The sequence below is a fragment of the Ziziphus jujuba genome, chromosome 3, assembly GCF_031755915.1.
Source record: "Ziziphus jujuba cultivar Dongzao chromosome 3, ASM3175591v1".
Lineage (NCBI taxonomy): Eukaryota > Viridiplantae > Streptophyta > Magnoliopsida > Rosales > Rhamnaceae > Ziziphus > Ziziphus jujuba.
Genome location: NC_083381.1, coordinates 32,137,855 through 32,208,269, shown reverse-complemented (window position 1 = coordinate 32,208,269; position 70,415 = coordinate 32,137,855). Strand labels below are relative to the sequence as shown.

General features: G+C 32.7%; 6 protein-coding genes across 10 annotated transcripts; 3 read left to right on the top strand and 3 right to left on the bottom strand.

Annotated features, from left to right (window-relative positions):
* Positions 1–23,697: 23,697 nt before the first annotated feature.
* On the top strand, positions 23,698–26,774 carry LOC107423557 (probable nucleoredoxin 1). Its single transcript, XM_060815933.1, is given in 5 exon segments — positions 23,698–24,044; positions 24,776–25,240; positions 25,368–25,838; positions 25,934–26,298; positions 26,300–26,774. Coding segments are annotated over 5 exon segments (1,653 nt in total). The 5' UTR covers positions 23,698–23,945; the 3' UTR covers positions 26,553–26,774.
* A 10,510-nt stretch (positions 26,775–37,284) lies between these two features.
* On the bottom strand, positions 37,285–39,322 carry LOC107423571 (peroxidase 65-like). Its single transcript, XM_016033147.4, has 2 exons — positions 38,780–39,322; positions 37,285–38,094 (listed from the first exon to the last, which is right to left on the bottom strand). Exons 1-2 carry the CDS (start codon positions 39,081–39,083, stop codon positions 37,394–37,396), a joined length of 1,005 nt encoding a protein of 334 aa, XP_015888633.3. The 5' UTR covers positions 39,084–39,322; the 3' UTR covers positions 37,285–37,393.
* A 1,318-nt stretch (positions 39,323–40,640) lies between these two features.
* Positions 40,641–53,180, top strand: LOC107423573 (K(+) efflux antiporter 2, chloroplastic). Of its 2 annotated transcripts, XM_016033149.4 has the most exons (20): positions 40,642–42,763; positions 43,689–43,860; positions 43,956–44,046; positions 44,739–44,875; positions 44,997–45,056; positions 45,148–45,267; positions 46,238–46,306; positions 46,559–46,624; positions 47,410–47,499; positions 48,183–48,287; positions 48,368–48,496; positions 49,164–49,373; positions 49,764–49,913; positions 50,735–50,788; positions 50,886–50,944; positions 51,314–51,380; positions 51,451–51,627; positions 52,115–52,171; positions 52,784–52,858; positions 53,005–53,180. In XM_016033149.4, the coding sequence occupies exons 1-20, from the start codon at positions 41,130–41,132 to the stop codon at positions 53,128–53,130; spliced, it is 3,648 nt and encodes a 1,215-aa protein (XP_015888635.3). In that variant the 5' UTR covers positions 40,642–41,129; the 3' UTR covers positions 53,131–53,180. The 2 variants fall into 2 exon arrangements, with proteins under 2 accessions (XP_060671544.1, XP_015888635.3); XM_060815561.1 differs by lacking the exon at positions 47,410–47,499 and having other exon boundaries at positions 40,641–42,763.
* Positions 53,181–54,141: 961 nt separating this feature from the next.
* LOC107423575 (bifunctional protein FolD 4, chloroplastic) lies at positions 54,142–57,486 on the top strand. 4 transcript variants are annotated; one of them, XM_016033154.4, is made up of 6 exons: positions 54,142–54,299; positions 54,947–55,162; positions 55,378–55,703; positions 56,356–56,592; positions 56,662–56,829; positions 57,079–57,486. In XM_016033154.4, the coding sequence occupies exons 2-6, from the start codon at positions 54,973–54,975 to the stop codon at positions 57,247–57,249; spliced, it is 1,092 nt and encodes a 363-aa protein (XP_015888640.3). In that variant the 5' UTR covers positions 54,142–54,299; positions 54,947–54,972; the 3' UTR covers positions 57,250–57,486. The 4 variants fall into 4 exon arrangements, with proteins under 4 accessions (XP_015888640.3, XP_015888641.3, XP_015888642.3 ...); XM_016033155.4 differs by having other exon boundaries at positions 54,144–54,299; positions 54,951–55,162; XM_016033156.4 differs by having other exon boundaries at positions 54,181–54,333.
* Positions 57,487–57,917: 431 nt separating this feature from the next.
* LOC107423574 (putative threonine aspartase) lies at positions 57,918–62,684 on the bottom strand. Its single transcript, XM_016033151.4, has 11 exons — positions 62,331–62,684; positions 61,896–61,946; positions 61,253–61,373; positions 61,035–61,119; positions 60,582–60,645; positions 60,216–60,345; positions 59,494–59,627; positions 59,231–59,394; positions 58,901–59,024; positions 58,719–58,823; positions 57,918–58,189 (listed from the first exon to the last, which is right to left on the bottom strand). The coding sequence occupies exons 1-11, from the start codon at positions 62,478–62,480 to the stop codon at positions 58,100–58,102; spliced, it is 1,218 nt and encodes a 405-aa protein (XP_015888637.3). The 5' UTR covers positions 62,481–62,684; the 3' UTR covers positions 57,918–58,099.
* A 227-nt stretch (positions 62,685–62,911) lies between these two features.
* On the bottom strand, positions 62,912–68,079 carry LOC107423556 (phosphomannomutase). Its single transcript, XM_016033131.4, has 12 exons — positions 67,768–68,079; positions 66,547–66,634; positions 66,324–66,368; positions 66,168–66,234; positions 65,654–65,730; positions 65,072–65,107; positions 64,838–64,893; positions 64,651–64,750; positions 64,444–64,539; positions 64,263–64,352; positions 63,734–63,785; positions 62,912–63,215 (listed from the first exon to the last, which is right to left on the bottom strand). Exons 2-12 carry the CDS (start codon positions 66,613–66,615, stop codon positions 63,157–63,159), a joined length of 747 nt encoding a protein of 248 aa, XP_015888617.1. The 5' UTR covers positions 66,616–66,634; positions 67,768–68,079; the 3' UTR covers positions 62,912–63,156.
* Positions 68,080–70,415: the final 2,336 nt, after the last annotated feature.

Sequence of the window (70,415 nt, the reverse complement as noted above, 5' to 3'; positions counted from 1 at the left end):
CTTCAACTGTTCCTCCAGAGGAACCAATGGTTATAGCTACAGGAATGTAGTTGACTTTTAATTTCTTTTGAATGCTTTTCATCCTCCTATCACCAAAAGGAAGGGCTAACCACGACATTTCTGAAAAGAATTTATTAAAGAGCATTTTCGAAAAGAATTTATTAAAGGAGGGTTGATCACGCTCACTTGAGAAGATCAATTTCAATGCTTAGTCTGATAGTGTTAACAAAGATTAAATCAATTATCAATCCTTAATTGTACAATAATAGCGTTGTGCCAACAAGACCTAACACAAAATTATGATATTTCTAATCAGAGATATAATAAATTTATTAATCGTTATGGCGCAAATATTGATTTATCAAATCTTTTCAATCGTTAAACCTGTAAGATAGATAAGAAGAACACAAGAGTAATGCCTAATGGACACATTCCTCTCTAATATTTTGTTAGGACCTCCTAGGATTCCCCATCGGAGCCCTAGACTAGCCTTGACTAGGGAAAATCCTACTAAACATTTCTACAGAAAATCTGGCAGTATCTTTCCTAAGTGTTAGACTTACCCTTAAAATCCTTGCACGAAAAAACACACTCCAAATAAAACACCGTTTTATTCCTCCCACCTTATTAAAAAAATTTATTCACAAATTGCTGCACTTCAATGATAAACAAAAAGAGAACAAGCACAAAATTATTGGTTTATAAATTCACAGCAATAGAAATTCGAAATTTACTACATGCCAACATTTAATATGGAGCATCCTAAGATTTTAGTTAAGAACAAAAATAACACAAATACAAAGGAAAAAATAATTGAAATATTACAAGAATGGAAAAGGAGGAATAATCTTCTCCAAGCACATTAATAGAAGGAAAATGACAAGCTTGCACCCCGGAAGATCACCCTTCACTAATCACTTGAACCTATAGGAACAAATTTGAAAACAAGAAAAAAAATGAGATATTAATTATCCCAGTGAGTGGCACCTAACTAATTACTAAAATATTGTTATTATAAAAATAAGGATAACTAATGAAAAATAAATAACTAAATAAATGAGCAAATAAATAAATAAGTTAGAAATTAAAATTAAGTAATTTAAAGAATTATTCAAAAATAAAATATTTTCTCTTAAAACCCTCACTGATTCATTCAGTTTGAAAGGTTCTCCTTTTTAAAATCATTTTCCACAAAACCCATAATTTTTGTATTCCCCAAAAATCAAAATAGTATATATAAAAATATAAATAAATAAAATTAAAATCACATTAGAAATAATTGAAAAAACAAATATTACTTTAAGACAAAATACAATTCAAATTCAAATAAGACAAAATAGCTATAAAAGAAATTAAAAGTTTGTGTACTATAATTATAAAAAATTTCTTGGTTATTATTTACTTGTAATGGTACTCCATAAATGGATGAGTTCTTCTGATCTTCATAATCAATAGATTTAGATGATATAAATTTATATGCTAAAAGATCATATCTATAGTGTTTTTTTAAATTCTCTATTTACTTTTGTAATGAGGCGGCTTCAAAATTCTTTTGTTTTTTGTATGAAGGTCATTTCTTTATATGGTTAGTTTGAGTTATAGAGTGGTGATTGATTTGATTTCACCACTCTTACGGTACTAAGCTAGTCCAGATGCAGCGTGATACTCTTTCTACTACTATGTTAATACAGAATATGTTAATCTAGAAATGGTTTCAAAGAGTTGGAATTTTTGTAGATATAAAACACTCATGTCGATTAAAAAAAAAAATGATTTGAACCCGTTATTTGTATTTGATTTTTAAAAATTCAAAAAATGGATATTTCATCCCCCCTCAATTTTTTTTTTTTTATCTTTTTTATCCAATACTGAATCGATGACCTATGTATAAAATAAAAAGAATTTTTTGGATTGTAAAAGAAAAAAAAAAAAAAAACTTTGCTGACAATTATTTATTTGGTCGGAAGAGTCCTCTTTAGAAATCTGATGCTTTGATAGAGAAAAGAATTCCAATGGAATGATTTTGAATATCAATTTGTTAGTGAAATACCTTCTCATACATTTGAACTACAGAAACAAGAACTTTTTATTAGAGTTGAAGCCCCAAAAGGAGAATTGGAAATTTTTCTGAAAGGGGATCAAGGTGGTTTTCCTTGGAGATGGAAAATTCACCCATCAATTTGCAAATTCTTCCTCAGTTAGTTAAAAAAATGCAATTGACTGATATTATGACGATACTAGGTAGCATAGATATCGTTATGGGAGAAGTTTATCATTGAAATAATAATTGATATGATAGAGTTACAAGATATAAATTCTTTTTCTAGATTGGAGTTTTTAAAAGAGATCTACGAAATTATATTGGCCTTATTCCTATTTTTTTCATTATTTCTATTTTTTTCTTTTCTCTATTTCTTTTATCTATTTATATATTATATAAAATACAAAATTTATATATTGAACATATATTAATTAAATAAATATATTCAAAAAATCTAAAAAATCTATGTTAAACATATTAACAAATATAGATTCCATTTTTAGATTTTATTTATATTGGATTTTTTAAATTTATTTCGTTTATATTGGATTTATCGAATACTTGTAAGGATATCAACAAAAGAACATTCTCCTGTGCTTCCCAATATGTTAAGCTTCGCATATTCTTGTATAGTTAAAGGGGGATCGATTCATTAAAAGTTGAAATCAGTAAATTTCCATTTATTAAATTGAATTTTTGGGATATCATCAATATTGTACCAAAAGTGTCTTTAAAGTATACGAAATCAGTAAAGCTATCCTTCTTTCGACACAACAATGAAATTGAAATGAAATGTTAGATAATTTCTTTCTTCTTTTCTTGTTGCTTGTCCATGTAGAATTATGTACTATTTAATAGAAAATTCCTCAAATTCTTGTAGTACCCGTAGTGGTATTTGTAATATAAGGGTTTTCTCTATTATTGGCTTTAGGCTCGAAACTAAGGATTAGGTAAAATGTGAATATGATAGGTTCTTGGTTTCAAATAATTTATGAAAGAGATTATCATATCCTCAAGATTCAATTAGATGTTCCATTTAAAAAAAATACTTTTTTGGTTGGAGAAAATGCTTTTTGTTGGAAATTTTATTTTATTTTAAGGAATTGATTAGTCGTCCAATAACAAATAACAATAGTAGATAATATTCAATGAAAGAACAAAGAAAAATAAAAATGAATACTCACGTTATACGCATTGGTGTTGTATTATACCTAAAAGAAGCAGTCGTTCTTGATCTAATTACAAAGACGGGGCTCTGTAATATCGAAAGACAAAATGTAAAACCCATTTTGAGTGATCTAATCATACAAGACTTTTTTTCTTTTTATTCGAGAGATTATGTGAATGAACCTACTGCTGAATCTAATAAGTTCAATTTCAATTTAAAGTAAATATAAATAAAATGCATAGCAAATATGTCATGGTTGTAAAAATCTATCTATCGCATATAGGCATTAAAGATATCATGAAGTAACTGTCAAGGTGAAGTAGGGACCTAAAAGATTGAACAGAATGATACATAGAGAAGTAAATAACTTACGAATTCAAAGGCCCTCCTTTACTTTAACTAAAACTAAGGGGATTCATCATTCGAAGGGAAGTACACTACTTAAGAATTTCATATTTCATTTATTTTATTAAGCCATAATTAAATAAAGAATTTAATTCAGAAAATATACTAAAACAAATAAATAAAATGAATCAATGAAATGTTACTTGACCTTCGCAGAGAAGAGAGATATTTTTACCTATCCTTTTTTTTAGTTGAATTCATAAAATAAGATTGAAATGTGTAAAAAAGCTGATATTTATTAAACATGCATGGATATAAATAGAACTATTTATTTGTGCCTGCCTCTTTTTATTTTTATTTTTATTTTTTATTTCTTTTATTGTTGGGGATAGAAAGAACATGTCATGCTCTATTCAAATTTTGACTTTCAATATTCAATCTATTTGTTAACAATTTGCAAAAATTGAATCAAAGCATAATAATTTCCTCAAAATTTTCTAAAATTACAAAATAAAATAAAATAAAATAATATTGTATGATAAAGTCAAATTCAACAATTTCAATATTTTAATAAATTATAAAATAACAAATTAGTAATTTAAAAATATAATTTAAGTAAATAAAATAAAATGAAATATATTTTAAAAACAATTTTCTTTTAAAACAGTATCAAGTGCTAACATAATGCACCGTATTGTATACCATATGATGTCAGGTGGCACTTGGCATCCTAAGTACCTCTATGATATAAGAGAGATACTTGTAATCAGATACATTGGCGTATCAAGGCACCGATGCTAATAATCTGCCATCCTACGGCCAAAAAGGGATGAGTAATAATCATAGAGCAAAATATCTGCCAACTCTCTTATCTTTAGCTCCCATAGGATGGCTAAACAATACTTGCACATTAAACAATACTGTATAGTATACAACACCAATACTATATGATGCATTATGTAAAAATTGACATAAAACCAATTTTTTATAAATAATATTAGGTTTTAATAATTTTTTCCAACCCATAAAATTTCTCATTTTGATTTAACCAAAAATTTTAAATCCACCAAATTTTATAAAAAATTATTCCTTTACACAATAACACATTTACACTTATGTACATATGCACATATATATATATATATATATATTTTATATGCAAATAATTTATCTTTCAAACCCAAATTTCAATTTAGACAATATTAGATATAAAAATCACATCATTTCACATAACAAAATATAATAATACTTTTTCTTTAACTAACATACAACATAAAATTTTCAAAGAAATTTAAACAATACATTTAACATAAATTAAATTGCCTCAAAATGAATTTAGAAAATAGACCACTCACCTAGAAATGCGGATCACTACAGATTCTCCATAGAATCAGTCCCTCAATTTAAGCAACTGCCTAAAATATCAACAGAACACGATACCCATTAAAATAATTTTAATTGGGCATTTTATATATAGTTTATTAGGGAGAGCTAATGTAAACATTAACTAAAACTAACAGCCTATATATCAAATTGAAGCTTAAAATGCAAGGATTGCAGATTGAGCCTTACTTGTCAGAGATCTAACGGTTGGTAGTCGAGATCTGACAAAAAAGATCCGGACAACTTAATGTTCTCAGATATCATGATCTAACTAGAATTAGGAAATCGGACCTCAGATTTTAACTCAAGACTGCTAGAACCAAGAGAACTGGTGAGCCACCACCATCGCCGAAAAATTTCTTTGGTGTCGGCATGTCCAGTAGTTGGCTGAGAAGAGGGTATTTTAGTGGTGGTGGCGGTGAGGCAAGCGAGTGGCCAGAGAGAGAGAGAGAGAGAGAGAAATCGACAAGCAAAGCAAATAGGGATCATCGACGAAAACCGCCTGATCCCTTGAGATTTGGATGGCTAACTAGTCTTGGGATGGGCTTTGCCATGGGCCGACACATGTACGCCACCAGTGGTCAGATGGATGACAATGGGTCTTTCTCACCTTTCTATCCTCTTTGTCTGTCTGTCTTTCTCTCTCTCCTCTTTCTATCTCCTCACCCTCCTTCATATGGCCCAATTAAAAGCCTCAAATGGTGCCATTTTGCACTCACGGTGTGGGTTGAAATGGCAACATGTGGCATATGTTGGTGGGTTCACATTTTTTTCACATGTGCCAAATTATACTCGATAAAGTTAGTCTTGGAAGAAATTTATTAAGTTTTATAAGTCTATAACTTTTCAACCATAAATTGAAATTAAGTGTGCTGCTAGTCTATGAACTCGTATCGATGAGTACTTTGCAATAGTGTACGGGTCAAAACCAAAATTCATAAAAATAAAAAGTCAAATTCGACATGGCTTGATTAGTCCGAACCATAGCTTGTTTCGTCCATAACTTTTGACCACAACTCCGATTTTGAAGAACTACTAGTCTACGAATTTAAGTCAACGCGTACTTTTCCTCGATGCCTAAATTTTTCTCACTGCAAAAAGTCAACCATGGAACCCACATAGTCAATTTGATCAACTTTAGTCAAATCTAGTGAATGTACGAAACTTTTAGCATACTTTGATATGGGGCGTTAAACATTTCTCCTTCAGGTTTTCACCAACCATGTATCACTTCGAGCTCTAATCTCATTAATCGTATGTATATCATTAAATTATGGCTTATTCCCGAATTTATATATACATAGAATAAATAATTAACGAAATAATAATAATAATAATAATAATAATAATAAAATAGAGATAAGCTAGTTGGGCTTTTAGAGAGAACAAATCCTTCAATCCAGTGAGTCAATTGAAGTATTACCGAAAGTGTGTGTTCAAGGGCCCTACTACAAAAGTTAGTAAAGAAGTCAATTTTATTACTAGCATAAATAAGCTCTACAAATGAATGATATGATTATGACTAATCCATATAAAATATCTTATATAGTCTTTAGCCTTAATGTCATGATAAGTTTTGATACGCTTATGTAGGAAGGCACAGCATGGGGAACACCAATGAGCTAGCAAATAAATTAGAATGTTCTTTCCCACAAGTTCAGATATCGGCACCGATTTATGCACATTAAGAATAATTTCCAAGTTTATATATTTGTTGGTCTAATAAGTTCAAGAATTTTTTCAGATTTAATTGCACAAAAAACTCAAAATGACAAAACATAATAGAAAAGTACCTTGTTTCCATTAGGTAGATTACAAAGTCACTTGAATCTTAGACCAAGATTGATCTCAAGGACTATTCCCTATCAACTGCTTCTTCTTGGTCTTATAATTCTTTTATCCTTTCTGTGGCAAAAGGATATCTTTCAACTCCATAATAATTAAATAATGTCACATCCATTATCATCAAAGACTTTCCCATTTTCGTCAATGATCACAAGGTGTGTTAATCACCCGGCCTTGAACAATTCATTCAAGCAATCTCAAGTCTCTGAATTGGAGGCAACTTCATTGTACACAATATCACTAAAGCAGGGGTAAATTGAGCACATGGTCCACAGACTCCAAACCGTGATGCTGAAAAATACAACCTAAATTTCTTCCCCTCCTAGTTTTCTCATTTAACTTGTAAATATTTACAAGTATCGATTTCTCAATTAAATCATGTATAGAAAAATCTAAAACATTATTTTCTTTTTCCTAAACAAAAGGACTTCCTTCTTTATTCATGATCCTAATTCTTGCACCAAGCCTAGATTCATATTTCGTTTGAAAGTTCCACCTTTGAAATGAGTAAAGCAAATTATAAATACCAAATTATTGAAATAAGGATAATCCCAAGAATACTCTCTTCTATACTGTCCTATATCAATAATCCGTTCCTTAAAAAAATAAATTACCAAATTCCATTAATCAACCAATCCAAATCCTATTCACATCGATTATAGAACTAATAGATTTTCCAAATGTTTGCTTATTTCTTATTCCCAACTTTCCAAGTGCTTGTTTTTTTCTTATTCCCTTAACAAAAGTCAACATTTTTCTAAAGCTCTAATTATTAAGTACCACTTACTTGATGAGAATCCACTTGTGCCCACACAACTGACTACCCGCTGGGGTTCCGATCTGATACGGATGAAGACCGAGCCAATCACTAGAGCTCAAGCCAAGTAATTTAAGGAAAACCTAACTACCTTTATACAGGGAGTAATTAATTCTCAAAAGGGCTTGACAATATCCGAAAATACAAAGCTTGTTTTAAGCATCTAAGTGGTGGAAGCCGTTACGGATCTGGATAGCTGTTTTAGTGCAAATATGGACTTCGGGCAACAAGAAATGGTTCCAACACTTTATGGATTCAATGAAAATGTCTAAGAGGCCATAGAATCATGAAAAGGCAAAATCAAAAGCATTAATACCAGCTTGTATGGACAGCATCTCAATTTGGCCGAAAATGTGTTGTTTAGCCGCTTCGACTTTTCTTCTTGTTCAAGCAAGTTTGACTTATTTCAATCAAAGGGAAACATGTGAGAATCATTATTAATCATATTTGGAATCCTAGATGGCATGTGGAAGTTAGTTTGGAGCTCAGCAAGCTGAAAATTGATCAAAGATACCTTAGTATTCAAACTAGTCAACTAGTTTCCTAATTTGATTTTGACTTTTTATTTTAGGAAATTAGTCTTGTATTTGGTTTTTATTTATTTATTTGCTAGAAAAATCAACTTAGGAAAGTTATTATTTTATTATTTTCATTGTAAATTAATTAATTTCTAATTAAAAATAAGGGAATCGATTAATTCAAATTAGTTTAGGAAAGTAGGTGAATTTCGGCCAACATGTTTCCTTTTCTCTTTGGTGGCCGGTTTTAACCTAAATTTTTAGGGTTTATTTTTTTGTGACTCTAGCCTATTTAAGGCCTTAATTTTGAGGAAGAACACACCTTCAGTATTATTCAGAAATTAACTATGAGATAGAATTCTCTTTGCCCTCTTTGAACAACTAAAACACCTATTGTGGTATCTTCATTATACCAAGGTTTCTAATCATAGGTTGATTAGGGGTTAAGGTTTTTCCATAAAAACTTGAATTTAATTGAGATCCGAGCTAATATAATATTGGTTTAGAAGGAAGTCGACCTAAATTCGTATCATTGGTAACCATAGAAACAACAGCAACAAAAACAAACAAAAAAAATTACTTCATAAATTACTCTATCAAACCCCCATATTTTCCAAAGAAAATAAGAAAAGAGAAGTTTCAAGCAAAATAAATAGAGGCTTGAAGTCCACATAAAAAAATAACTCAAAAATCCTAGGTCTTTAATTGAAAATCAAGCCCCAAGTCATTTGATAAACTTGTCAACAAGAGTTGTTGAATTACCCATGATGATTATATCATCAACATATATGAGCATAAAAATAACACACTAGCCATTAAAATACATAAATAAAGAGATGTCAAAATAAGGATTAGTAAAACTAGTAGAGAGAATATATGTTTTAAGCTCATGATACCAAGCCCTTTGAGCCAATTTACGACCATATATGGCTTTGCTCAACTTACAAATATAATTGGGACAAAATTTATCAATGAAATGAGGAGGTTAATGGATGTAGACATCCCCATTCAACCTGCCTTGAAGGAATACATTATTCACATCCAATTGTCTCAATAGCCAACTAGAAGTAATGGCAAGGCACAAAATGATATGAACTCTTATGGGTTTGACAATTGGACTAAAGGTATCAAGGTAATGAAGTCCTGCGCATTGGTGAAAACCTTTGGCCACAAGTCAAGCTTTATATTGGTCAATGGAACCATCAGGTTTTCATTTAATCCTAAAAACCCATTTATGTCCAACTAAATTTTGAGAAGGAAAGGTGGAGCAAGTTGCCAATTACTATTTTGAATGGGAGCATTAAACTCATTATTCATGGGAGTACACCAAGAAGAATTTTTCATAGCCTGTGTGACACAAGTGGGCTCATCATTCATTAAAAAAAAAATAAAAAAGCATTTTTTGAATGGGTTATAATAGGGGATGTGTGACTGGGAATAGTAGAAGAAGAAGTAAAAAAATTACCTGGAGGATTTGTTGGAAAATGATAGATACTGGCGCACAAACTCGAGGAAGGCAATTAAAAAAAAGTCAGAGTCATTTGATGAAACCATCCAATCAATGCTTGAGTGAGCTTGATGTGATTCCGCCCGAGCCCGCTCAACCGATAACCTGCTGGGGTGCTGACTCGACACGGATGAAGACTAGGCCAATCACAAGAGCTCAAATTAAGAGATTTAAGGACAACCTGGAAGTATTTATATAGGGGGTAATCAATCTCAACAGAGCTTGTCCATACTTGAAGATACAAAGCCTATTCTAAGCATCCAAGTGGTGGAAGCCGATACGGACCCGGGTGACGGTTTTGGTACATTTTTGGAGTCCGAGAAGCATAAAATGGTTCCAATGTTTTATGGGTTCAATACATATGCCTAAGAGGTCATGGAATCAAGTTAAAGCAGCCTCAAATGTAATCAAAAAGGGCTTGTACGGACAGCTTCAACAATTTGGCCGAATTTGCTGTATTGCTTGCTGGCTTTACTGTATTTTACTGTATTAGCCTTTTCTTATTTTTCCAAGCATGGGCAACGTGTGGGCCTTGATATTCAGTTTATTTGGCATCCTACAAAGCATCTAGAAGCTGATTTGGAGCTCAATTTGGTCAAAGATTGGTCAAAGTCAACTTAGTCAAAAAGCTAGTATTATAGTTTCCTAATTTGATTCTACTTTTTGTTTTAGGAAATTACCATTACTTTTTAGTTTTTATTTATTTATTTTCTGGAAAAATAACTTTAGGAAGGTTTTTATTTTATTCTTTCCATTGTAAATTAATTAATTCCTAATTTAATATAAAGGAATTAATTAGTCAAACTTAGATTAGGAAAGGAAGTATAGTTTTAGCCAACTAGGTTTCTTTATGTGTGGTGGCTGGTTTTCTTTATTTTTAGGGTTTTATTTCGTGGCTTTGTAGCCTATTTAAAGGCTTATGTTTCAATAATAATACAACTTTGAAACTTTGATTTGATTAAGAAAATACTTATGAGATTAATTATCTCTTTGTTCTTTGAGAACACCTAAAACACCATTAGAGAATTGGTTGTTTTAGCTTGACTTATCAATAGGTTTTCCATCCCCTATTGTGGCGTCTTCATTATACCAAGGTTTCTAACCACAGGTTGGTTAGGGGTTGAGGTCCATTCCATTAGAATTTGAACTTAATTAAAGATCCAGGCTAATATAATACGGGTTTAGGAGCAGGTCGTCCTAGGTTCGTATCAGAGCTATTGAAAGGGAAAGAGAAAGAGAGGATGACAAACTAATGACATAGGATCAGATGAAAATGGAGCAGACGACAGTGATGGAAATAATATAGGGACATTTAGGCGTTGTTCAGGTTTGGAAAGAAAGAACTAAGAAGGCATAATGCTTATTAACATATGAGTGGTATTATGTGATAGCCCAGACCATCCGCATGTGATATTGTCCTCTTTGGGCTTGGAAAATCCTCTTACAACCCAGCCCTCAAGGTTTTAAAAGGCCTTGTAAGGGAAAGGTATCCACATCCACTTATATAGAATGTTTCGTTCCCCTTTCCAACTAATGTGGGACTTCACAATCCTCCCCCCTTGGGGCCTAGCATCCTCGCTGGCACATCGATCCAGGTCCGGCTCTGATACCATCTGTGACAGTCCAGACCACCCGCATGCGATATTGTCCTGTTTGGACTTGGGGAATCCTCTTACAACCCAACCCTCAAGGTTCTAAAAGGTATTGCAAGAGAAATATATCCACACCCACTTATATGGAGTGTTTCGTTCCCCTTTCCAACTGATGTGGGACTTCACATATTAAGATATCATGATTGAGATTTTTCAGATACTCGGTTATGGTAAGGAAATTCAAACTCCATAAATTTCACATGTCAAGAAATATACACAACCAAGATGAAATAGGCTCAAGACAACAAAAGGCACTTTGGGATGTTGAATAGCCTAAAAAGTTACATGGAGCATACCGTTATTCTAATTTGTTATTAACATACGGCTTTAGCCATTGGTAACAAAGACAACCAAATACCTTCTGTTTTCCATTGTTGGGTACAATTATAAATAAAGCAGAAAAAGGAAATTTCATTTTAAGAAAGTGAGTGAGTAATATATTAATTAAGTAAACAGCTGCAAAGAAAGCATACGACTAAAAGGAAACGGGTAAGGAAGCTTGAGTAAGATGTGTAAGGCTTGTCTGGACGATATGACAATGCCTATGTTTAGATTTTCCATTATGTTATGATGTATGAGGTGGACTATGAAAGTGAGATACACCATGTTCAAAAAAGAATCTTTTAATTTGATATGTTCACCACCATTATTGGAATAAAAGGAAAGTATGATATTTGGAAAAAAAATTTCACCACGAACTTAAACTTTGGAAAGGTCATAAAACTTCAATTTTTTATGTTAAAAGATAAAACCAAATATATTTGGTAAAATGATCAATAAAAATTAAGTAGTATCGAAATCTATCAATGGAATCGATTGGGCTTGGTCGCCATATATCAGAATAAATTACTCAAGTGGAGAATTACTTTAAAGAGAAGAAACTAAAAAACATAACTTGTGCATTTTATTTGTATGATAGGAATTACAAAATTTCAACTTATTAAACGAAACTGGGAATTGGAAACGACTATGAATATGACTCAAAATTTTAGAAGAAGGATGTCCTAGATGATTGTGCCAATCTTTACAAAAGGTTCTGACACTAGTAAGACCAATAGACGGGACAAAGATTGAGTTGCATGGAATGGCCACTTGTAGACCTCATCTTTATTCTTGCCTTCCATTAGTTATGCAGTACTTCACCCCTAAAAAAGAGGGATAAAATTTAAGAGAAACATTATTAGTGGAATGAAATTGAGAAACTAAAAGTAGATTAATCTTTATTTGAAGAACATATAGAACATTACATAAAGTTAAGGTACGAGAAGGTGAAGAAAGTGAAGCAAAAATAGTATGAGTAATTGTCAAGTTATTACCATCACCAATCATTATTTCATTTGGGACTTCATACTCAAAATGTACGGAAAGATTTTGAAGATCAATTGTTACATGACGAGAGACACCAAAGTCTATTAACAAATTGCCCAATAGATTGGAGGATTGAGTTGTAAGATGAGCCCAAGGATGTGGAGGTCAGGAAAGAGCACCAAAAAAAGATGGAGAAGAGGAAAGTGGTGGAGATTTCCAAGTTGTGGAAGGAATGGATAGCCATGGTGCAACAGTTAGAATTTTGTGACATGAATAACTGGTATGACCTGGTATTTTTCACAAAATTGACAGATAACATGAGGCCTAGATTGAGATGTACTTTTATATGAATTGTGACCACGTGTGAAGTTGTCCTTAGAGATGGATTGTGTTGATGGCTGATTGGATTTCTTTCCATGATTAGCAAAATTGGCCATGAGAGGAGAGGAATTAGTGGATATCCAATGGAAATTGAGGAAGACTTCATACTCTGCGAGTTTGTCATGTAACTTGGCATAAATGTGTCATGGGCACGAAAAGTAATAGAGCTCTCCTTATAGTTGGGTCCCAATCCATTTAGAACATGAAAAGTAAGTTCATCTTTACCTAGAGGTTCACTAACAAGAGCTAAAGAATTAGCCAGCCATTGGACAGTTTGCATATAATTTGAATTAGACTTTAAATCCTTAATGATTTTTCTTCGCATCTCTTAAAAGCTCATAATTCATCTACAAAATAGTTTCACCTCATAATTCATCTCTGAAATGGTCACACGTGCATAGTACCAAGTTTGGACAATGTATTATGATACAGATTTGTAAAAACCATAAAATTAATGATAGTGGGAGACAAAGAAGCAATTAGAGCACTTCGGAGAAGGTGGTCTTAACGGATCCAAAAAGTGCGCGATGCACCACTAGAAGGACACGGAAGAGTACCATTAACATCTCCCATGAGTTCATAGCCAATGGGTAAGGAGAACCACTGAGCATGCCATGCTATATAATTATCAGTTGTGAAGCAAAGGGGAGACTGTCCTATGACATTAATATACATTAAAGCACCCATAGAAGTAGGTAGAGTGGTATCATTATTGGGTTGGGAGGATTGATTACTAGTTGTAGAAGATGAGTCGGGCATATTGTAAAGCTTTGCCATGTAAGTATATATGGTGTATAACTTGTGTGTTTGTTGCAACTGAGTGCTGAGCAAGCTTGTTTGTTGTAAAGTGGTTAAGTTGTAGAAACTGGTGGGCATATGTTTAGCTTGTATAAAAAAGCCAATAAATCAATGAAATCCTTATTTGAAAAATTCTAGGGAAATTTGCAGTGTTTTTCTCTTCCTTTTTTCTCTTAGTTTTTCTTGGTTCTCTTAGATTTTTTTTCCTTCATTCTCTTTTATATATCACGGTATGAAAGCTAAGATTGTTGATCTTGTGAATTCAAGCTTGGTGGATTCAATTATGAATGCGATTATGGAAAAAATGAGTGGTTCGTTGATTACAATCTCACCATTTCCAAGCAAGATTGTGAAACTTGATAATAAGAATTTCTTAGTTTAGAAATCTCATATTTTGCTGATTTTGAGAGGACACAAGCTTGATAAGTTTGTGCACATGGATGTACTAGAGTTTATGAGGGATTTTGTCTCTAATGAAGTTAAAGTCACTGAAGAAAGCTTGCTGAAATATTCTCTTGAGCAACAATTATGGAATTTACAAGATCAGCTTTTGCTAGGATGGCTGGTTGCTACAATTTTTGTCGAATAACTTGGAGATCTAGTAAGGTTAAAGACGTCAAGAAGAGTTTAGGCTACAACTAAGGAAACCTGTGCTTCTTAGAGGAAACCTGTGCTTCTCAATCAAAGGTAATGATTTCTCAATTAAGAAATCAGCTACAAATCACAAAGAAAGGAGCCGTAAAGGTTATTGATTACGACAAAAAGATGAAGAAAATTGCTGATCAAATTTTTGTAAAGGGATGTTTTATGTCAGAGTTGGAACTTGTAATGTGTATTTTGATTGGTTTAGGTCCTGAATATGAGACGATCAGAGTCAATTACATAAGTAGCCCTCCATTATAAAGTTTACAAGAGGTAGAAAATTTCCTTATCCATTATAAAACTATAATTGAGCAAAATAATGCTGTTACTATATACAATACTACAAATCTTGCCTCTGTGTTTAATAGTAAAATGCAACTTAGAAATAATACCTTGTCCTCATTACCACTAGGAAATACGTCTTCTAGAAGGTTAACTCATATGTTGAAAATGTTCATTCATGTGAACAAGATTTGGCAAAATGTATATGAATGATTATCATGTGAGAGGAGGTTTTTATGACAATAGAGATAGAGGATATTTTGCAAGAGGCAGAGGCAAAGGTAGAAGTGGTTGAACTTGGAAGCCTTAATATCAAATTTGTGGCATAATTGGGCATCTTGCTAGTGTTTTTCACTATAGGGATTCTAACACGGGAAGTTCTACTTTTTAAGGACAAAATTTTTGTTTTAAAGGTCCTTATTCAATTGTGAATCTAAATTCTTAGAATCCTCTTATGTTTCCTGGTGTGAATGCTCATTTTTCATAGCTGCGTAGGTCTAGTTATTCTAATCATGCCTTACTTGGTTCAGTACCTCAGAGGCAATATAGTCAAATAGCTCCTAGAGCTTTAGGGAATTTTATGTCATATAATGTTAATAATCTTTCTGGTTATGGACACTATGGTGTTGGCTTGCCACAAAACAATGCAGGGGGAACACATTCAGGTGGTCACTTTGGCATTAATTTGCTTAAGAATAATTCATATGGTCACTTTGGCATTAATTTGCCTATGAGTAACATGGTTTTTCTAGACAAGTTTCTGCTCATCTTGTAGCTACTTTTATGCTAGTTAGGGATCCAAACTAGTATCTAGATAGCGGAGCCCTTAATCATATGGTTTTTGATGGAGATAATTTGCTACAGAAGCTAGATTACAATGGCAACAACAAATGGCTTATTGGAAATGGTCAGGAGCTTAACATTACAAGTGTAAGTAATACACTTGTTTATTCTCTATCTTGTCCAACCTTTGATTTGAATTAGAAAGTGTTGTAGTTGTGTCATAGACAGTAAAAAACTTATTAAATGTCCCAAGCTTGAATTCGATGAAAATAATTATTTGATTAAGGAAAAATGGCTGAGGGTAGTGGTTCTCAAAGGAACACTTGAAGATGGTCCCTATAAACTACACGTTCCATATCCCAAATCACCTCAAAGAGCAACACATATTAACAACCAGCAGTTATCTCTAAGAGCTACAAATACAAAAACACCAGTGAATACAACCATGTATGTGCTATCAGGATTTGTTTCTTCTAATATTAGTGATTAGGGTTTCGTTTGTAGTCAAGAGTTAGGTTGTTCTGATTTTGGTTGTAAAAAGGAGTCAACTTGTTTTTATTTTGATTGTTCATATGTGTTACCTGTAAAGAATAATATTGGTCTCATGTTATTGACAAAGATTGTATTGAATTTGGTATTTTGAATCAAAGGCTAAGACATGACTCAGCTGCAGTGGTTAAAAAATTCCTTTCTTTGTATAAACCTAATGTGAATATTAATAAAGAGGTTTCATTTTGTGAAGCTTGCAAATATGGAAAGGGTCATTTGTGTAGTTTTCCTTTATCTTCTTCTAGAGCTAGTACTCCTCTTGAATTGGTACATACGAATGTTTGGGCCTGCTTCTACTATTTCAATTAAAAGATTTCGATATTATATTCATTTTATTTATGAATACTCAAGGTATACTTGGGTCTGCCCAATGATAGTCAAATCTGAAGCTCTTGGTATTTTCAAATAATTTTATGCTATGGTTGAGAGAATGTTTGATGTAAAGATTAAATGTTTCAATCATATTAGGGTGGAAAATATAAGTCATTTCTTCCTTATTTGAAAACAAATGGAATAAATTTCAGACACTGTTGTCCTTATGCATCAACAAAATAGAAAGGCTGAGAGAAAACATAGGCATATTATTGTAGTTGGATTATGTTTGCTTGCTCAAGCTCACATGCCATTGTTGAGCAGGTGGGACGCTTTCAATTCAGCAATATATTTGACTAATCGACTACCATCAAATGTTCTAAATTCTCAAAGCCATTATTAGTTGCTATTTCACAAATTCTAGATTATCAATTTTTGAAAGTTTTTTACTATACTTGCTTTCTTTTTTAGGGCCTTATAATGGTGATAATTTTCAGTTCCACACTGCTAAATGTGTTTTTATCGAGCACAATGCTGATCATAAAGGTTATACGTGCTTGGATTCTTCTGCCAAAGTGTATGTTGCTTGTAGCGTTAACTTTAATGAGAAAGAGTTTCCTTTTCTGGTTTTTTAAAGAAGGGTTTTCATAAGTAGGATAATTGTAATACTTTAGAGTGCTCTACGACTCCACTGCTAGTATTAAACAAACTCTTCCAGGCTTAGCTACTTCTCCAATCAATTCTGAAACTCGTAGTCTGCATAAAGGTGCAACAAATTGTCATGATCTATCTAATGGTGATATTGGTAGCTCAACTTCCTTCGAATCTAATTATATTTCAGAACCTTCTAAACTATCACCTACTTTATCAAATCTTGTTGATAATCCAGTTGTCTCATCATTCCAGTATAACTCTAAGGATTAGACGGACATGGCTTCTCTTGGTAACAGAACATATCACTTGTCTAATTCAAATCACTTATCAGTTACAAAGTGACATCAGTCTAATTCTACTCATCCTATGCAAACATGTTAAAAGAGTGGAATTTTTAAACCAAAGGTTTATAATGCAAATCAGTTACAAAATACACAAAAATGTTAGTGAACCTATAATAGTTCAAGAAGCTTTATCTTATCCAAGATGGAAACAAGCTATGGATGAAGAGTATAAAGCTCTTTTAAGAAATAAAGCTTGGTCTCTAGTACCATATATATTTTAAGGATGAATTTGGTTGGTCATAAATGGGTTCTTAGAGTCAAAGAAAATGCTAATGGCACAATTCAATGATATAAGGCACAATTGGTGGCAAAAGGCTTCCATCAATAGCTCGGATTTGATTCCAATGAGACTTTTAGTCCTATTATAAGTCTAAAAACTATCAAATTGGTGTTTAGTCTTGCTGCAGCTTAAGGTTGGACAGTGAAACAGCTGGATTTTAACAATGCATTTTTAAATGGTGATTTGCAAGAAATTGTTTATATGGCTTAACCTCAAGGATATGAGAACCAACAGTTGTCAACATATGTTTGCAAGCTTCACAAAGCATTATATGGTTTAAAACAAGCTCCTCGAACTTGGAATGACTAGTTGAAAAGTGCTCTCCTTAATAAAGGTTTTAAGAATTCAGTTTCAGATGCTTCTCAATTTGTTTTGAGAACCAAGACAGCTTACACACTAGTATTGATGTATGTTGGTGAAATTATAGTGACTGGATCAAGTCTTGAAGTAATAAAAAGCTGACCTCTGATCTTAACTCACAGTTTTCCTTGAAGGATTTGGGAGATTTAAGTTTCTTTCTTGGTATTGAAGTTAAAAGAAGTTCTAAAGGAATGTTATTGACTCAAACCAAGTATATTCGAGGCTTACTTCACAAAATAAGAATGGAGGGTGCCAAACCTTCACCATCCCCAATGATGGCAAGTAAGCCTTTGCATTTGATAGAAGGTGACATTAAGGATAAACTTGAGTCGTATAGGAGCATAAATGGTGCTCTTCAATATTTGACGACCACTAGACTAGATATTTGTTTTGCTGTGAACAAATTAAGTCAATTTTTTTAAGCTCCAACATCTTTAGCTGGGAAGCTTTTAAAAGATTGCTTAGATATCTTAAATGAACTATGGATCATTGTTTGCGTATTAGACCATTTGTGAAAGTTGTTGTTCATGTTTTTTTTTTTTTTTTTTTTTTTAAATTCTGACTAGGCTAGTGATACAAAAGATTGAAGTTCTACTAGTGGTTATGTATTTTTGTTGGCTAAACTTTGATATCACTGAAAAAAAAATCAATGGTGGCTCACTTTAGTTTAGAGGTAGAATACCGGGCATTAGATCATGTTACTTCATAATTATGTTGGTTACAAATCTTCTTAAAGAATACAGCTGTGTTTGCCAACACCAATCATATGGATAGATAGTTTGACAGCAGTCGCTCTGGCTGTAATTATGTACTACATCAGAAGATTAAACATATTGAGATAGATATTCACTATGTGAGAGACAAAGTGTTGGATAAATCCTTTGAAATTAGATATGTTCCAACTAAGGAACAAGTTACGGATGTTTTTACCAAACCTTTAGGCACTTTGATATTCTTGTATTTAAAATCGAAACTAAAGATGTTAATACTATCTGATTTTTTTAAATTTTTAGGAGTAAAAGGGATGCTATTGTTCAAACTCAAGTTTGTCTGATCTGTATCAGCTTAAATAAGTTTGATGGGGAATATTGTAAATCTTTGCCATGTAAGTATAAGAGGTGTATGAGTTGTGCATTTGTTATGATTGAGTATTAAGCTGACTTGTTTAATGGTTAAGCTGAGTCAATTAAGTTCTAGAAACTGGTGTACATATATTTAGCTTGTATGAAAAGCTGCTAAATCAATGAAATCCTTATCTAAAAAATTCCAAGAAATTTTGCAGTGTTTTCTCTTCCTTTTCTCTTAGTTTTTCTCCGTTCTTTTAAATTTTCTTTTCCATTCACTTTTTTATATCAGGGTATGAGGAAGGAAGAAAGAAAGAAAGGTAAAAAAAAAAAAAAAAAAAAAGAAAAAAGAAATACTGTATTAGGCTTGTTAAAGCATATGAAGCTCTGATACCATGTGAAGGAAATAGATGAGCAAAAGCTTATGATCTATCTTATTAATACAAATATATACTTAGATATCATCTACACATGAGCCTTGTAAGGCAAAGAATATATCAACTAAGGAACCTAATACTATCTAAGGTATATACAGAAATCAAATATGTAAAAATACAAAAATCAAATAATCATATTAGCAGCATATATGAGAATATATTATGCCCAGTAATTATACTCACTCATCGCAATGAATATGAATATGATGGTTATGAGGACACTGGATATAATTGATCTTTCTACTATGAAGAATGTGAGTTTGATCTCCACCTGTAGTTTGCTCTAAAGAAGGATGAAGAAACAAACAATGACCCAGAGGCAAGGCAGGGGTTCATATGTGATGGTGCTGTGTAGCTTAAAGAGTTAAAGAAATTTACAAATTTTACAATATATCCATCTGGTTCTATAATCATGGTTTCTAGTTTATTTTTTAAGTGCTTGTAATTAGGTTTTCTAGAGTTATTGTCGGGTTTAAAATTGCTATTGTGTTTTGCATTAAGATTTTGTGCTATGTAGTTGAGGTTGAAACAAAATGTAGTTATGTTTCTTCCATTTTGTATGTAGCCAATGAAAACCTTGTCACAAAAACAAAGTAAAAAATCCAAAGACAGAATGATTCATTTTGTATTATTTAACTCTGTATCATAATTTCTTATTTGATGATTTGATATCAAAAGCTCTAAATTCTTTGCTGGACTAAATGAAAGATTTTTATAATAAATTTAAATGTATACACACACACACACACACACACACACACACACACACACACACATATATATATATATATATATATATGTAGGTTTTTGCAAAAGTTTCAAAGTAGGACGTGAAATTATCCCTTTATTTTATAGTTATATATATATATATATATATATATATAAAATGGGTACCGCAACTATAACACAGATCATTATTGCTACTTCAGAAAGCTGGTGAGAGTTTAATTATCTTATTACTCTATGTTGATGATAAGCTGATTACTGGATCAAATATTGTAGAGATCAACAAGTTGAAAAAGCAGTTGTCAAGTAAGTTTGCAATGAATGACTTAGGTGACACCAAGAAGATACTTGTCATGAGGATTAGCAAGGATGGTAAGAATGGGATTCTAAAGCTTTCTCAGGAATAGTACATTCAAAAAAGTATTGAAAAGGTTTCTAATGAGTGATGCCAAACCTGTCAAAGTGCCTTTGGCTAATTATTTCAGATTATCTAAAGAACAGAGTTCGAAGACAATTAAGGATTTAGACTACGTGGCTAAGATACCCTATGCTTCATCCATTGGAAGTCTAATGTATGCAATGGTTGGTACGAGACCATATATAGCTCATGCAATAGAGTTATCAAAAGTTACATGTCTAATCCAGGTAAACAGCATTGGAAGGCTATGAGATGGATTTTCAAATACTTGCAAGGTACCATAAAGAAGTGTCTTTTTTTAAAAAAGGATCGAGTTGAAGCTACATGGTTATATAGATACTAACTATGCCGGTAATGTAGATAACATAAGGAGCATTATAGGCAATGTGTTTTCTCTAGGTGGGACAACCATTAGTTAGGTATCTCAGTTGCATAAGATTGTGACTTTGTCTATAATTGAAGCAAAGTATATGGCAGTGACTTAGGCCAGCAAAGAGATGATATGATTGCAATGGTTGTTGTCAGAGTTGGTATTCTATCAGGAGGAGTATGCTTTATATAGTGCCTATCAAAGTGCGATACATTTAACCAATAACTGAACATACCATGTATAGACTAAGCATATTAATGTCATTAGAGATTTTCTTAAGGATGAGTTGTTGGTACTTGTAAAGGTATAAAAAAGCAAAACTCCCTTAGATATGTAGACCAAGTGATAACAAAGAAATTGGACTTATGCACAGCTTTAGTTAGTCTTCGGAGTTGAGGACCATAGATGAGCATATCAAATCCACTAGCCAATGATGTTGGTTTTCCAATTTTCAAGTGGGATATTATTGAAGATGTGAAGACCAAAGAAGTTGAAACAAGAAGCAGCAACAAAGGAGTTGAAGCTATTGGCCGACAGCAAGGGACCATAGCCCTGGGGCTAGGGTCATGGCCCTATAAACTAGAGTCATGGCCTTGCAGCGTGGTAGCGCTATGCAAATAGCGTTGTGGCACCAAAATGACCATAAAGAGCTCTGAAACCCAAGATTTTGACACCGAGGTGCTGCATCAACATAGAAAAGCCTTAAGAGTGCTGTGGTGTCGTCCAGATAGGACCACTATGGTACGACGATGTTGTTACGAGTTTTGATACTTTTGTTATATTTTTCTCTTGTTTAAATGGGATTTATTGATCCGTAACTTCATTATATGATATTTTGAGCTTGTACAACTTAGAGAGAGAAAGACAGAGTAGATAAAAGAGAATATGAGAATTTTTCACCATCTTTGTAAAACCTCCAAGTTTGACTATAGAATTTAACCAGGTGAATTCTTTGGATGTAGGGATCATATTGGTTGACGTGCCACATCAAAAGTTTTTTCTCTCTTTTATTTTTCTGTTGGTTTGTATGTGTACTTTGATTGTTTCATTAATTTCTCTTTGCCATCAATTCTAAGATCCTAAAGAAATGGGGAGGAGACCCCAATTTTTCCCAACACTAATGAGATACATTTATTGAAATTTTAAGAATCAAAGTGAGGGGAAAAAAAAAAGTTCAGAATCCATATGAAAAGCACTTTATAGTTTAGAGACTAATAGTATTGATAAAAATTCTAAAAAATTATATTTGTAGGCTTGATCAAGTGGTAGAAATCACTGTAAATACATCTTTAAGTTTTGAGTTTGATCAGGCTTGAATAAAATCTCCCACCCTTTTTACTTAAAATATATTGTAATCTTGGTTTAAAAAATAAATAAATAAATAACAAATGCATAATAAAGTGGCAAATTTGAAATGTTATTATGAGCGATTAATTGCCAAAAGCGCTTGACTTACAAGAAAAAACACAATTGGCAAACTTGCTTTCTCTTATTTTTTGTTTTGGAGAACATGAAAGCTGCAATATTTGTCGATATTATAATTTACTTTTATACGATTTTTTATCATTGTTCTAAAGATTTTCAATTTTTTTTTATTTTTTTTTGTGTTTTATGTTTATGATTATTTTTTGAGAAGTTCTTTTTACAATTCTAAAAGGGTTCTATATAGTATCATTCTTTACACACTACTATTTAAATATATAAAAAAATATAAAATAAGTTTATATAATATTTCTAATACTTAAACACCCACAATTCATAGAATTTTAATTAATCCAAAAAAATAAGGGTTTTTTTTTCCCTATAAATTGGTTACAAATCAAATACCACTCCATAAAAATTCTTTACAATGTTTTTAGATGAAACTGATAGTTATGAAAATTCCATAAAATTTTCTTTTAGATTAGAACACTTTTGAGCAATGGAAAGATGTAATCGTTGGAGTGTTCGCTCTCAAAATTATAAATGTTGCAAAAGATGTTTGGTCGTAAACTTCTTAACATATTTAAGATATTAAATCATATATTTCTGAATATATTTGAGATGTTCGCATCTGATTACTTCAGTCGCATACTTCTAAATATATTTATATATGTTTGCATATTTTTAAATATATATAAGATATTTATATCTAAAACGTTCAATCGCATAATTCTAAATATATATATATATATATATAATGTTTAATCACATATTTTTAAACATATTTGAAATATTCAATCATATACTTTTGAATACAAAAATATTTAACTAATAGATATTCTTAATAATAAATTTAAATGATGATAAAAATATAAATTTATAATTAGAATTTATAGAGTCCGTGTGCTAATTATAACTTCTCTTATTCTTTAAATTTTTTATTTTTTTATTTTAATTTCTCATATCATTACATTTCTTTTACTATTATCCTAATCATTTTCAGTAATTCTAACATAAAATAAGTTTATTTTTTCATTATAACTGAAATTATATATTATGAGTACAATATCAATTTTTTTAATTTTTTTGGTAAAAGAGTACAATATCATATTAATTATACATTCAGATATTATATTTAAAGCTAAATGTATATACAGATAATATTCAAACATATCAAGCAATTTTATTTTAAAGAAAATTTGTATATTTCTTTCAAGTGGTAAAACGCTTTTTCACTTTAACGAAAGAGTTGTCTCTTTCCTTTTTTTTTTTTTTTTTTGGGAACGAATTTAAATAAAAATATAGTTTCCGAAAAGAAAATTAAGAATACCGCACTTGAGCAATCAAGCCGCGTTTTTCCCTTTCTTTCCGGCCAGGAAAACAAGAGTAAAGCTTCTTTTTCTTATACCCTAATAAAATGCAAGAGATGCGAAAGTGTTATGGAGGACCCGAAGTCTACGTCCGTTGGCTTTCACAAGCTCTTTACCATTGAAAAGCTCTGGAAACGTAGAGAAAAGAATTGTGGTTGCTGAAGATTACATGGCTCAGATGACCGAGACTACTGCCCCCGACTATCTGTCTCTCCTGTCTTCTACAGAGAGAGACTTTCTCGTTCGCAACAACGGTGATCAGGAAAGAGTTTTCAATTTTATTCTTTTTTTTTTTTTTTAATTATTATGTAGTTCCTTCAATTTTTTTCTGTTTATTTTGTAGGGAAATTATGGGTTATGGGTTTGATTGAGTTGTATGACAAAAGTGATGTTTTTTGTTCTCGTTTCTTTGTTTGTGAAAAGGAAGTGCTGTGCTTAAAAAATTGGGCTTTGATTTGGTTGATTTTTAGAAGATTTTGAAAAGGAACAATGCGGCTGAGGTTTACTGAAAGCGAAAGGAAATCAAAATAACACTTAAGGTTGTACAGGCTGACTGATGGGACTTGCATTATATTTTTGAGGAATAGATTATTGATATAGTTCAGTAGAGAAGAGAAATGCCCTAGTATTATACTTCTTTCTATGTTCTTGTAATTTGCTTTAATGATTTCAATGGTGGAGCTTTCAAGTGAGATGTGAATTTAGGCTTAGCAAACCGATAAATAGTATGTTGGATATATTAATTGGGACATGAAAATGCACTAAGTGATGTGAATGCTATTCATGGCAAGGCGTCTGCAGTTTTTTTCTTTATCATAACTGATAATGAAAGCAATGGTCATTACAGGAATTAGGATCACGAATACAGAAGTTCTTTTTTTTTTTTTTTGTTGTTGTTGTTGTTGTTTTAAGGAAATAAAAATGACACTGTAGGTTTCTATCGGCATGATTGAGAACTGAGAAACGAATACTTGTCAAATTCTTAATTTACAGGTTAAGATCGACAGCTTGAAGGGGAAGAATTTTGGGTTGTATTTTTCGGCATCATGGTGTGGACCATGTTGTCGATTCACCCCACACTTAGTGGAGGTGTACAATGAAGTTGCCTCAAAAGGTGATTTTGAGGTTGTCTTTGTCTCAGCCGATAAAGATGAGGAGCCATTTAATAGGTATTTCTCCAAAATGCCATGGCTTGCAATCCCATTTTCTGATTCAGAGACACGTTACCAGTTAGATGTATCGTTCACGGTCAGTGAAATACCATACCTTGTGATCATAGGTGAAAATCAAAAAGTCTTGAGTGACAGTGGAGTTAAAATTATTGAGGAGTATGGAGTTGAAGGACATCCTTTTACGGCAGAAAGAATAAGAGAAGTAAAAGAAGTGGCTAAACGGGAACAGTCCTTGAGATCAATATTGGTCTCACCTTTCCGTGACTTCGTAATCTCACCTGATGGAAATAAGGTCATTTTTCTGTTGCATTGTGTTATTTGAGAGTTTTGTGTAGTTACATCTCAAATTTTTTGAACTTATATGTTGGACTAAAAAATATGTTGACCTGATGAGTATTCTTCTTAATGTGCATATTAAGGTACCTGTCTCTGAACTTGAAGGGCAAACAGTTGGTCTGTATTTCTCATACAAGTCATGTGCTGAATTCACGCCAAAACTAGTGGAGGTTTATGAGAAACTCAAAGCTAACGGAGAGAGCTTTGAGATTGTGTTGATTCCACTTGATGATGTTGAAGAATCATTTGAGCGAGGTTTTAAAAAGATGCCTTGGTTTGCTTTGCCACTCAAGGACAGGAGCCGTAGAAAGCTTTTCCATTATTTTGAGGTCTCAACTGTTCCAACTTTGGTTGTTATTGGCCCAGATGGTAAAACTGTCCATATAAATGTTGCTGAAGCCATCGAAGAGCTTGGGGTTCTGGCATATCCATTCACCCCAGAGAAGTTTAAAGAGCTCCTTGAGATTGAGAAGGCAAAAGAGGAAGCTCAAACCCTTGAGTCATTATTGGTTCTTGGAGATCTAAATTTTGTCATTGGAAAAGATGGGGCGAAGGTAAAATAAAAAATAAGATAAGCAACTCTTCAATGAATACTCCCTTGCTTGAGTCTTGTTTTTTGTTAACCAAATGTATATTTGTCTTTGGATAGGTACCAGTGTCTGAACTTGTTGGAAAGAACATTCTACTTTATTGCTCATCTCATAGTTGTCGCACATGTCGTGCATTCCTGCCTAAGCTTATTAATACATACCACGACATAAAGGCAAAAGACGATGCATTTGAAGTGATCTTCATCTCAAGTGATCGTGATCAGCTTTCCTTCGATGAATTCTTTTCAAGCATGCCTGGGTTAGCCCTTCCTTTTGGTGATGAGAGGAAGAGAAACCTTAAAAAAAAGTTAAAAATCCAAGGCACTCATCCAGCCATAGCCATCAGCTCCTCTGGCCGGACAGTGAGCAAGACATTACGACAGTTCATAGCCAACTTTGGGTCTGATGCCTATCCATTCACAGAAGTTTAAGCATTTGGATGAACAGTTGGAGGAAATGGCAAAGCAGTGGCCTGAGAAAGTGAAGCATAAATTGCATGCTGAACATGAGCTTTTGCTCACTCGTCGCGATGCATACAACTGTGATGGGTGTGAGGAGACGGGATATACTTGGTCCTACTCGTGTAAGAATTGTGACTTTGATCTCCATCCAAATTGTGCCTTGAAAAACGATGAAGAAACAGAGAATGATCCAACAGACAAGCATGAATTCGTATGATGATGATGATGTGTGCCGTACAGTGTAAGAAACTTGTAAATTATGCAATATATCTGTGGCTTTTGAGCATGGTTTTCTAGTTATATCTTAAGTGCTTGTAACTCTGTTTTCTATGTGAGTGGATGGTGGTAAGCACAATGCACTGGAGTTGCTGTGGATATAAAATATTGTGCTACTGCTATGCAGTTGAGGTTGAAATAAGAAGAAAATGGACTTCTTGTATCTTGTAGCTATTAGCTCTTAGATATCTTACACTTGAAACAAGCCAATATAAACCATAGAATAAAAATAAAAATTCACCAAAGAGAAATTGGTTTATTAAGCGACATTTTACTATTTTATCAAATTTTCTTCTTGCTTTTTCTTCCCATGTTTTATTCACTTTTAGGCAATTTGAAATCAAAGTTATGTTCTTCGTGAATTTAGAAGTGAAAAAAAGATTTTTTTTTTTCAATTTGGTTAGGGATGTAATTATAATGAAAAATCTCACATTAAACATAAGGCCTGAACATATTACTTCTTTTTTTTTTTTTTTTTAATTTCTTTTTTATGTCGTGGACAATGAAATCAAAGCCTTTAGTCTTTGACAAATATCTGGTTTTGACCCATATTGTATTCATTGAAAGAGTGCAATGCCCAAAGAGTAAGCGATGTAGAAATTTAAGGGCACGAGGGGGTCTACTATGTATATGTTGTGTCAGTTGACTCAGTTGGTATGCTGTTCAAAGCTACATTTATGAAACCATGAGTTTAGGATATCGAAGTAGAAGGAAATTGTTCCTAATAGATTTTTTAAGCTGACAAGGAAAGAAAAGTCTCTCGAGTGTTGCACATATGCATCACGTGCTAGTCTTCTCGAGTGTTGCACATGAGCTTATACCTACTCATCACTTCGAATATAGGCCTTACAGGTGTGAAGACGCTGGATGTACTTGATCTTTCTACTGTAACGAGGTGTGATTTTGATCTGCACCCAAAGAGTGCGCTTTGAAGAAAGATCAAGAAACAAACAAATCCAAATTCCAAAGACCAAGGCAAAAGAGCATTTGGAGGAACATGTGGAAGAAATAGCAAAAGGGTGACTTGAGAAAGTGAAGCATGAGTCCCACACCGAACATGATGAGTTTATAAACAAACTTGGTAGTAATTGTTTGTAAAGATAAATAGAGACTCAAATAATGAATGATGGATTCCCAGAGGTACTTGAACTAAATCAGCCAAAGGTGCTGGCTAATGTAGGCATATCAATATCAAGACAAGGGATAATATTCAATATTCTTCATTTACTTTTTCATATTTAGATAAATATTTTAGCATATATAGGAACTATAATTCAAGTAGAGGAGACGCTGGAAGTTAAATTTGTATTGTGGCAAAAACATAAAAGAAAACACAACTGGCAAAGATACCATTGGTCTTGTACAACATGAAAAATTTGATATTGATGGATATTATTATTACTTTTATATCATTTTTACCATTGTTCTCAAGTTTTTTTTTTTTTTTTTGGCGACTACAGTTTTTATATTTATCAATTTTTTTAATTTCTTAATTTCTTATATTGCCACATTCTTATGGTTCGATCAACTAATATAAAATAAAATAAGTTGGTTTTATAGAATAGTATAACATAAGAAATCTGCTGTTGCTCTTCAGCAATCTAGCCACGTCATTGCCTTTCAATGACACCAAAAAAAAAAAAAAAAAAAAAAAAAAAAACCTTTTTTTTTTTTTTTTTTTGTTTGATTGCCAAAGAAAATGCAAGAAACAAAATGTTGTGATTCTCTTATCAAGAAAAAAAAAAAAAAAAAACCAGAAAACCAACACAAAAAATAAAGAAAAATAAAATACAGAAAAAAAATTAAGAAGAAAAAGATATATTATTCTTTCTGAAATTAATACACAAAAAAACTTCTCTAAAAACTCCCTCTTGAAGTCTTTCAAAAGAACTGTGTTGTCGTTTATATGTGTGATATATTGTAATCAAGACTGAAAACTAGATACCTATAAACTTCTAAGGTTGCATTTTTTACGAACAACTTGCCCACCATGTAAACTTAACCATTAAGTAAATTTAGAAAACAAGTAAAGAAAAAACCCTAATGGACTGGGCTTTAAGGGAAGGTTGGAACCCACAATTCTTCCCCTCCAGCCGCATTTCAAAAACTTGATGGTCACCTTTCATCTAAATCAGCTATGTCTCTAAATAGCTTCAACTTCTCTAGCGTGACAACCTTTATAAACATATCTTCTAGATTCTTTTTTGTATGAATCTTGACCAATCTGGGCAATTTATGCTTTATCACATTGCATATCCAATGATAGCAGATATAAATATTCTTTGTCCAGGAATGATACATCGAGTTCTTGCTTAAATCCATAGCACTCTGGTTGTCACAATATATCTTATAGTCCTTCTGCTTGATACCTAGTTCATTGAGTAAATGCTTTAACTACAACATTTTCTTATCGGCTTCCACTGTGACAATGTACTCTGCTTCTGTCATAGATAAAGCTACATACTTTTGTAATCTTAACTGCCATGATATAGATCTTTTAACAAAAGTGTAAAGATAACTTGAAGTAGATTTTTTACTATCAAAGTCTCTGATCACATCTGCATCTGTATAGTCTTCTAGAACTGGATCACTTCCCTCGTAACACAAGCATACTTTTGATGTACCCTTAAGATTTCTAAGAATCTATTTAACCGCTTCCTAATGTTCCTTTCCAAGATTTGAAAGAAATCTGCTCATAATTCCAATTGCACGAGCAATCCAATTTGGTACACATCATTGCATACATTAAACTTCCCACCGCTAAAAAATAAGGTTCTAAAACCATCTCCTCTATCTCTACATTGGATGAGAGATACGATCTCCTACTAAACTTGAAATGGTTTACTAGTGGAATGCTGATTGGTTTGGCCTTATCTATGTTAAATCTCTTTATCACTCATTCAACATACTTCTCATGAGATAGCCATAACTTGTGATTCTTCCTATCTTGGACTATTTGCAATCCCAAAATCTTTTGAGCTAGTCCTAAATCTTTCATATCAAATGACTTGAAAAGTTTCTTCTTTAGTTGACTAATTTTTATTACATCTTATCTAACGATCAACATATCATTGATATATAGCAAAAGTGTAATGAAGTTTCTATTTGGAAATCATTGAATATAAATACATAGGTTTGCATCAATCTTTTTGTATCCTTGACTCACTATAAAAGAGTTAAACTTCTTGTACCACTGCCTAGCTGCTTGCTTGAGGCCATACAAGCTCTTTTTTAGCTTATAAACGAGGTTCTTTTTTCTTGAAAGCTCAAAACCTTCTGGTTGCTCCATATACATGAAGGAATGTTGTTTTCAAATCCATATACTTAAGCTCTAAATCTAAACAGGCTACTAAACCTAGAGTAACTCGTATCGAAGCCATCTTCACCATCGGTGAGAAAATCTAATCAAAGTCAATTCCTTTCTTCTAAAGGAAAACCTTTGACGGCCAATTGGGCTTTGTGCATCACCACACATCCATTGCCATCTTTCTTGAGCTTGAACACCCATTTATTCTTCAGTGCTTTTTTTGGAAGTTCAACCAATTCATAAGTATGGTTCTTCTCATATTGTATTGCATGCATCTATTTTTCTCTGTCTTGATGAGAATTAGCTTTCTGGAAACCCTCTGATTCCCTCTCTTCAAAAGCAGAATATATTAAGATTCTTGATATATCTTTGAAGAGATATACCATCATTTGACTGCTGTGATGGTCCTGCAACTTCTGGTGTTTGAGTATTTTCGTACTTAACATCCTTTTTTCTCTCATGTTCTACTTCTGGTAATTTTCTATGCACCTCGTCATTATCTGTGACAGATTGTGCTAGTGCTGGATTAGGAACAAAATCATAGACACTAGCTCTAGAAGACTTCATAGGCTTTTCAATATCTCCTATGGTCTAGTTTTCATGGAATACTATATCCCTACTTCTAATAATCTTCTTTACCTTTGGATCTCATAATTTGTATCTGAATTCTTCATCTCCATATCCAATAAAGATGCATGAAGTAGTCTTTGTGTTGAGCTTCAGTCTAAGCTCCTTGGATACCTGGGTAAAGGTTAAATATCCAAATTCTCTTAAATGAGAGTATGAGGGATTCTTAGCAGATCACACTTTCTTCAAAATTTTAAAATTCAATGGTATTGATAGCGATCTATTAATCAAATAGTAGGTGACACGTATAGCTTATTCCCAAAATGGCTTTAGCATCTTAGCCATATTAATCATGCTTCTAATTTTCACCATAATCGTCCAATTCATTCTTTCGGCTACACCATTATGTTGTGGGGTGCAAAAGATCATCTTTTCATGCGAATACCTTGTCATTTATACTATGCATCAAACTCTAAGAAAGTACAGCCACCTCCATTGTTTGAGCGAAGACACTTCAGCTTCTTCCATATCTCATGCTCTACCATGGCATGGAACTCTTTGAAGTGATTTAAAATTTGATCCTTCATCTTTAAGAAATAAATCCAAACCCTTCCGAGAAGAATCATCTATAAAGGTCAGGAAATATCTATTGCCACCTAGAGATTCTTCCTCCAAAGGACCATAAACATCAGAATGCACCAGAATAAGTAATTATAATTTTCTCATTGAAGAGGATTTAAATGAAACTTTATTGTAACACCCCGTCCCAAAATACAACGGAAATTTTCCAATTTTGACCGAGGGTGACCGTTGACCGTTGACTGAAAGGGTCAAAAGTTGACTTTTTGACTTGGATGGAATTCTAGGTTGACTGAGATACCGTTACGAAGTACACGTTGGCACGAGTTCATAGGCTAGTAGCATGTCGAAAACGGAGCTACGGTTTGAAAGTTATGAGCAAAACAAGTTGAGGTCCAAACTGTCCAAGGGATGCCCGAGTTGACTTTTTATTCATGCAAAGTTGAGCTTTGACTCATGCATGGTTGTGAAGTACTTGTCGATATGAGTCCGTAGACTAGCGGCACGTCCGATTTGGACATGTGGGTTGAAAGTTATGGACCTGTAGAGTTCCAAATACTGTATTATTTTAATATTATTTTTAAACGTGTAACAATGTGCCACGTGTGACTTGATAAATGTGACCATGTGTATCACCATGTTGAGATGCCACATGTCAACCATGTTTAATATCATATTATTCTATTGTTATTTTATATAATAATATTATTTTTAATATTATTTAATTATTTTTAATTTATTTCTTTTTCTTTTTTTTCTTTTCCCCCACGTGGGAAAAAAGGGGACCCAGCCCCGATTCTTCTTCTTCTTCTTCTTCTTCTTTCTTTCCTTCTTTCTTCCTTCCCACCGGCCGTCTCTCTCTCTCTCTCTCTCTCTCTCTCTCTCCTGTGTTCATCTTTCTCCGGCCATCACAAGCCACATGCGCCGGCCACCGTCCAAGACCACACGCCGGTGAGCTCACCAACCAAATTTAGCGGCCGGCTGGCCGGCGATGCGCCCAGATCGGGCCGGTGAAGTCGGCGGCGGCGAGTTTAAATTTTCTGGCGATTCCGCCATATTCCGGCCAACCCAGTCCAAATTAAACCTCCTTTCCCTCTATTTTAAATCTTCTGATCCCAAATATGGCCTCCAATTTCCAAAATTTGAAGCGGTTTGCGAGATACGAGGAGTTGAATTTCAGTCGAAGCTTTCCGACCACCACCGGCGGAATTGGGGTCAACGGAGGTCGGAAATGTGATCCTCATCTCACAAGCTTTCCATAGACATATAAATTGTCAATTTTGGTTAACGTTTGTGTTAGACCCCCCGGGTACCGGGTATTATTTATCCGAATAAAATATTAATTTATTTGACTGTGTGTGAATTGTGTTATAGAAGCACGGGTGAGTCGTGCAATTGATCCCTTGGAGGATCTTAGATTAATTGCGTGTTCCAGATGAGTGACCCACCTTTAATAAATATTTTGGGTAATTAATTATATTTATGTGGTGTTAAATTGATATCTGGAAATTATGCTCATGTGGTGGAATTTAAATATAATCGGGAAAAATATTATTTTTTATATATATATATATATTTACCCATTGGTGCTAAACGGAATTTTGAGTCATTAAGAAATTTTCGATTATTATTTTAATGTGATTTAATTGTATTTATTATGCATGAGCAAGGTATTTTCATTAATTAATTGTGTGTGGTTTTTATACTATTTTTTGGGCATAATTGGTTTAAATATTTTAAGGAAATTATTTGTTTAAATTGGTGGTTTAAATTTTATAATTATGCCTGTGGAATATTATTTGTTGGATCTTGTGTTACGAAAAAAATTATTTTTATATTGTTATCGATGGTTTCGTACCGGGTATGTTAAAGGAAAATATGTGGGATGGTGAAATTGAAAACCAGTATATTTCCCATGGTAATTTTTGGAAAATCGGTACGGTAATAATTAATTTAATAATTATTTTAGACGCACTTATACAATATTAGTGTTCCGGTGTATATGTCGTTAGCGTGCAAGTATTATGTCTCCCGTGAGTTGCCATTGGACCGAGGGTAGGCAAGTCTTATATATTGCGCATCAGCCACCCCCCTCCTTGGCCGGGATGACGGTTTCAGCAGCGGTACTATCGGGACGCCGAAGTGCCGTATGCAAGTTTTTCTCTTTAACCCCCCGCTAGTCGGTGCTCGGGACGCTGGGTATCGAAGGGCATCATTGGTATATGGTGTGGTGCGTCAAGTATAAGTTTTCAGATAAAATTTCAAACCCCAAAAGTGTTCAAAAATTATTTATTATATTTTATTACATTTTATTTATATTTGGGGTATTTATCTATTGTTTATTAAATTAATTGATCCCTTGGTTTTCGGGAAGTACGAATATCGGATTTTGTGAAAATGTTTTAAAAGGGGAACATTTCCAACAGAGTGAATAGTGAGGGTTTTGAGAGAAATTATTACTTTCAATTGTTTATTATTTATTTATCTATTTAATTGTCGGTATTAATTAAATTCCTTTATTTGTTATATTATAAATATTAAAAGTGTTCAGTAGATAGGGTCACTCACTGAGATGATTAGCATCTCACGTTTTTAAATTCTGTTCCCCTAAGTCCAGGTTGGGAGACGTTGATCGTTCGGGCCGAGCCCAACGTCTCAGTTCGTTGCCGAAAGTCCAAGAAGTATTTCTTCCCTTTTTCCTCTTTATCTTGTATTACTTTCTTATCTGTCATTTTATTAATTCCACATTTATTGTATAATGCTCTGTATACTGTATTGGACGTGTAGTTATTATTATGCACTGATTTACTGTTATTTTTTTGGAGTGCTGTAAATTTGTGGAATCAACTTGTAGTTTTGTGGGAGGAATAAGGGGATGTGTATAGAAGTGTGTTTCAGTGCAGGAAATTTTTGGTTAGTCCTACTCTTAGGGGAGGTGCTACCGGATTTTCCGTTGGAAGGTTCGGTGGTATTTTCTTGGGATCAGGGCTTGTATAGGATTCTGGTGAGGAATTTTGGACGGGTCCTAACATCTATGCTGCTTGTGATACAAACAATGATTATAAGGATTTAGCACAGCATCTTTAGAAATAGTGCTAAGCTTCTGTTTCATTAAAGTAGACAATCCTTTCTTGCTCATGTGACCGAGTCTCTGATGCCATAGATTTTGAGACACCTTTCCTTCTACAATGTTGAAGTTGTCTGCACAAATCTTCACATGAGTTTTGTAAAGTGTTCCACAAAAATATCTTTGAGCGACAATCATAGCACGTTTTGTCATTTTCATGTGTCGTTGTAAAAGTAATTACCAAAGCCTTCTTTATCTTTGCTATCAATTCCAAGATCTTAAAGAAATCAGGAGGAGACCCTAATTTTTGCCAACACTAATGAGATACAATATTGATAAAAATTCTAAAAAAAATTATATTTATAGGGTTGATCAAGTGGTAGAAGTCTTTGTAAATGCATCTTTAAATTCTCAGTTTGATCAGGCTTGAATAAAATCTCGCACCCCGTTTACTTAAACTATATTATAATCCTAATTTAAAAAAAAAAATAACAAATGCATAATAAAGTGGCAAATTTGAAAAGTTATTAAGAATGATTAATCGTCAAAGGCATTTGACTTAAAAGTGTAAATTGTTTCAAGAAAAAACACAATTGGCAAAGTTACTTCCTCTTATTTTTCGTTTTGGAGAACATGAAAGTTGCAATATTTGTTGATATTATAATTTACTTTTATATGACTTTTTACCATTGTTCTAAAGATTTTCAAGTTTTTTTTTTAATTTTTTTTAATTTTTTATGTTTTATGTTTATGATTATTCATTGAAAAGTTTTTTTTATAATTTTAAAAGAGTTCTATACAATATTATTCTTTACACTCCATTCAAATATATAAAAAATATAAAATAACTTTATATAATATTTCTAATACCTAAAACACCCACAATTCATAGAGTTTTAACTAAACAACAAAAAGAAAGTTTTTTTTTTTTTTTCACAAATTGCTTACAAATAAAACACCACTCCATAAAAACTCTTTATAATATTTTTGGACGAAACTAATAGTTATAAAAATTTCACAAAATTTTCTTTCAGGTTAGAACACTTTTTGGAAAGATGTAATCATTGGAGTATTGGATTTAAAATCTTAAATGCCTCAAAAGATATTCGATCTTATATTTTTTAACATATTTAAGATGCTAAATCATATAATTTTGAATATATTTAATATGTTTGTATCTGAATACTTTAGTCGTACACTTCTAAATGCATTTGATATATTCAGTTATACACTTTTAAATACATATAAGATATTCATATTTAAAAATATTTAATTGCATAATTCCAAATATATTAAGATGTTCAATCATATATTTCTGAACATATTTGAAATGTTCAATCCTATACTTCTGAATACAAAAATATTTAATTAATAGATATCTTTAATAATAATTTTAAATAAGGGTAAAAATATAAATTTATAAAAAAACTGTATAGAGTTCGAGGGTCATGTAACTAGAATTTCTCTTATTTTTTAAATTTTTTATTTTTTATTTTTTATTTTTAATTTCTCATATCACTGCATTTCTTTTACTATTATTATTTTCAGTAATTCTAACATTAAATAAGTTTATTTTTTCACTACAAGTGAAATTATATATTATTTTTTTGGTCAAAGAATACAATATCATATTATTTATACATTCAGATATCATATTTAAAGCTAAATATATATACGGATAATATTCAAACATATTAAGTAATTTTATTTTAAAGTAAATTTGTATATCTCTTTCAAGTAGTACAACGCTTTTTCACTTACACGAAAGAGTTGTATTATTATTATTATTTTTTTTTTGGGATGAATTTAAATAAAAATATAGTTTCCGAAAAGAAATTTTTTCCTACGAGTTTTAGAGAATAATTTCCGCAGGTGGTTTCTAAATTGGATGATAAGGTTTTTTCAACTTTTCCTGAGAAGTTGGTATATATGGATGCCTTCTAGTTTTGGTGATCTTTGTTGTAAATCTTTTTATTGTCTAAGTTGGATAATTTTGGTGAGCCTCCTAGATGGGTTAGATATGTTTGGGCTCCTCATATTCCTTCTTCGAAGTCTATTTTAGGTTAGAGACTTTTATGGAATAGATTACCTACTGATGACAAGTTTGCTTATTTCAGATTTAATTCTTATTCTAAATGTTTTTTGCGTCATCATGCTAGTGAGGATGCTCTTCATTTGTTTTTACAATTTCCTTATGCTGTTGCTATTTGGAGGTTTTAGGGTAATTTATTTTACTAAGATTTGGACCTTTCAGGTACCTTGGTGGAGTTCATTTTACATGCATGGATTTCAGCCTTAGTTCATAAGCGAGGAATCTTCTACAGGTTGCTATTCGGGCATCTCTTTTTTCTATTTGGTTTGTTCAAAATAAAGCTAGATTTGAAAATTATTTTATTAATTTTTCGATTAATTTTTTTTTTCGATTTTTATTATCTTTGAGGTTTCTTGTTTAGATGGTACACTTTTTCTCACGGAGGTTTGTCCATTGAGTTTTACTAAATGTGTTTTAATGTGGCTGTTTGATTTTCTTTTCTTTGTATTTCTATGTTTCATGCCCTTTTTAGGGATTTTTTTTTTTTGGCATTTTGGTTTGTATGTCTTTTGGTTGGACAAATGTAAATATTTCTTTAATTTATTTCTAAATAATATTTTAGCTATGATGGTTTTATTTGTTTTAGGGTGCCTACATAGTAGAGATATCCTTATGAACTAGACTATCTCAGCTACCTATTTCTGATCATAATTATATAGTGTCCTAGTTCGTTTTTCTTTTCTTCTTGATGAAAAGAAAAAAATTATTTCCTTTCTTCATCGTTCTCTTATAACTCACAAATTCACCAAAGTGTACATAAAATTTTTAATAAAAAAAGTTATTCTATATACACACACACACACATATATATTTGTATATGCATATATATTTGCCATATGTTATATAGATCATGAAAAAGAAAAAAAAAAATCATCACCATAAAAATAGATCAAATTAGCTAAAACATCATAATATCAACCCATCAAACTTCTCTCTCTCTCTCTCTTAGAAAGGATAAATAAATAAAAAGAAAAAAAAATTTCTTTTAGAAATTTAAAAGGGAAAAAATAGTTTTTTTTTTTTTGTTTGTTTAAATTTTCTCATCATCATATACATATATGTCTCATCATCATATACATATATGCATGTTCATCATGAGATCGAAACCACAAACCCACAAACAATTTTTTTTTTATTTTCTATTTTCTTATTTTTTATTTTTTATTTTTTTTAAGTGCGAATGGAATTGAAGGCATCGCATCTGTGCCTCACCTCTCCTTTGTGTCCAGTCTTGACATGAAGAATGCTAAGCTTTTCCATTGCACGAGAAAATGCCTTGAAAAACTCGTTCTGGTTTGTGGCATACAACTCAACAAAAGGTCTTGTTCTTGGATCCTTAACCAATGCATGGTCCGAAGTCAATAACCCTAATCCCCTCTGAAGATTTTGGTAGTACATATTATCAAACTTTCCTGGCGTCATCACGTCGTTGAATGCCGACATGGCAGTGTCAGTCTTGTAGTGGGCACATGTTCTCTTCAATGCATCTGCGAATTTCGGGTGGATAGCCGGGTCGGTTTGTGTGGTCTTCTTGAAGTGAAAGAGCCTGTCAGCGAATTCCTTGCAATGTGAGAAGCCAATTGTGTGTCCACCGGTTAGTGCCACCATTTCTTGGATGCTGAAACCTTTGTTAGCGAAGACCTTGATCATGGTGTCCATGGTGTGGTTAACCCTAGGGAGGTTTCCTTCTACACGTGAGGCTTTCGAGATGAGTCCGTCTTTGCGGCCTAGTCGGACTTTGTAGAAAGGACCTCCCACCATTGTGATAAGGTCCCTGGTGGTTTGAGCCAAGATATCAGCGCAGGAGACTACACCAGGGCAGGTGAGCTCTAGGGTGGTTTTGGCTCTGATTACAACATCGAAAGCATCACCTAAAAGGGTGGAGCCAAACTTTTGGATAAGTAAATACAATTAAAAATATACATACGTATGTATGTGTGTATATATATATATATATAGCTTATGTATGTATATGTGTGTGTGTGTATATATATATATCGCTTTTCTACTGTCAATGAAATGGCCAATGACATATGGTGTGTGATGTATAAGATTTTGTATAATACTCAATTATCGAGTTTATAGAGTTTTTACAGACAAATCTTGAAAAAAATGTCCTGATAAAAGAAAATTTACATACATTTATATATATATATATATATATAAATAGAAACTTTTACTCATATTCCTCTTTTCAATGAGTAAATTGTTTTTGTCATAAGCATTTTCTTAATGTTTAATAAAAATACAAAATATTAATGTTCTATTCTTTTCTAGGTTAATTCATTGTACTCGATTTAAATTACTTGATTAAAATTAAAGTATGGAAAAGTAAAACAAAAATGTAATAGTGCTGGACATATTTAAAATTAATTAAATTGAAAACTTAATATCTAAAATCTTTTATAATCAAAATCTAACATTTTATTAACTTGATGGAAAGTGTTTTGAAAACATAAAAAAAAAAAAAATTTGTGAAATCATAATATCAAACAGGTGAAAAGAAGTTTTATCTATTTATTAATGTTATATAGTTCTTTGAAGGGTAGGACTCACCTGGGAGAGAGAGATTAAGATCGGCATCGCGCTCAGCACTATTGACATGGTTGGAGGAGATGAGGACAGAGGCATCGCAGCCTTCTACCATGCAATCATGGAAGAAGACGCGAAGAGTTCCAGCGGCGGTGGTAGGGTTGGAAAGTTGCTTGGTTGTGACAATCTCACGGACGATTCTTTGAAAATCCGGGCACGAGTGCTTGTAGTAATCGATAGAGAGTTTGGATTGGGCGAATGGAATGGAAATGAAAAGAAGGATAAGTAGAGGGAAAGGAGACATTGTGGTGGAAATAGAGAGAGACATAAAAGGCCAAAAAAAAAAAAAAAAAAAAAAGATGAGGGAAAGGAAGAAGGGGTTGAGACCTGCTTCCTCAAAAGAGTTTCTGTTTTTTTCTTTCCTCAATGGAGCCAATATGCTCCTTTGGAAGGAAAAAATTGCAGGCAAAAGGGAGAGGAAAGAGAAAGCAGATCCCAAATGGGTTTGAGGAAAATGGAGATGGGGGGAATATGGTGGTGAGTATTGTGGATGGGAGAGGTTTTAGGGCTTTTTGTTAGCCTTATTTATTTATGTATAGTTATACATATATATATGTTTTTGTGAAAAAAATTCTCTCCCACCATTGAAGAGAGAGAGAGAGAGATATTGTTTGTATGATTTTCTTGAGTGTACGTACTATTTTTGCATGGCTATTTTGTGGGTAGAATTTTGTGATTTTTCATATTGGTTTTTTTGTTTGTTTGTTTTTTGGTTTTTTTTTTTTTAACTCTCTTTTTCTATTATTTTTGGATGAAGTTGGGATGTGTGTGATTTAGGTTTCTGAGCGTGGAAAGCTCTGAAACCAATATATCTATTTTTAAAATTTAATTGATTACTTGGTTTTAATTAATGAAAACTAATTATTACATGGCCATTTATATTTACAGATATATATATATATACACACACACACATATGAAAACCAATTACATGGTTTGGAGACCTTTCATATGAAAGTCCAAAATAACTTTTATTTTGCTTTTTTTTTTTTTTGGCTTAAACTTTTATTTTGCTTTTGATGCTGAAAGTGAGGGATTAAATAAAAAAAAATTAATGGAAAAGTTTTATTTTCTTTATTACTCAAAATTATCTTAAAATGCTCATAATATACATTATAAAAAAAAGGTTTTTTTACCCAGAATTGATATTTTTTGATATGGAAGATGCTTATATAAGAATTTTTTTTTAAGAGAAAATATGAAATGTATCAAAAAGTTGTCCCATTCTATATAACTTTTTAGATTTTAATTCAAATAATAATTACTATTGCATATAACGGATAAAAATTTGTCACATATTTAACCATTTCAAGTATAATAGACTGATTCTTCGACCAACCAAAAAAAAAAAAAAAAAAAAAAGAGACTGATTCTAATAAAATAAAGTTTTTATTTTTCTAAAAAACCTTCCATATCATGCGCTCCTTCTTTCCTTTTTTATAACTATTTTTTTATTTAACGGCCATAGGGTCATCCATTAGATCAATTTTATTTTTAAATAAACCTATTGGGAAAAAAAACAGAACAACCCTAAAACCGCGGACCCCACTGACCCACATCAGGACAAAAACAAAGTAAACCAGAACAAGATGACGTGTACGAAACAGTTTTCAAACGGTCCCACATGTGATTGGAGCTCAATTTCTTTAGGGAAGGAATATCCCACGGGCATATCTATACCCATAACATAATATCATCATCCGTCCAAGGCTATGTTTGTAAATTCAAATTTTATTTATTTATTTTTTAACTCTCAGCCATTTTTTTAATATATTTTCCCACCTTCCAAATACAGAAAAGAAAATAGAGCCGGAATTTTCACTCTCTCTCTCTCTCTCTCTCATACTTTCAGAAGCAACAACCAAAAAAAAAAAAAAAAAAAAAAAGGGCCGGACTAAAACAGCTCACACTCACAGTGATTGGTTGTTAGTTCCGTTAATTTCTTGCCCTAACTTTCACTGACCGTTCTTCTTCATTGGTTTCATCACCTACTCTCCCAAAATTTTTACTTTTATTTTTTATTTTTATGTTTTTTATTGAATGTGTTTTTGTCTGAGTACCTGAATTTGTCTGTGCTCGTTGTGTATTTGTTAATGGCGATGAATCGAATTAGTAATGATTGGATTCTGTCTGTGTGAAGGTAATCTGTATTTGTATTTGCACTTTTTGTTGACAAGGTGTTTGACCAAAGGCCAATGAGAAATGAGAGTTTGTGAAGTGGGTTTCAGGTAGTGTTTTGTGAATATTTGTGTTTTTTTGGGTGGATTTCTTTCTTTTTCTTTTTTTTTTCTTTTTTTTTTTTTTTGGGTAAATCATGGGGGGAAATATGGATATTGCTTGTGGTTTTCGGCAACCAAATGTGTTATCTGGTACGGAAGGGACGAGTTATAAGACATTGGATCGTTTTGATTATTCACGCATGTTGTTTAGAAGTGGAAATTTTAGTTGTAAGTTTTTGGCTAATTCCAGAATTCGTCTGAAAGCATGTTTGGGGAAGAGGAACACGAAAGTCATGCGCTCAAGTTTGGGTGGTGGGAGAGAGAAATATGATGATCATCTGTGGCGCTTGAATTCAAGAGCTGCGTTGGTTTTAAAAGGGCGTCGAGCAATTTGGTCACAGTGTCAGGGTAATGATTCTTTAGCATATGTAAATGGAAATGGTGCAAACATTGAGTTCTTGGACAGTGAAGATGGAAGCTCAGGTGTAGGCCCCGCTAATGATTCTGAGTTGAGTGGTTCAAGAGGAAAAGAGGAACAAGAACAGAAAGATGAAATACCGACCGTGGATGAATTGAGGGAACTGCTGAAAAAGGCCATGAGAGAATTGGAAGTTGCGCAGATTAATAGTACCGTGTTTGAGGAAAAGGCTCAGAAAATATCAGAAGCGGCAATAGCACTAAAGGATGAAGCTACGAATGCTTGGAATGATGTTAATTCAACTCTCGATACCATTCAGCACATTGTGAATGAGGAGAGTGTTGCCAAAGAAGCTGTTCAGAGAGCAACAATGGCTCTTTCATTGGCAGAGGCAAGGCTTCAGGTGGGACTAGAATCTTTAGAGCTTACAAAAGCTCCAGTGAGTGCAGAAGAAAGTGATGGAGAAAGGGATCTTAAAGAAGAGGAAAAAAATCTTCTTTTTGATGCTCAGGAAGATATTAGGGAATGCCAGTTGAATTTGGAAAATTGTGAGGCAGATTTGAGACGGTTGCAGTGTAAAAGGGAGGAGTTGCAGAAGGAAGTGGACAGGTTGAATAAAATTGCTGAGAAAGCACAGTTGGATGCCTTAAAAGCGGAGGAGGATGTAGCAAACATAATGCTTTTGGCTGAGCAAGCAGTTGCTTTTGAACTTGAGGCCACACAACGTGTGAATGATGCGGAAATTGCGTTAAAGAGAGCAGAAAAATCCCTCTCCACTTCTCAAGTGGATACCGCTGAAACAAGTCAAGGACAAATGTTGAGTAATACAGCTGCCTTTGAGGAGGAGGAAAGAATAATTCAAGGAACTTCCGGCGATATTTCTGTTGAATGGGAAAGAGATGTAACAGCTGAAGGTGATTCTTTGGTTCCCAAGGCTTTACCAGATAGCATACCAGAACAAACCAAACAAAGTTCCGAAGACTTCAATCAAATTGATGACTTGAGTGATAATGAGAATGTAAAGTTAAGTTTGGAGTCTTTGAAAGAATCTGAAGTAGAAGAAGAGAAGTCTAGGAATGCAGTTCAAACTAGAAAGCAGGAAGCTCAAAAGGATTTGACTAGAGAGAATACTCCCTCGAATGCCCCGAAAGCATTATTGAAGAAATCTTCTCGTTTCTTTTCTGCATCTTTCTTCTCTTTTACTGTAGACGGTACCGAGTTGACACCAGCATCAGTTTTCCACGGTGTTATGGAGTCTTTGAGGAAGCAATGGCCGAAGCTGATTGTTGGGCTTTTGCTATGTGGAGCAGGGTATGTATTAATTTGCTATTTTCTCTTATGACTGCAGCTACTGGTGTTTTGTTCATCTAAAAAATTCATTTGGAGAAAGATATATCACATGCTTGCTGAATTTTCTTGATTTTGGTACTCTATGAGAGACACACACACACACACACACACACACACACACACACACACACACATATATATATATGTATGTATGTATATAATGTTTCACACACACACACACACACACACACACACACACACATATATATGTATGTATGTATATAATGTTTCAGTTTCAGTCATACTGTACAACTTTGAGATAAATGAATTGTTCTAATCCAGCTACTCATTGCATTAACCTCTTCTGCAAGTTGCATCAACATGTTTCCAGACTGGGCATGGTACTGAAAACTGGTTTAAATACAGATAATGAAGTTAATAATCCTTTTGTTTGTTAGGGAGTATGAAAATGCGTGGAGATTTTTTGAAGCCTCATGTAACATCTTGAGGAAGGGGTTTTTCTTTTTATTTATTTTTTTTTTTTTATTTTTTTTTTTTTTTCTTCTTCTTGAAAACTTTTTTAGGATCGTCTTCTTGTTGGTTGTTCTAAAAATTTTTTCTTGCTTTTTCTTTTCATTTGCTCCAAGAATTTGGTTGTTACGTAGGTGGAAATTTGTCTTCTATTATCACAAGATGCTGAAATTTATCAGAGCAGGTTCATGTTTCATACTGATCAACCAGAAAGTAGCACTGCTTTTTTATGCTCTTAGTGTATAGTATAAATTTCAAGTTGTCAAAGAGCGGTTAGCTTCTTTCAACTGGCTTAGTTCTCCAGAAGATCCTTCTTTTAACTCTTTTTTCATTTTTATTTTTTATTTTTCCTAGTATTAGACATTTTACATAGTTCTAAAAGTTGTCTTAACCAAAATATAATGATTTATCACAGGTTAACCTTTTACACCATCCGAGCTGAAAGGAGTAGTCTGCTGATTCAACAGCCAGATGTCATAACCACCAGCATTGAGGAAGTTTCGTCAAGTGCAAAGCCTGTAGTTCGAGAATTGCAGAAGCTTCCTAAAAGAATTAAAAAATTAATTGCAATGCTTCCTCATCAAGAGGCATGCTGGCATTTTACACAAACTTGGTTCTAGTTTTTGTCTTCAAACTAATGTGTTTTCTTTCCCCCTTATCTAATCTGTTAAATTATTTTTAGGTGAATGAGGAAGAGGCGTCTCTCTTTGATATGCTGTGGTTATTGCTGGCCAGTGTAATATTTGTTCCTATATTTCAGAAAATTCCAGGAGGTAACTGAGTACTATATATGTATGTATGTATGTGTGTGTGTTTTAGGGTAGGGTGGGGTGGGGTGGGGTGGTGTGTTAATAAATAGTAAGATGTTGATGTGGTTTTAAGGAGACCAGAGCCTGCTTTGAACCCAGGCTCGGTCCATAGGTGAGCAGCGCTTTTGCCACTCTTGGCATTCCTTGGGGAGTGTTTACAAAAGGTTCCTTGCTTTATGTGTCTATTAGAAGATGAACATATCAAAGAACAAGCTTCCACTGCATCAGTAAATGGGCTTTTAATAGTTATAAGATACATCGTTATTCTTTCTTAGGTTTTATCCATTTATTCATGTATATTCTTTCTCAGTATGTATTCGTATAGTAGCTTGATGTATGTAGTTGGGTTCACTTTCTATGAGCTTGAGTTTTTGAGGTCATGGTAACCTAACTACCTTTCTTATTATAACTTATACCTTTCATCCTACCCAATGAATCAAAGGACAGCAAATTCTTACTTGAAGTTGCTAGAGATAGTTTGAATTGGTTCTATTAAGAGCAGAAACGCTGTTCTCTTAAGACAAAAATAATGCTGATCCTTTCTTGTATCTAACCATCATATGTTAAGTGCTAATTGGGTATAAAATTTTCTCATATCCTGAAATATCATTTTCCTTTTCATTGATGGCATGTCTATTATCTGCTGCAATTTGTAGGCAGTCCTGTTCTTGGGTATTTGGCTGCTGGTATCTTGATTGGGCCGTATGGCCTTTCTATTATTCGCCATGTACATGGAACGAAGGCAATCGCTGAATTTGGAGTCGTTTTCCTACTCTTCAATATTGGCCTTGAGGTGGATTGAATTTATTGATATATATGGCTTTATCTATATTTGCATTTGAGATGCACAAAAATGAAAAGAATTATTAATTAAAAAAATTAACGCTGACTCTGGTCTGCATTTTCTTTTCTAGCTTTCTGTTGAAAGATTGAGTTCCATGAAGAAATACGTTTTTGGATTAGGCACTGCTCAGGTGATTATAAAACTTCCTTTTTATTATTATCTTTTATGTTTTGTCATGAGTATATACTATTGATCTATAAATTTGCTTGTTATGAATGCAGGTTTTGGTGACAGCAGTGGTGGTTGGCTTGGTTGCTCATTATGTTTGTGGTTTGCCTGGTCCTGCTGCAATTGTTATTGGGAATGGCTTGGCTTTATCATCCACTGCAGTTGTCTTGCAGGTGATTAATATAAGCAACTTAGAATTGAGTTTAACAATTTTTGTTTTTTTGTTTATTGTTTTTTGTTGTTTTTGTTTTTGTTTTTGGTTTTGTTTTTCTTTTTTTTTCTATTTTTTTTTTTTTTTTTAAATCCTGTGTTTAATAAAAGAAAGAAATCACAAATTGTTATTTCCTATGATAAAAATGTCTAAACCACAATCTTTAATCTTAGGATCAAGTATGTTAAGTACTTTTAACAAGTTTGGATAGTTAATATCTCTACATGATTTTACATATTTTGAAGTTAATGGCTTTTCAAATCTTTGTGATTTACAGACCTACTTATTTGGCATTTTATTATAATTACAATGGTAATGATGAAAGATAGATGCATAAATGGTTTTTAGCATCGTAAGGTAAAATGATGTTAGCACCATAGGGTTAAACGATACGTATTGTTTCAGATGAAAAACGAAAAATAATGTAATGTGCTTACTGATATCTCCCTTGTATATGGAAAACAAGATTATTGATATAGATATGAGAGGAAAGACAATTCAATTATGGATATATTGCATTTGGTGGATGTGTTTTATGAAATATTGATATCTGTAAGAATTGGCCTAAAGTGGATAGCTCTATGGATATAACAACAAAAATATTGGAAATATCTCTGGAGAAAACAATGGAAGTTTGTTTGAAAAATGTGGCTATTGGAAAATATTGTTTCCTTTGTTTTACTGATATTGATATCAATGCCAATTTAGCTTGTTTTACTGATATTGATATCAATGCCAATTTATCTACCAGTTTTCATAAATCTAGATCGCTAATATATCAGTTAATTTTGATGTTAATAATTTGGTTAATTGATGCATCAAACTCCTTGTTGGAGAAACACTTGTTACCGTCTTTGATGTGCCACCGGTTATGACTTAATTAAATCCTTCTAAGAGGCACATGAACTAATTTGCATGGACTTATTTTGCAGGTTTTGCAAGAACGGGGTGAAAGCACATCACGCCATGGTCGTGCTACATTTTCTGTCTTACTCTTCCAGGTTATTATAATTTTAAACAAATGGAGAACATGCTATTGTGATTTATGAGTTAATTACGAAACAAAAGATTTCAGTTATTTACTTAAAATGCTGGTCCTAATAGACATGTACATAGTTGTATGTGAAAGGATGGCGAGTTAATTAAATAAAGTTTTAACTAACCTCGAGTTAATTCATTTGTATTCCTATGTTTGTGCTATGAACCTTGAATTAGATTTATTTATTAATTCTGTTATTTTTGGTTCTTTTCAGGATTTGGCTGTTGTGGTTCTGCTTATACTTATACCTCTTATTTCACCAAATTCATCCAAAGGAGGGGTAATAAATTCATACGCTTTACAGTTCCATTTTTCCTAATTTTTCTCTTTCTTCGGTTCTTTTAATCAATAATCTTTTCAGACATGGCATTACCTTTTCTTATTTGTTTCACTTCACTCAAAATATTTAAGATGTATATGAGTGTTTTTATGGGGTGAGAAAGTTGGTGGAAGTTTTGATATGATTCTCTCTTTTAGAAAGTCAACATTTATTCAATAACAAAAATGGTGTTAGATGAGTAAAAGTTTTCTTTTGACAATCATTATTTCCCTATGATGGCCTGCCATATTCCCTTGTTGCCTGATAAGTTCATCTACGAAAGCATATGAACAATCTAATACATTTTTGAATCATTTGGATGAAAAGATATTATGGCAAGATAAAGCTTGTATGTTTCTATAAAATGATGGATATTGATGTATAGCAGTTTTGATCTGAATTGATGCTGCAGTCTTTGACCCTAATTTTATCTTTCTTGGAATTGCTTGATGTTGTCATAAATCAATTCCGAACTTCTAGCGCCATTCTTCATTGTTATATTCTGTGTTTAGTTGACTCTTGACTTTTTGATACAAGACAATGTTGATTAACCTAAGATTAAGACAATAAGAAAATAAAAAAGAAGCCTATATTATCTTGTGTGACACAAGAAATACTGGGGCTTTTTTTTTTTTTTTTGGGGGGGGTAGTAGTTGACTCTTATTATTGTTGTGATTGATGGTTCTGCTGTTAATACTTGTGTTGCCATAAACAACTAATCAGTTACTTCATGCGGTATCTTTCAGATTGGTTTTCAAGCCATTGCTGAAGCTCTTGGACTTGCTGCTGTAAAAGCAGTAGTTGCCATCACAGCCATCATTGCTGGTGGACGATTGGTTAGTTTTTGTACATTCATGACATTTGAAAAGATGACAACAAAGTATTTGAGTTCCTAGCTGAAATGATATGAAAACACCTTATGGTGGAAACAAATTATTAAATGCCCCAGTTTTCCCATCTTTTCTTGGAGCAGTGTGCGATGTTTAGGAAATTTAGAAGTGTCTTTTGGGTGGGTATCCACTATATGTATGAATCATTTTAATTGGTTTTCTGACTTATAAATTGCATTTATAGGTAAATACTGGCCTTAATTGTTTATCAAATGAACCTTAAAATTTATAGAATGAACTTTTGATGTTACAAATCATGATTGCTAACATCCATTTAATACTGAAAGTTAGTTTGCATTTGGACTGGACAAGAAATACATTCCACTGTGACAGTGTTATTTGTGGCCATTAGTATATCTTGGTAAATTATTTGGAAGGCTTCTGTTGGATACTTTCTGAAGATTGGATTGGAAGTGACCGATAGGTTAGTATTTTAGGCTGAAATAATGCTGTAATATCTAGTCAGAATCCTGTTAGTTACCTACTTGATCTGAAAATATGGTGGTGAGGGCGGGTATTTATATTTTATACCTTTTGAAATAATCAAGAGATCAATTTTTAATTGCATTAACTTTGTTCGTATAATGAAATATGTCAAATATCTTGCATTTATTTTTGTGTTTTTGCAGCTGCTTCGACCAATTTATAAGCAAATTGCAGAGAATCAAAATGCAGAAATATTCTCTGCCAACACATTGTTTGTTATTCTGGGGACTAGTCTCCTTACTGCCAGGGTAGGTTCTGCATTTTATTAATTATTATTTGATTAGTTCCTATGAGATATAATATCTTCCTTCTTTTCTCTCTTGACCAGGCTGGACTTTCCATGGCATTGGGAGCATTTCTGGCTGGTTTGCTTCTTGCAGAAACTGAATTTTCTTTACAGGTTGAATCGGATATTGCTCCATATCGTGGCCTTTTATTGGGTCTTTTTTTTATGACGGTAGGTAATGGCGGCATTTTTTAAGTGTATTCAACATGAGGATTTGCAGTCAAGGAATTTTTTTTTTTTTTTTTTTAGCGGTTTATTCTATATAATTATATTGTGGTTGAACTCTTATAATATGCCATAAAGATGAAGAGATGACATTCAAACTCTCTTGTGGATGAATTTAGATTTTTATCTTCAGCTTAGCCATTTCAAAATTCACTTATTTGGTAAAGCTTATGTTATTCATTTTTTGTTGTGGTCACTTTCCCAAATTTTACATCCAAATTCTACTTTATTCTTTTATATTTTGTTAAACTTATGGACCTAAAGGTAATAATACTTGAGAGACATTTTAAGAGCGAAATTTTTCTCTCCATAATCTTAGATAGTCTTCCAGATTTTCAAGATATACTGGCTGTTACTGTATCAATTGGCTATTCTATGGAACTTTAATCAAATAAAGCTATGTGAGATCTATCAATTCTATTAAATATAAGTTTAACCAAAAAAAAAAAAAAAAAAGAAAAAAAAAGGAAAAAAAGATTACAATATATTACAATGCTGGAATGAGGATGGCAGTTGAGTGTTTTAGTAGGAATCAATCTTTTCATTTCTGGATGATTGATCTTGCCAGTATCTTGATTTTGCAATTGATAGCAATTATTTTGTGGGCTTGCAGGTTGGAATGTCCATCGACCCCAAACTTCTTGTTTCAAACTTTCCCGTCATTAGTGGATCTTTGGCACTCTTAATTGTTGGCAAGTCTCTCCTGGTTGCTTTGGTTGGTAGACTATTTGGCATTTCAATCATATCTGCAATAAGAGTTGGTCTTCTTCTTGCTCCGGGTGGAGAATTTGCCTTTGTTGCTTTTGGTGAAGCTGTTAATCAGGTGCATTTCACATCGTGTATATTTTTCTACTTGTAGAAGTTGCCAATAAACCTATACAATTTGTTTATGATACTGCTTCATAACGTATCTGGTCATGCTTCTGTTCAACTGTACATTTGACATATTAGAGCACTGGTCATCTTGTTTAAGAACCCCCTGCCAACAACAACAACAACAACCACAACCCAAAAAAAAAAAAAAAAAAAAGACAAAAGGAGACAACTTTGAAGTTTCTATATAAAACAAGTTTTGAAAAAGCAATAACATACTGGTATTGGTAACAAACTTTTTGCTTTTACAGTTGCTCACTGAATTGTTTGTTATTATGGGTTATCAAACCAAAAATAACATTTTTGCTAGTGCTACTTTTCTAAATCATGTCATCCGCAGGGTATAATGACTTCTCAACTTTCTTCTTTGCTGTTTCTTGTGGTGGGTATTTCAATGGCCCTCACACCGTGGCTAGCTGCTGGAGGCCAGTTAATCGCATCTCGTTTTGAGCTACATGATGTTCGAAGTTTATTACCTGTTGAGAGTGAGGTAATGTGATCAGCATACAAAATTACTGCTATAAGTTGTAAGTTTTATTTTTTCTCAGCATATTGTGGTGTCTAGAAGATGTATGCCATGGTGTTGGATCTTGAATTTCTAATTAGTTTACAACTAGACTGTTTTTAGTTTATATTATGTTCTGCAATCTCATTCTATATTGTGGTTATTGAACTTTGTTTCATTATACCAAAGAAGACCATATGTTTTTTTTTCTTCATAATATATAGTAGCAGTAATTGATAAATTGAATATTTGAATTGATAGGTATGTACATTGTGCTCCTTGTAGTGTTTGGATTTTCCACTTCACTATTGTAGGTTCAAGAAAGGTAGTCATTAAACAGAGAAAAGTCATTAAGAAAGGGAAGAGTGGTTCATATTATTTACCTGAAATTTCTCTATTCTAGGATTGAGTATTCTATTAGGAGGTAAGGAGAGGTCTCCTCCTAATGCAGCTTCAATCATTTAGGTGACATACCCTTGTCTTTTGAATTTGGATGACGTGGGCACTCATGTACTTTCATGTAAATCATTGTGACAGTTGATGTTTAGTTATGCAGTTGACATGCCTGCTATAACTGATCATTAGCAAATGTTGTTTTCCTGTGCCAATTGTCCTTTTTAACAAAAAGTTTCTTATTAAAGTTTCTTGATCGTGGAGTTTTTATGTAATAAGTGCAGGTAGCCACATAGTTTATAATTGATATCTGCTAGTGATGGGTGGTTAAGATGGTTATTCGCAATATTTCTTCATTTGGAGTAATTTTGGCTTGTTAATATCAGATTCTTTTGTCTTGATTAAACTTGCAGACAGATGATTTGCAAGATCATATTATTCTTTGTGGATTTGGACGAGTTGGCCAGGTGTTGCATTTTAAAAGTTTCTGTTTTACCAATTAATTTTTCCATTCATTGTTAAACTAGCATTTTAACATCTGTATATTTTTCCTTTTCACCCCAGATAATTGCTCAGCTTCTCTCAGAGCGCCTAATTCCGTTTGTAGCTCTTGATGTCAGGAGGTATCCCCAAAAACTGAATCAGTAAAAGATTGAAAAGAACAGCACTAATAAACTATTAAAACCGTGTTGCACTTGTTTTTCTTTAGATGACCGTTTTAGATTTTTTTGTTTCCTCCCATATTAGAGCTAGATCATTTCATTTACAACGTATTGAAGTAGGTTTGATTTTAGTTGAAATATATATAAAAGTGCTGATAAATGAAGTTCCTGAAGTAAATGACCTCCCTGCCAATATATGAAATGCTTGTTCTGCACAGCCGTTTTGTACTTCAATGTTTCCTTAAAGATAAAGATCTTTATGCACGTTTTGACTTGAATGCATCTCTCCTGAAAGGAAAAGACAGTGATATTTGTGTTTCCTTTGCTCAGTGATAGAGTGGCAATGGGGCGTGCCTTGGACCTTCCTGTCTATTTTGGAGATGCTGGTAGTCGAGAGGTAATTCAGAGTTGGTTAGAAATTGTTGTGCACATGTTAATTATCTGACATATTTGTACTGGATGATTAGGTGCTCCACAAAGTTGGTGCAGAAAGAGCATGTGCTGCAGCAATAACATTGGATACACCGGGTGCAAATTATAGAACTGTTTGGGCCCTGAGCAAATATTTTCCCAATGTAAAAACTTTTGTTCGAGCTCATGATGTTGATCATGGCCTTAATTTGGAAAAGGCTGGGGCTACGGCGGTAATATTCTCTCACCTATTGTCATCTCTTATTGATTGTTCCAACCTATGGTGATTTGGTTTGGGTTTATATGTTCTTGTTTTTTCGTTTTAGAAAACATCCCAACAAAAGAGCTTCTTTTTTATTTTATTTTATTTTTTTTATAAACAGTTTTCCAAAACCAAAAAGTAGTGGGAGCCACCATCTTTTCTCAGTCTCATCTATTTTATCACCAATTTTTCTTCTCTTTCTCTCTATCTTAATTAGATATATAATACGTTTTTAACTTATATTTTTAAAAGTATTTAACTCTTCTAACTTTTATATTAAACAAGTTCTCCAATTTTACAGAGCATCATAAAATAAATTTTGTTGCTAAAAGTCAATTAATAATATGAAAACTATTTTCAAATATACAGTAGTAAGTAGCTGAAATTGGAATACTTCTTCAAAAGGTCATTTCTTTTGTTGCACACTCTAGTTGAGTCTAACTATGATAAATCTACAGGTAGTTCCAGAAACGTTGGAACCAAGTCTACAGTTGGCAGCTGCTGTTCTTGCTCAGGTAAAAATTCTTACTCACTATTACAATACGTGTAGTATCTTGCAACATATGTATCAAATCGATGGAAATACTGGTTTTGATATGTCTCTTTTGTGGGATGGATTCTAGTAGTTGGTGATTGAGAGTCATGTTAACTGTAATGGTTGACTTGTTAGGCTCCTCTACCAGATTGTAAAACCCCCTCTATTCTTGGTCATCTACCTTAATATTTCATTCATCTCCCAAGCCCCTATAAAGTCACCCTTTTCAATGACTGCATTCACCTCCCATCTACCAGATTTATATGTTTCAGTCTGTGACAACTGCATTCCTATTGATCTACTGACTGGGCATGTGTTTTTATGCTAGAGCCTATTCCATTGAAACTTCGATCTTGCAAGTGAAACATGTTATCTTCCTCTGGTTATTTCACTACTAAATAAAGGATTTTGGAAGCTGTTTAAATTTGCATAAAAATTGTATCTGTTATAGGAGCCGACTCTTGAGAGTACCTCCAAACTGATATCACACTTTTACTACTATGTTTTAACTATTGTCTCAATTTTTCTTCATGATTATTTTCCCTTTTTTTTTTTTCCATAATGTTCTTAACCCATACTTTTTCTTGGTTAGGCCAAACTACCAACATCAGAGATTGCAGCAACCATCAATGAATTTAGGTCCCGCCACCTGGCCGAACTAACTGAGGTACCTGATATCACTCTTGTATTTCTATATCCAAAATATGATAAAAGCCTCACTTGTGTACCTTTGATTAGAAATCATGAAAATAGAGCAATTCTCTCTTTGTATGTTCCCGATGTTCAATAATTTATGATGTTTTTCGTGTGCAGCTATGTCAAGCGAGCGGAAGTTCTCTAGGCTATGGATTTTCAAAGGCCATGAGTGGTAAACCCAAAATTCAATCCTCAGATTCTTCAGATGATAATCAAGTGCCTGAAGGAACACTGGCCATATAAAGCTTATGTCAAAGTAGAAAGTAAAAAAAATAAAATAATAACAAAAAAAAGAAAGAAAATCAGGAACTGTATAGTTGATTTCATTTTCCATTGGTTGTACAGAAAATGTACTTGTTAAAGAAAAAGGGGTAGAAGAAGCAGTTGACTAAATGGGCATGTTTCTTTTTTCTGATAGATTTTATGAATCTTTTAAACATCAAATTTTGATCAAAAGTTGGATGGCCTAGACCCTGGGAATGAATTTGGGGAATGAGGGTTCTTATTTTGGGCATGGTTATATGGTGATGATTTAAGATGAAAAGGAGTTTATTTTTATTTCTATTTTTATTTTTATTTTTATTTTTTATTCTTATATATATATATATATATATATATATGTAAAAGTCTAGCATGAATATGTTCTAATATGATTTTTGTATTGTGCTTGATACACAAAGAACTACACTTAATTTAGAATTTATAATATATAGGATCTCTATGAATTTATATTATTTTCACAATTTTCTTTATTTTCCTTGACTGTAATCTACGTCTTATATTTCTTTTAAGTTTTCACTAATATCAATTTCCCTTTGGCGAAACAACTTTTTTGGTATATTTTATGAATGAACAAATAACATTATTGTATGTATTAAACGAAAATTATTATATTTTTGTCAAATTCTAATTAAAAGAATTTAGTCGAAAAGCCAAGTGCCAACTTGGGTTTATATTGGAAAAATTGCTATAAATTTGAGAAAAGTTTTGTTTCTGTTTCCTTAGCAATTTTTTCTTTTTCCTTCACATTTTTACTTTGCAACAATATTTTATAGATCCATTCAAACAAATAATAATAATAATATTTAAGAGAGATTTTTAGTTTAAATAATAACAGTTGTAAATTAGGAATTGCGTCAGCAAGAAACTGAAAGTTACCGTGGCTCAGCAAAGAGAAGCAAGGCCACGCGGCAATAATTTTTTTTTTTTTTTTCCCCAAATTTTCCTAAAAAGTGAAACGCCGTCGTTGAAGGGGTTTAAGGGGCTAAAGTATTATAGCCGGTTTTCATTTGTATCCCACCGCGCGTTGAGAAGAAGCGCAGCAGCACATTGTCAACTTTCAGACTCCCTTGCAGAAGAAGCGGTCACTGCTCTTCATCTCTGAAACTGCCGGACGACGAGGTCTCATTCGGGTACTTACTTCGACAAATTTATTTGAAATTGAGGGTATTTTTGTCCACCTTATTTTTATTTTATTTTATTTTTTTTTTGGGATTAAGGAAGAAAATATCATCATTTTCATTATATATTTGTCTTTACCCTTTTATTAATTTTTGCTGAAAACTGATTTTTTTTTTTTTTTTGACTTATGATTTAATAGATATAGGCTTTCGAAAAATCTATTTTTGCTTACATGAAGTAAAAATAGAATAAAATAAAATAAAATAAAGGAAGAAACAAAAAGAGCATTGATCAGAAATTTTTTTGGATTTTTAGCAACCCCCAGAATTTTTGAAGCCTAAATTTTTGGTAGCTAATGCTAAAAAAAAGAATTAATTGTTACATTTGGGGCATTTTAAATTCCATTTTTGCTTTTTTTTCCCCCCTGCTTTATGAGTTTCAGTAGCCGTTTAGTGTATTGAGAGAGTGGGTTTGCTTTCCACATTGTTGCTAATATGGAATTGTATATTGATTGTTTAAAGCATGCATTAAGAATAGTTTATATTATCCATAAGGAAAAAATTGTATTGGGTACTGTATTTTATCAATTTTTGATGTTGTTAAAATGTATGCCTTGTGAAATAACATTGGACACTGACTGACTTTCTGTCTCTCTTAGTTAGATTCTGTTAGAAATAATAGTGGATGGCGTCAATGATATTCACAGACTGTTCTTCATCTACCACGGCTCGCCTCCTTCCCTTGACCAGGCGACCACTCCTCCACACCACAAATGGCATCGGTGCCCTCCGCTGGCTAATGGCACCAACAAAACCCAGCTCTCGCAGAGCCCTCTCCGTTTGTTTTTCGGCCTCACCATCACCCCTTGTCAATGGTTGTGTACTCATTTCAATATCTATGATGGATAATGCTTATGATTACATCCTATAAATGATGTTCAAGCATTGTTGTTTCTATTCATTGAAAGATTTTATTGAATGATTAACTGACTGAATTTGAAATTGTTCTATTTCTCAGTTGGTATTGGTCAGGTTGGTTGATGTTCTTTAATCAATTTATTGATATATTTTGTTTGATTAATCTTTGCAGCTTCTTTGACTACTGAAGAATCAGCTAAAGTCATTGATGGGAAATATGTTGCGAAGACAATACAGAAGGAGATAGCTGCTGAAGTATCAAGGATGAAGGAGGCAATTGGTGTAGTTCCTGGATTAGCAGTCATACTTGTTGGGAACAGGAAAGATTCTGCTGCCTATGTACGCCAAAAGACGAAAGTTTGTGAATCTGTGGGGATTAATTCATTTGAAGTACGTATACCTGAGGATTCCACAGAGCAAGAAGTACTAAAGTATATCTCGGAGTTTAATGATGACCCTTCAGTTCATGGCATCCTTGTTCAGCTGCCTCTGCCTGCTGTATGCTTCTAAAATTTTAGTCTCGTTTCCTTTCCTTTGGTTATCATATTATAATGTGAAGATCAAAAACCAGAACTTCTTGTGTTGTAGTTGTACACCGTTTATTTTGCATCTGTTTTCAATTTTTACTATTCAACTTTGCCAATCTATACATATAGTTCTTACATAGATAGCACATATATTTGTTCTTTTTGTGTACTAGAGATATATGTTTAAAAATTTAGGTGCACGCTTCAATTTGTTTTGGTTTCAGAATAGCAGATATGTCTATGTTTTGTATGTTCCATGATGTGTTCGATAATATTTTATTGCAGATGTTATTTCAGTTTTTGATGTATTTATTTAATTTTTTACATGTTTTATTCTATTCGAGTTATTTTAGGAATCTTTAGTGTCCAAGAATGTTGCAACTCTTTTAAAGTGATATTTTTTTGTCAAAAATGTGATGTACAACATGGAGAAGCAAGGTGATTGTCAGGAAATGTATCTGAAACATTGTTACCTTATCTATATATTTGGAAGTGAACCGTATTTCATAACTGTATAAGTGCACAGTAGGGTCTAAATTAAAATTAGCCGCTACATACAGCATTTTTTTTTTTTTTTTTTAACAAATAAACAATATAAATGGTCTTGATGGGTATTGTACCAGCATATGAATGATGAGAACATCCTCAATGCTGTTAGCATTGAAAAAGATGTCGATGGATTTCACCCTGTACATATTGGTCGTCTTGCCATGCGTGACAGGGAACCCTTGTTTGTTCCTTGTACACCAAAAGGATGCATTGAGCTATTACGCAGATATGACATCAGTATCAAAGGCAAGAGGGCTGTTGTAATTGGACGGAGCAATATTGTTGGAACGCCAGCTGCTTTGTTGCTGCAGGTAATATTACATTTAATGAATAGTGACTTTATCTGTTTTTAGAGCTCAATTTCTGTTTAATGCTGGTAGAGGGAAGATGCTACAGTCAGTGTTGTCCACTCCCGGACCAGCAATCCCGAGGAGCTCACCAGACAAGCAGATATTGTGATTGCAGCTGTTGGAAAGCCAAATATGGTGAGGGGTGGTTGGATAAAACCTGGTGCAGTTGTTATTGATGTGGGAATCAATCCAGTCGAGGTGGGGAGGATTTCTTGGTTATCTTCATGCTTGCTTTGTTGATTCTTTGATCTCTCACAAGCCACAAATTTCATTGGCATTTGTTCTAAAACTTGTGAATGTAAAATGAAACCATCAGCTATGTTATATGTGTTTGAAACTTTTTCCTGGAAAAGAACAAAATCTTAAGATTTGATTAATATGCTGCATTGGTTTTACCTCCCCTTGGAAGACTTAATGGTTAAGTCGGTTTTGGTTGCATTTTGACAGGACGCAAAAAGCCCTCGAGGTCACAGGTTGGTCGGAGATGTGTGTTATGATGAAGTCAGCAAGATTGCATCAGCCATCACTCCAGTTCCTGGGGGAGTAGGTCCAATGACAGTGGCAATGCTTGTCTCTAATACTCTTATTTCAGCAAAGCGGATTCATAACTTCCAGTAAAATTTTCAGAATTCTCTAAGAGGAGGATAAATTTCCATTAGAACACAGTTCTGTCACCATAAAATGACCTCTATGAATTGGAGTTTTGTTTTTTCTTTTTTCCCGGTAACCTATGGTAAAATATATTAGATGTTACATTTTTAAATGATTTAATTGTGGGAAAAGAGGAAATTACATTGATAATGAAGGTTTTCTATTCAGTGTAAATAAAAAGAATAGTAGTTGCTGACTTCTAGATGTAGACAATTTGTTACTTAGAATAATTATATTTCAAGAACATTTTAGATGCTCCTTGAAGAAAATGTTAGTGTTTTTGTTTCTTCATTTTCTGTTGGCAATATTTTCTGCAACTTCCTGAGAGAGCTATAGGACTAAGTTTAGAAAAATGCAACTGAATAACATATACTTTTGAAAGCTACCGTTTAGTCATTTAGTAACTAAAACATTGAAAATAATTGTCATATTATTGTTGAGTCAAAGCTGTTGACTATATAAGGAACCGAAAAACAGGGAAGTAATGCCACAACTTAAATCCATTAAAAAACTTATCTTTTTGTTTAAAAAAATAAAAATAAAAATAAAAATGTGACAAGAATTTATTTTACCTAAATTTCTGTAATTAGTTCACAACACAAACATCCAAGTTATACTTTTCAAGGCTTGTGAGCTACAACAATTTCTATCCATTCATTTGACAATATTATCAAAATTTTCTTTTTAAAACTTGTTCATGGTACAATTCAACATTAATTTTCAGCAGTAACATTGTCACTAATCTGACGGCTAAGGGCAGCAATGTGCTCAAGCATCAGAAGGTTCATTGAAATAATTTCTACAAGCTGGGTAGCATTCATAGCAGCTTGTCTCCAGAAAGATCAATCCGTGCTTCAAAATGGTCTACACCACTTCTTTGCTGATTTTTTCTCCTAAGGATTGAAACCTGAATAAAACAGAATTTTTACTTTTAGTTCTAGAGTCAGCCAACGATGCATTTAAAAATTTTCCAGCTTTTCAAACATGTTAATTGATCTTGCACTGATTTAAATACCATAATGAAGAAAAACTAAGCCAACAAAGATCAAATAAATACCATAGTAATAGCCATTTAACTAATGAAAAAGTGCATTTGCATGTCTCCATGCAAAGAACAAGAATGCATCAAAGCAATTAAAGGCACAATGCTATCTCTTTTAATCTACACATTGTACAAACAATGCTTATTTTATTTTCTAATAGAAATAGACCCCTTAAGCAAGGTTGTTTATACATCATATTCAATTGTTTTGGTCCAAATTCCCAAATTAAGCCTCCACCTCATATACCATTCAATTATGCCTATACACAGATAAAGCCATCAATTCGTATTTTTCCTTTTCCTATAAGGGATTAAAACTGATGAATAAACACGGATACCATGTGAAAAGGGCAGTTTCAAACTTTGAAGTAAAAGTTCAAACAGAAAAGAGTACCTTGGGCCGGTCCATAGAGCTCCCAAAATAGCCTATTCCAAAAGACAACGAAGAGTAAGCAGCTGCAATCTCTATAGCTTTCAGCTTTGGAGGACCTCCTGAAACCTAAAGCAATATTTTACTTAAGAGTTTTTCCAGATAAACTAGCATAGAAAGGTTCCCGTCAGGATTTGGGAACTCACTGTTATAGGAGTGTCAGCTTGCACAAGCAGAATTCCAGCACTCCTATCGGCACCACTATCCTTGCTCCCTTGGACAACAGATCGTAAAATTTTCATGCAAGCTGAGGCAGGACCCACTTGTGAACTGTGCAAATGTATATGACTATCAGATGCACATACCAGGCCTTTAGATAAGAAATGGCACACAACCTGGCCCCACATTCAAGCTTGGCCATTTCAACATTCATGAAAGCAGCAAACCCTTTTAATATAAAAGCTTCTATCTGTCCACATAGGCAAGTGGAATTATAGAAAGAGTAATTTAAAGGCAATTTTTTAATCAAAACATACAGAGATGACGAGACACAGCACTCGCGAGCAGCAAATCCTTTCATTAGGTATTCACCAGCACCACTTACACAACAACCGACTACAAATGGAGCCCCAAAAGGACCTTTTGAGGATGCCCAACAACCTGAACCATACATTGCTGCTAATCCAACACGCCCACCAACCTATAAAATTTGGTTTTCACATGAAAAGACAAGTTCAATTCTCCTAGCACATAAACAAAAGACCAAAATACAACACAAATTATAAAAACTATGCATCACCTTCATAGCAATACCCCCACTGGAGGCCCCGCATGCTATGTGTCCATTAGTGTCAACACAAATAACTCCAACAGTGTCCATAATGCAATCTTCTTCATCCCCATCCCTCTTCAAAGAATAACATGATTGTGCTTCTAATTGAACATAGATGCAAATATCATTCAATGTAGAATATTCATCTAATAAGTGTCACAAATTATGATAAGAACAAACCTGACGATACTTTAAAAACATACATAATATTTAACAGAACAATTGAGAAGCACAAAATATCATGTTTATAACTGCCTGCTAAGAGCATTCCTACTGAATATATACAAGATAACATATGGAGACTATAGTTGTTAAAAATATGCATCTAAACATGTCACAAGCTGTCAAGATGCAATTTCTCAACAAAGCAAAAGCCATATTTGGAAGATGAGCTAAATTACATGACGCTGGTGCAAATAGCTAATCAAATCATGAGAATGACTGTCTATAGTCATGTAGCATTGTGGTCAAGTGACCAGGAAGGATCACCTTTATCCTGGTTTCAAGTGTGGCCATGAAAACGAGTTCAACCACCCTAAACTATGCAAACGTTTTGAGCTAATACCACCATTCTGCACACGATCAGCATGATGGAAGAAATTATTTAAAAAGGTCTATAGAACTAAGTCCTGCAGAGAATATGGTTTGGTCATTTAAGAAATGAGGATCATGTTAAATATTAAATGTACCTGATCTTCCAGAAGTCTCTTCGGGAGTACAATTTAGTTCAACAGAAGAGTTTTCTGCTTTAGCTTTTGCATCATCTATCATTGCCCTGAATTTAATCCACTGTGTTTTTGCCCTTTCTGTCACCAGCCACTGTTTTGAAATATACAAGATCAATTGACATATCCTAAGATGTAGGAAAGAATTTCTTGCTGAAAACATACGAGAACTAATAATGTAAAAGGATCACACTGACAATATAACAATATCAATCACACATACACACCCACACACACACCCACACCCCAAAAGGAAAAAGAAAACAGAATAATTACTAGCAGGAAATGTAACAATTAGCTGACAAATAGGTAGAAAATAAAATATATGACCTCATCAGCTTCTGCTATGCCTTTGGACTTTGCCCATTTGCGAGCACCTTCGCCAACCAAGAAGCTGGACCACAGAAAAGTTACTTCCCAACTAAAAGAATTGAGCATTTTCAAGCTTTTTATTTTTTATTGTTTTAGGATGATAGTCAAGATTGGCTCATAGTTTTTAAAGAGCTTATTTTGCTCAAATATTATTGTTTTTCAAAAAAAATAAAATAAAAAATTATAAGCCATGTTCTAAGATGCTAAAAATGAGTCAATCTCAAACTTTACACACTAGTGTTGACCTGTAGTCTACAGAGGTAAAATGAAAGAGCTACAAACAGTTAGAAGGAAGCTGCATTAAAATTATTTGAATGAATAGGAAAAAGGAACAAAACTATTGAAGCAACAATTGAGATGAAAAAGGAGGTACAACTGCCAGATCAATTTGAGAATAGAAGATATCATTACATAGGAGGTATGCGACCCAACAAAGAAGATCCCACCGTCTGCTCTTTTGCTAATAAAGCAGCAATCTGAATGGCGTTTCTGACACCTGATCTACAACATATACAGTTGATATTTAACAACATAATTTAAAATGTAAATATATGCTATTCTCCAAGAAGCATTACTAGTGACACAATGCAGCATTCAAGATAGCATAGACAAATATGCAGAGAGATAACCTGGCACTGCTCCAACAGCTCCAAATGCTCCAGAATCACCATCCATTACACTGGCATCACATTCTACACGACCATCTTCCGTCAAATTGGAGCCTCGGCCAGCATTTGTGCTTGGATCATCCTACAATGAAATAGTTTCACCAAAAATACATCAAAAATAACACATGAAAATTTTCTAGAATTAAAAAAAAAAAATTATTCTTTCCTAGAAAGGAAAAAGCCTTCCAATGGAACCTCTCAGACATTATTCCATATTAATTAACAAATATTTCTATATTAAAAAAGAAAAAAATAAAAATAAAAATTCCAAAGGGTAAACAAAAATATAATTATCTTGAAAATTTAAGCTTTCCTGCTGTTTAAGTTCAATAAGGGCAACCGTAATTTGTCCGTTCAACCCCAAAAAAATAAATTAAAAAAAAAAAAGTTGAAACTCATTATATTTAACTGAATTGAACACTCTACTTAAATCTCTACAACTCCATTAATAGGAATTCCAAAGCACCAAGAAATTTTTAAAATTTTAATGGAAACCATGGAAATTGCTATCAATCATTGCAACATTCTAAGAAAGCATGTTCAAATAATATGAACAACTAAAATTACATCATTAACTATATATGAAATAAATAAATAAATTTACCTCCAAGACTTGAATAGCCGCCGAAACAGCATCCACACACCCACCAGAGCCCTATAGCACCAAAATTATTATTATTATTATTTTCTTTATTTTCTTTTTTTATAAAAAAGCTACATATTTTACTTTCAAGCTTCTGTAATGATCATAGACAGGATCAAAATATAACCACATTTCTATCTTTTCTTTCTAAATACTATGCTATAATTTTATTTTTTATTTTTTTGTAAATACGTGCACCTACACTACGTTTCGTATATGATCTTTTTCAACTTTTTTGATTAAAAAAAAAAAAAAAATCTTTTTTAACTTGTACCATTTCCGCATGAAATTGGAACTGTTCCTAAACTTCGTTTCTTTCTCTTTTTTTTTTTTTTTTTTTCTTGTATTTTCTAGGGAAACGAACAGGGAGATAGAGAGGGATTAATAAAAGGAGACCTTGCGGAGAAGTGAAGCGGCGGCGAGGCAAGCGCGTTTCATGGCGGACCTGAGTGCTTTTTCATTGGAAGGCGCATGGAATCCCGCTCCTACATGAACCGCCACAAAGAACCTAGCCTTCTCTCCTTCTTGATCGACTTGCTTTGCCATCAATGGAAAACCAGATTGTCTTTGCGTAAATTCTGATGGGTATTTTGGGAAATAGGTACTTTCAACCTTCAAAGCCCAGGCCAGCAAACGGAAGACAAAGCAGTTTATATATACAGCGTCTCCAATCAACGAGACCTGACTAGCATGCTATCATCATTATTGTTTTTTAATTTCCTGGAAATTTTCTTTTATATATTTATATTATACCTCTATTATTGTTTTTTTTTTTTTTTTAATAATCTTTTTGTCCCCATTTTGTTAAAATTATAAAAGCCTTGTTTACTTATTAAAATGTGTATATATATATATATATATTTTTTTTTTGCTATATATATATATATATCAGTAAAAATATACCTCTCAGAAAAATAAGAGCTTATTATAAATAAATAAATAAAAACAGAAATACATATCTTAATTAGTTAAAAAAATAAAAATAAAAAGACGTTAAGGCTTTTTTATGCTCCCATAAGGATATAATAATAAAATACAACATTTAGGAATTCTAGATCAAAAAATATTACAACCACTATTCAACCACCATATTACTGTCTCTTTAGAAATTGTAATTCTGTGGATACATATTTCAGCATACATTTCTGCTCAATTATTATCGTTCAAAATTACAAAATAAACCATAAATTTCACAACCCAATAAAGAGAAAATGTTTGCTGCTCAGGATTTCACTAAGAATAGAGCTTTACACTGTTCCACTGTATCTTCAGGACTTGTTACTGCACCAAGGTAACATTAAAGATTTCAGAAAATAAATAAATAAATAAATTATGATTCTACCACAAACAATAACTCATTCAATCATAGTGAATATATTCATCCCCATTCTCATGTATATTACTGATTCTACTCTTGGCATCTGAAAGAAAGTATTTTGTCCATTTCGGTTTTTAAGGTTGAGCAAACATGAAAAGAGTGGAAAGAAAGAAGCAAAAATAGGAAAGCTTTCCACCGAGGAGCAAGTAGAGAATGGTGAAAGTTTTAACCATATAATTCATCAGGAAGCTAGCTTCAACCTTGTTTATAAAATCAGAACAAATGCAATTCATAATTTCTCAGGATTTCAAGCTATATAATAATTTTACATCCTTTTATCTATATAAATGCAATTCTATAGCATTAGAGTCTTCTAAATTGGAAATTTGCACTAATATGAAATTATTGAAGATAAATTTTGATGCAAAAAAGAAAATAATCAATTTAACTGAATTGCAGATAAAAGTACATAATTTTTTACCTGTATGACCTATAGTTCGTTCGGATTCATAAATTTCATGGTCATTGCCTCCCTGCTCAAATTTAAACACATGACATCAATCTTCATACATATGTCACAAAGAAGAAAAGTAGATACAGGAACAAACTGACATATAGCGAGGATTGAATACAACATTGACAAGCGAGAATGAAAAGGTTAAGGTTTATGGACTATCCAAATTTCAGGGTCAATTTTTGTCCAGGGAAGAAATGTGGCGCAGATTTACATGTAAAAGTTTGATGCATGCTAAACTAGATAATGGCTCATTTCTTATCAAAACAAACAAAGCAGTCGGCCAAGAACAGTAGGGTAATTGATCCAATGATTACTGGGAAAAAGATAATGGTTGGGAGCCCAACCAAAGGAAGATCAAATAGTAAATTGTACAACATGAAGTAACAAGTAACAACTTGTTAATACAAACTATTTCAAATAGATAACATTTAATTAGATAAGACAAAAATTTGGTGGGACCGAAAGTAGTGAAAAAATTAGAACAGGGACTAACCTTGTAAGTTTTGTCACCGAAGAAATGGATTTCTGGAAAATCATCCAGGTACCTCAAGCAGTATGTTTTATCCCAACCATGTGGAAAAACCTGTTTTTGCACCAAAAATTAAATTCATTGTTAGGACTTCCTTAAATATTCTTAAATTTTTAAGTATAAATGAGCATTAAACATCACTCACATCGAAACTGATTTGTCCTCCTATTGAAAATGTGAGGTTAAGATGAGCAAACTTCTCCTGGAGTACAGAGATCATTTTTGGGCGTATATTATGAATCTGAAACCACAGTTACATCTTTCAAGTTACCAAGAAATTTAAGGAATAAATCCACATCTAAAACGAAAAAAAGTTTTTTGTTTTTGGGCCAAGAGTAACAAAGTGTTTTACCTTGTCATATTTTTCAAATTCATCCCTTTCTTCTTGGCTGCAATTTCTTCCTATTGGTGATACATTGAGCATCCCATTTCGGAACTCTATAAATGTTCCCCTAAATATACAATTAAAAAGAAAAATGAAATAAACCTAAATAAGATTTACATGCACAAGGAATAAGATTGATTTCAACTTCACTAACCTCTTTATTGGGATGTCTAAGTCGGCAATATAATGAAGTGTAAAATTGATAAATTCCTGCATGGTCATAGGCAAGTCTATTGTTAAGAGATTGAAATAAGAAATACCAGCTAATAGACTTTTGGTATGTGTAATGTTTGAGCCTACTAAAACCCCTAAGGGCTTGACTCCTTGGACATCTTCTTAGTAATTTAAAATTCATTACATAATGCATAGAATAGGATAAGGGCTTTACCTTGAGTTGCTCTTCCCCAAGAAAGGACTTCAAGTTCTAAAATAAAGAAAAATGCACAAACCATCAAGGAAGAATACTTCAAATGAAAGAGACAAAAAGAAGAAAATGAATACAAATATCCATTTGAGTTAACAGGATGAATTTTGCACGCATGATACTGTATAGGATAACTAAGAACAAAACAATGATAAAATTCATTGACAAGCATAACACTTTCAACGTGGAACTAGCATCAGCCTTTTTTCTGCTTAAACAAAATACTTTGCAAAATGGAAGTCTTATCTTATCATCTGCACAATATTTTGCAGCACCTTGCTCACATACAGGGTATAAAAAGGATAGATGCTATTGTAGATTCTTGTTTTCATGCATACATTGGATCAGCAGAGCAATGAGTTTAAGACCATGGGTCCAAGGCCTTCTGATAGTAAGAAACCGACTTTAATATTTCCATCTTAATGATTCTCAACCCAGTTCTTTGCTTAAATCTAAATTTAGGATTTATTAGTTTTCTTTTATCTAGAAGCCTGAACAAAAGTGTTATTGCTTGCTTATACTACGGAATTCTACAGTAACTTATACCTGGGTACCAATAAGCTTCCCACCTTTATGAGCAACAAGGCCATTTTCAGTGAATACATAATCATAATCATCAAGAACTGCATAGAAAATGAAGCAGTTAAGACATCGTAACATGAATCTCCGAAACAAAATAGCACCACGGAATAGTTCACATGATATCCTGGAATGTCTGTTCATACATGCAACACTACATTTTTATTGGATTCGATGCACAGAACCATATTAGTTATGCATGCACACACACACACACACACACACACACACACACACACACACACACGTACATATACTCATTTATATATATATATATATATGTATATCTATATTCCTCCATAAATGTTTGTGAAGAAATAAAGACTGTGTCTACATGATTATTGAGATTCAAACTTAAATAACTGCATCAGATATACCCTCTAAAAGCCATAGCTTGAATTATAGAAGATAAATTACTCGTTCCAAATTCTAAGAGTTTCTTGGATCAGAAAAGAAGTACATATGGTTAGCGGAAGTATACCTGTCTTCCCAAGCTGCTCATTGACCTTACTGAAGTCTGATCCTCCAACAACACCAACGGTCACAACCTGTAGGCCAACAAGTTTCCATCATCCAGAAGGCACAAACTAAAAGAGCCAGTATCAAAATTCACATTTTATTCCAACAGGCCATTTACCTTTCTTAGTTCACGCATAAACTCCAACATTTGTGGTGTAGAATCCTAGCATTCAAAATGAGAGCACAGAATTAGAATTTAGTTCCCATACAAAACAAAGTTAGAGATCCATTAGGAAATGTAAAAGTAGACATAATTTTAGAATCTGAAACCCATAAAAACACATTTTTATTTAATAGCAATCTTTGGGAAATGAACAAATATCATATAAGAATTCTTATACCTTTCTTGGAGCTGTAAGAGTCCCATCAACATCAAACAAAGCAATCACACCCTGCTTCGGCAATGCCATTGCACTTCGTAGAATTTTTCTGGCACCAACTCCACAAATACCAAAATTGTTATCATATATAGAGATTTCAACTACTCTGTTTGGCAGCATTTAAAATTGGATATTTGAATTTGGAAATATAAGTTGCATTTTCCAAGTTTGAATGGAATTTGGTCCCACGTTGAATTGTACCCCTACCCATTTAAAATAAATGAATGTGACATTGAAAGCAACATTCTGACCTAAATTTGATCAAACTTGCCGAAAATTTGGGATAAATTAACAGAAAGCAGCCAAGAGATCTGAAGGAAAACTTGAAGAAATTGAAAAAGCAAAATAAAAATAGAAGACAAATAAGAAAATTTGAACTACCTAGTTGGGTAAAATGCAAGCCAGAGATCATTTCTATATTGCTAGAATTCTTCTACATACATTTAAATTAGTTATTAAACAGGATATAAAAATGATGAATGATATTTAAGTTATTTTGTCAAACGATTTCTCAGACAGAATGATAGCAGAAACTCTTCTGATCAGTAGCACTTAAAACAATACTCACGAAAACCAAAAATAAAAGAATTTTCACCCTTATGAGAGACCAAAAATAATACCAAAATAAAAAATAAAGAACAAGCATAAGAGAATATACTTGGCATTGAGCTAAAGTTCAGAGATTTAGAGTGAGCCTGTTACAGGGTAATATAGATCTTTAGAATATACTTGGCATTGAGCTAAAGTTCAGAGATTTAGAGTGAGCCTGTTACAGGGTAATATAGATCTTTAGAATATACTTGGCATTGAGCTAAAGTTCAGAGATTTAGAGTGAGCCTGTTACAGGGTAATATAGATCTTTAGAATATACTTGGCATTGAGCTAAAGTTCAGAGATTTAGAGTGAGCCTGTTACAGGGTAATATAGATCTTTAGGTGAAGAAACAGAAAATGGGCATTCAAAACAAATCTAAGATAGTTTGAGAGAGAGAGATAGAGGTAAAATTAAGAAAAACATATGAGGTAAGTAATTTACTTTAATGGATTATCAGATTGAAAAATGAATAATTGTATGAAAATAGTTTAAATTAAACAAATGGGTAGTCAATAAAACCGAATTACTCGAATTTAATAAAAAACCCATATGATATTTCCAAGAAAAAAAACATGAGAAAGATTTTACCTTGAGACCGAGTTCGATTGTCAGCTGGTTGTGGTGGATAGGAGAGAGAGCATGAGAGATGGTGTGAAATTGTCAAAAAAAAAAAAAAAATTGGAGTCTGACAGAAAAAATGGTAATGGAAGATTAAAAGGAAACTGAATTGCAAATCAGAGAGAGAAATCCAATGGTTGTGAACTCTGCAATGTAGAAGAGAAATTGAAGAAGCAGAGATCTTCAATGGCGGACCACAGGGAAGTTGGGAGTTCCCGGGGATTTTATAAATTGTTGAAGGGTACTTTAGAAAGAAGAATGAGGGAGTGAACTATACAGAACTTCAGATATACAGATCTCTGCGTCATGTGGACAAATAAGAATGAGAAGTTATTGTCTACTGCGGCAGTGTATGGTGGCTCTGTGAATCCACACTGTCCACGTGTTTCCTAGCCATGATCTGAGGGTCCAATCCACGCAGATTGTGTGTCAGGGAAGTGGGTCCCTTAGAGCATTGAGTCCGGCATGAATATTGACTTTATTTATTTATTTTTTTAATTTCTCATATTGATTTTTTTTTTTGCCTTTTCTGAAAATGTAATCAAATTAAGGTGTAATAAATTTTTAAAAGAATTTTAAAATTACAGGTGGTTTAATTTGCATGTTAGAAATTGAAGTTGTTCATGTGTTGAACTATTATTATTATTATTACTATTGTTAATAACATTAATGGAGATTATTTTTGCATTCATCTTGTTGATTTTAATTTTACTTCTTTTTTTTTTCTGAAAATAATATGTCTGAATTAAAGAAGATATGTTCTTTTTATGTGGAATCAATAAATTTAAATTTAAACTTTTACAATGAAAAATAATAAATTTATCATTAGATTATCTTTAAAAAAATATAAGAGCATGTTTATTGCCCTGGCTAATGTAGAACCAAGAAATTAATCTGTTATATTCTGTTGGCATTTTATATAAATGCATTTCATGCCAAGTTCGAAAAAAGAGGCATGGTAAATGCCTATTTAAATATAGTATTGAAATTTTTTTTATATTATTTTCTAATTTACATTGAAGTAGTATTATAAATTTGGTCCAAGAAGAACGCAGAGTTGGAACACAATGAACCATCAATGGTTTTGCTAGGAAAATAAAGATGGCCCACTATTTAATGATTGTATTACCAGAAAGAGAACCACATTCTACTCAAAAATGGTTTTGAAGTGCCAGCAGAGAAATGAACACGTGAAGAGGAAGATGGGCAAATTAGCAGTCACCGTCCAACCCTTTTTCTAGGTTTATTTTAGAAGGAAACTTCCCTCTTTCCGTTCATTTGTTTTATTTTGTTTTAGTTTAGTGGTATCAATGACAGGAAACTTCTTTCCACTTTCTTGGTACTTGGACTTACTTCACTTCTTATTTGGCCTTCTCAACTACGTATTGCAATCCAAAAACAATAATTTTATATCTTCTTCTAAAGTTTGGAATAATTTTTGTTTATGCATTTTTTAAGTTGTTACTTTTTTAAAAGAGCTTTAGGAGAAGCTATATTTTATTGGTTTTTGTTGAAAACTTTTCTAAATAACTATACAAAAATTTTCAAAAGTTGCTTTTAACTTAAAAAGATAGAGTAAAAACAATATTTTAAAAGTCATGCCAAAAAAAATCTAATTCTGTTCAAAATGAATCTAAAAACTTATTAAAAAATGCTACGTCTCATTATTAATAATCATCAGTAAAATCTAAATATCAAAATATAAATATCAAAGATAATTTAAATTATTATTATTAAAGGGATTATTTTTAAAATTTTTAAATAAAAAATAATAAAATTAAAAACTCCGATTAAAATGATATTGAACTATGACTCATCTAATAAATATGTTTTTATATCTGTACATTTAAATTTATCTCAATCATTATCTAAGTTATCTGGATGTTTTCTTTTTCATGTTCTTCATGAGTTACCTTGCTTTATTGCTTAAATTTCATTTAGTTAGTCTTAAGAATAATATTAGGGATAACAAATAATTGTAACAAGATGTGCATCAAGTGATATATGTTAATAGTTGGCTTAAATGCAATTTAGTATCCTCTATTTTCACCTTGTTTTCACTTAGGGGCTGTAAAAAAAAATTTTTGACAATTGCTACCCTTTTATTACAAAATCTGTTAATTTTTTTTTTTTTCATTTTTCCTTCTAGTTTTCTTCAATTAATTTGGATTAATGCTATAATATCCCAAATAAATGTAGCAAGATAGATACTAAAAATCATGTGTCAATATTTAATTAGTTTATATCCCATTGCACTTATCCATTTGAGAATTTATTTATCCATAAGTACATTATAATAATATTTTAAGCATTAAAATAGTAGTTTTTGATATCTATTTTGGTATATTTGTTTGATATCTCTAGCATTACTTATTAATTTGAGAAAAAATTAATAGAAAATCCAAAATTTTTAAATCATCCTTTTCACTTCAATCAACACCACCACCTCCTCTTGCCCAGGAAAAATTCCAAATCCCTTCCCAATCCCAAAGCTCATATCCTCAAACCCAAATCCTAAACAAGTGCAAATCCACCAGGTGCCAAAAGCTCAGGTCCCAAAGTGTTCAAAAGGGAGGTAAAAAGTCCCATTGCATAGCACATTCACATTTTAGGCTTCA

Excerpts from the sequence above, each read along its gene's own strand:
- LOC107423571 (XM_016033147.4), bottom strand. The coding sequence starts at position 39,083 with ATGTCTCTCTCTATTTCCACCACAATGTCTCCTTTCCCTCTACTTATC. Across the intron at positions 38,095-38,779 it reads TCTTAATCTCTCTCTCCCAG|GTGATGCTTTCGATGTTGTA; the intron begins GTGAGTCCTACC and ends CCACCCTTTTAG.
- LOC107423573 (XM_016033149.4), top strand. The coding sequence starts at position 41,130 with ATGGGGGGAAATATGGATATTGCTTGTGGTTTTCGGCAACCAAATGTG. Across the intron at positions 44,876-44,996 it reads TCTTCAATATTGGCCTTGAG|CTTTCTGTTGAAAGATTGAG; the intron begins GTGGATTGAATT and ends TTTCTTTTCTAG. Across the intron at positions 52,172-52,783 it reads CAGCTGCTGTTCTTGCTCAG|GCCAAACTACCAACATCAGA; the intron begins GTAAAAATTCTT and ends TTTCTTGGTTAG.
- LOC107423575 (XM_016033154.4), top strand. The coding sequence starts at position 54,973 with ATGGCGTCAATGATATTCACAGACTGTTCTTCATCTACCACGGCTCGC. Across the intron at positions 55,704-56,355 it reads TTCAGCTGCCTCTGCCTGCT|CATATGAATGATGAGAACAT; the intron begins GTATGCTTCTAA and ends GTATTGTACCAG. Across the intron at positions 56,830-57,078 it reads TGGGAATCAATCCAGTCGAG|GACGCAAAAAGCCCTCGAGG; the intron begins GTGGGGAGGATT and ends GCATTTTGACAG.
- LOC107423574 (XM_016033151.4), bottom strand. The coding sequence starts at position 62,480 with ATGGCAAAGCAAGTCGATCAAGAAGGAGAGAAGGCTAGGTTCTTTGTG. Across the intron at positions 61,947-62,330 it reads CCGCTTCACTTCTCCGCAAG|GGCTCTGGTGGGTGTGTGGA; the intron begins GTCTCCTTTTAT and ends TTGGTGCTATAG. Across the intron at positions 60,346-60,581 it reads GCATAGCAGAAGCTGATGAG|TGGCTGGTGACAGAAAGGGC; the intron begins GTCATATATTTT and ends ATTTCAAAACAG.
- LOC107423556 (XM_016033131.4), bottom strand. The coding sequence starts at position 66,615 with ATGGCATTGCCGAAGCAGGGTGTGATTGCTTTGTTTGATGTTGATGGG. Across the intron at positions 65,108-65,653 it reads GGAAGCTTATTGGTACCCAG|AACTTGAAGTCCTTTCTTGG; the intron begins GTATAAGTTACT and ends TCTTTATTTTAG. Across the intron at positions 63,786-64,262 it reads TCGGTGACAAAACTTACAAG|GGAGGCAATGACCATGAAAT; the intron begins GTTAGTCCCTGT and ends AAATTTGAGCAG.